The sequence below is a fragment of the Harpia harpyja genome, chromosome 16, assembly GCF_026419915.1.
Source record: "Harpia harpyja isolate bHarHar1 chromosome 16, bHarHar1 primary haplotype, whole genome shotgun sequence".
In the NCBI taxonomy this organism is placed as follows: domain Eukaryota; kingdom Metazoa; phylum Chordata; class Aves; order Accipitriformes; family Accipitridae; genus Harpia; species Harpia harpyja.
This window is the reverse complement of record NC_068955.1, coordinates 14,607,198-14,667,795: the sequence shown is the minus strand read 5'-3', so window position 1 is coordinate 14,667,795 and position 60,598 is coordinate 14,607,198. Positions and strand designations below refer to the sequence as shown.

At 41.8% G+C, this 60,598-nt stretch overlaps 1 protein-coding gene across 1 annotated transcript; it reads right to left on the bottom strand.

The window, feature by feature from the left end:
- Positions 1-24,613: 24,613 nt before the first annotated feature.
- On the bottom strand, positions 24,614-60,208 carry LOC128152409 (mucin-5B-like). The gene is made up of 35 exons (XM_052810629.1): positions 60,151-60,208; positions 59,049-59,117; positions 58,041-58,094; positions 57,369-57,630; positions 56,845-56,959; positions 56,134-56,224; positions 55,184-55,293; positions 54,756-54,972; positions 53,693-53,818; positions 53,102-53,219; positions 52,135-52,273; positions 50,980-51,090; positions 50,332-50,401; positions 49,384-49,521; positions 49,135-49,299; positions 48,563-48,657; positions 47,638-47,764; positions 46,629-46,884; positions 44,437-44,489; positions 43,941-44,041; positions 42,944-43,095; positions 42,608-42,746; positions 42,407-42,520; positions 41,696-41,875; positions 40,180-40,419; positions 39,273-39,429; positions 38,864-38,992; positions 38,363-38,489; positions 37,622-37,665; positions 28,915-36,033; positions 28,292-28,456; positions 27,832-28,082; positions 27,192-27,366; positions 25,981-26,024; positions 24,614-25,117 (listed from the first exon to the last, which is right to left on the bottom strand). The coding sequence occupies exons 1-35, from the start codon at positions 60,206-60,208 to the stop codon at positions 24,941-24,943; spliced, it is 11,688 nt and encodes a 3,895-aa protein (XP_052666589.1). The 3' UTR covers positions 24,614-24,940.
- Positions 60,209-60,598: the final 390 nt, after the last annotated feature.

The window sequence follows — 60,598 nt, the reverse complement described above, 5'->3', positions numbered from 1 at the left end:
ATGTGCTATTTCAGCTACAGTAGGAGCTGGCTTTATCTGCTAATATGTAACTACTGAAATTTAAAGATTTGGTTTACATAGCATCTCTTTTTAGTTCTGTGGTTGACTGCAAAGTTATCTGAGGTCCTCTTTCTCACTTAACAGCATTGCTATGCTCCATGATGATTTATCAACTGCTTGTGTCTCGTATTAGTGTATTAAGCTAACATTTTGGGGTTTACTGTCCAGTTCATAGGGTGTTTTTTTTATCAGGAGTTAATTTTTTTTTTAATAAATGATAGTTGAGAGGAATCTTCACAACTGAATTTCCTTTGATTTATTTCCTTAATGTACTTACTACCTACTGTGAAATGAAATTAACATTCAAATTGTGCTTTCTTCTAGCCCTTCAGTGTCAGTTTCTATCCCAATTTGTGTTCTAAATCTTACAGTTTGCTTTCGCATTTCTCCAGTGTACTGTGGGACAAGGAAAGTGAGAATTAATTTACTTAAATGTTGGTGTTCTTGTGGCTGCTAAAGATCTATTTAGCACTTTAATATTTATTAGCTTTTCATTTCAATGCTAATCAACCAGTGATGATGTGTGAGGGTGCCAAAAGAAATCAGTGTATTTTGAATTATTAAAATGTTTAAGCACATCAATGAAAGCAGGGCCTCTAGGAAGAAATGCAGATATGTGTTTTCTTAGAGTAAGTAGGAAAAATGAAAACCCGTATTAACAATCTTCTCTGCTGCAGTTTTAAATTGTAGCCTGCTGAAGACTTCAACTTTCTCTCCTAGATCTTCAGGAAGCTAGTTTAGACACCTAAGTTGATCTATTTTCATACTGCAGTATATTTTAGAAGGATTTTCTTTTCTATCTTGCCAAAAAGCATAATTAGTTTTGTAAGAATAAATAGACTATACTTATGGCATACCATAACTTTTGAAGTAAAATTTGCATATAGATTGGAAAAGTGAATTTGTGGAAAACAAGTAGATTGAAATTGATCTTAGCTATGTCTGTATTTCCATGTTGGGAGAACTGTGAAAGTACTGCTGTTTCGACTATTCAAAGAATTCACTTAGAACATGTTTTTAAAACATCACGTTTACTAATCTGGAACGTGAAGCAGACTAGATACAAATGGATAACACTTATAATTGTAATGCATTTATCAGTGGAAGAGAATGAAGGATGATTCAATTTATTTTTAAATTATCTCTGATTATAAAATAACTCCAGCGAGTGAAAAAGTACACTGAACTTATCTTCCATGTCTGCACTGTCCATGATTTTTTTATGGATTAGATTCAGGAGCTTGGCACATTGTCACAGGACAATGTTTTTCCACCTTAAATGCATAATTTCTGTACTAGTAATCAGCTTAATGTGGAGCTTTCAGGTTGATTTGAAATGCTTAATGCTATTTTAAAAATTAATCACTAAGTAATTATAAAAGTGCACATAGTGGGGAGAATGGTGACAAGTTCCTGCCCGGCGCAGCAGGCCCGTCTCCCCCGTGGCTACCTCACCGTTCCAGGTGCCCTTGCATAATAGGTACAGCGGTCTGCAAGTGGAACCGAACAATGACAAGAATGATGGTTCATCTAGGCTGGAGGCGTCACCAAGGTTAAGTCAGCCTCTGCACTGTGTCAAAACCACTTCCATAAAGAAAGAAAAAAGATGAGTTATTTTCATAGGAGACTGTCTTCTGAGGGGAACAGAAGGTCCAATTTGCCGACCAGACCCACTTCTTAGGGAAGTCTGCTGCCTCCGTGGTGCCTGGGTTAAAGATGTGACAAGGAAACTTCCTGCCCTGGTATGGCCCTTGGATTATTATCCATTATTGCTTTTTCACGTAGGCAGCAATGAGGTTGCAATAAGAAGTCCAAGGGTGATCAAAAGAGACTTCAGGGCCTTGGGACAACTGGTTAAGGGATCAGGAGCACAAGCAGTGTTCTCTGTCCTTCCAGTTGCAGGGGATGATGAGGGCACAAACAAGAAGACCCAGCAGATCAATAACTGGCTCTGAGCCTGGTGTCACCAGCAGAATTTTGGGTGTTTTGATCACAGGTTGGTCTACACAACACCAGGGCTGCTGGTGACAGACGGGGTACACCTGTGTCAAAGGGGGAAAAGGATCTTTGCTCAGGAGTTGGCAGGGCTCATTGAAAGAGCTTTAAACCAGATTTGAAGGGGAAAAGGGATAAAACCAGGCTTGCCAGAGATAAGCCTGGGGGTGGCATGCCAATGTTTGAGGGGCAGTGTGCTAACAAGGTCCTTCAGTCTGCTCCACGATGTGCTGAGTACACTGGAGCACATTTGAAATGTCCCTGTACTAATGCATGTGGCATGGGGAATAAACAAGGGGAGCTAGAAGCTTTGGCCCGGTCTCAGAGCTACAACATCATTGACTTAAGCAAAACCTGGTGGGATGAGTCCTGTGACTGGTGTGCCATGATGGACAGACAGTTATAGGCTCCTCAGGAGGGATAGGCAGGGCAGGCGAGGTGTGGGGGGGTGGCCCTGTATGTAAGGGAGAGGTTGGATTATATGGTGCTTATGGTTGGTGATGCTATGGTTACCTTACCTCTGGGTAAGGATGAAGGGGAAGGCAAATACAGCGGATGTTGTTGTGGGAGTCTACTATCAACCACCCAGCCAGGATGATGACACCAATGAATTATTCTACAAGGAATTAAGGGATATCTCTAGATCAACTGCCCTTGTCCTTATGGGTGATTTTAACTTCCCAGACATCAACTGGGAATATCATACAGGAGACACAAGTCCATGAAATTCCTGAAGCACGTTGGCGATAACTTGGCACAGGTACTAAAGGAGATGACTAGGAAAGGTGCCCTCCTAGATTTCTTAAATGGAGAGGGACTCATGGGCAAAGTGCTTATTGATGGCTGCCTTGGTCACGGTGACCACGAAGTAGTTGACTTTCAAATAATTGGCAATAGGAGGAAAACTGTCAACAAAACTTTGACCCTGGATGTGGGGAGAGCAGACTTCAGGCTGCTGAAGGAGCTACTTAGTAAGGTCCCCTGGGAATCTGCTTTTGAAGGTATTGGGGTCCATGAATGCTGGTCACTTTTTAAGAGGCATCTCTTAAGAGCGCAGGAGCAGGCAATTTCAAAGTGTCAGAAGTCAAGCAAGTGGGGCAGAAGGCTGGTTTGGCTGAGCAGGGATCTTCTTCTAGAACTTAGGCAGAAAAGTAAAGTGTATGGACATTGCAAGCAAGGACAGGCAACACGGGAGGACTAGAGGGATGCTGTTTGCCACTGTAGGGAGAAAATTCATGCGGCCAAAGCTTGTTTAGAGTTCAAGCTGGCCAGCACTCTGAAGGACAACAAAAAGGGCTTTTTTAAATATCTTAACAGCAGAAGGAGGGGCATCAGAGATGATAACATTGGTCTGTTGCATGATGAGGTTGGTCGCCTTGCAAATAGGGACATAGAGAAAGTGGTGATGTTTAATGCCTTCGTCACCTCTGTCTTTAACACTGGTGATGGGCCCTGGGACCCCTGGAGCCCTGTGCTGGAAGGCTGTGACTAGGGGGGATGATAAACTCCCAGCCAGCTCTGAACTTGTTCAAAACTTGCTGCTCCCGCTGGAGGCACATAAGTGTATGGGACCCAGTGGGATTCATCCCGGTGTACTAAAAGAGCTGGCCGATGTTATTGTGGGACCTCTCTCCATTATTTTTCAATGGTCTTGGGAATCTGGAGAGGTCCAAGTTGACTTGAAGCTGGCAAATGTTGTCCAAATTTTCAAGAAGGAAGAGGAGGACCCTGGTAATTACAGGCCTGTCAGTCTCACTTCAGTGCATGCTAAAATTATGGAGAAGGTTATTCTGTGAGTTATCGAAAAACACTTGAGAGACAATGCAGTCATTGGTCTCAGCCAACATGGGTTTGTGAGGGGAAAGTCCTGCTTAATTAACTTAATTTCCTGTTGTGACAAGGTCACCCATCTAGTTGACCAAGGGAAGCCAGTAGATGTGGTGGTTTTGGATTTTAGCGAAGTTTTTGTTACTGTGTCTCAGATCATCCTTCTGGACAAAATGTCCAGCATACAGCTAGACAAGTCCATAATACATTGGGTGAGCAACTGGCTGATGGGTCAGGGTCAAAGAGTTATAGTAAATGAGGTTACATCAGGCTGGCAGTCTGTCACCAGTGGGGCTCCCCAGGGCTCAATTTTAGGGCCAGTGCTCTTCTATGTTTTCATAAATGGACTGGATGCAGGAGTCAAATGTACATTATGTAAGTTTGCTGGTAATACTAAATTAGGAGTAGCTGTGGACTCCCTTGAGGGTAGAGAATCTGGATAGACTAGAGAGCTGGACAATCACCAACAGTATGAAATTTAACAAAAGCAAGTTCAGGATTCTCCACCTGGGATGGGATAATCCTGATTATATGTACAAAGTGGAGGATGAGATGCTGGAGAGCAGCCCTGCAGAAAGAGATCTGGGGATTTGGGTTGATGGCACTGGTGCAGCTCCACCTTGAGTACTGTGTGCAGTTTTGGGCACCTCACTATAAGGACATCAGACTATTAGTGTGTCCAGAGGAGGACGACCAAGATTGTGAAAGGTCTCAAGGGCAAGACTTGTGAGGAGCACCTGAGGTCACCTGATTTGCTCAGTTTAGGGAAAAGAAGGCTGAGGGGTGACCTCATCGCAGTCTACAACTTCCTCAAGAGGAGCAGCAGAGGAGGAGGTGCTGATCTCCTCTCTCTGGTGACCGCTGATAGGACATGAGGAAGTGGTACGAAGCTGTGTCAGGGTGTCGTGGTTTAACCCCAGCCAGCAACTAACCACCACGCAGCCGCTCACTCGCTCCCCCCCACCCAGTGGGATGGGGGAGAAAATCAGGAAAAGAAGAAAAACCCGTGGGTTGAGATAAGAACGGTTTAATAGAACAGAAAAAGAAGAAACTAATAATGATAACACTAATAAAATGACAACAGAAATAATGAAAGGATTGGAATGTACAAATGATGCGCAGTGCAATTGCTCACCACCCGCCGACCGACACCCCGCCAGTCCTCGAGCGGCGAATCCCTGCCCCCACTTCCCCGTTCCTATACTAGATGGGACGTCACATGGTATGGAATACACCGTTGGCCAGTTTGGGTCGGGTGCCCTGGCTGTGTCCTGTGCCAACTTCTTGTGCCCCTCCAGCTTTCTCGCTGGCTGGGCATGAGAAGCTGAAAAATCCTTGACATTAGTCTAAACACTACTGAGCAACAACTGAAAACATCAGTGTTATCAACATTCTTCACATACTGAACTCAAAACACAGCACTGTACCAGCTACTAGGAAGACAGTTAACTCTATCCCAGCTGAAACCAGGACAGTGTCCACCCCTTATTCTATACCATTGACATCATGCACAGTTCCCATACCTTTAGTTACATCCTGATCAATCATCACCTTTCCATCCCTTTAAGACATATGAGCAATGATATATATATATATGTATACACACACAGAGATATCATTCCTTTAGTTCATGGGTCATGTTCATAAAATGTTCATTTAGTTTCTGACTCTGGGCTCCATCTGTCATACCAGTCTTTCTGGGCAGGAGGGATGGTGCAAAGTCCTCTCAGTCGGTAGAGCAGAATTGGGCTTCAGTGCAGTGTGACAAGCAGGTGACATTTGGCGCAGCAGGAGGATGGTGTGCACCGTTGGATTGTTGCATGCTGGAGTCAGTTCTGGTTCCATCACTACTGCGCTTTGCTCAGTTTTATCACAGTTCTTTTCTTGCTTGATCTAAGTGATTCTTACTATAGTACTATGGATATAGCACATAATTATAGTAAGGATAACATACAGTAGCAGGGTTATATAGCAACTAATATACAGTTTAATTCTGGCTGTTCTCACCTAAAATTAAATCCCCTTGAGGCACACATCGGACTTCCGCATCTTTTCGCATCACCCACCAAGTGCACCCAGGCCCTTGAGCAAAAGCAATCCCACGAATGGGTTTACCTTTGCCTGAGGCAGGAGTAACCCAGACTGTCTTCCCTAACATATTTTTTATGTGCCCTACAGGGACTTTATCCCCTTCTACAGTATGTAAAAATTCTGACTGGGCAGGGCCACCCCGATTGGCAGATCCTCTGGTGTTGACTAACCAGGTGGCTTTTGCTAAATGTGTATCCCAATGTTTGAAAGTTCCACCCCCCATTGCTCTCAATGTAGTCTTTAACAGTCCATTGTATCGCTCAATTTTCCCAGAGGCTGGTGCATGATAGGGGATATGATACACCCACTCAATGCCATGCTCTTTGGCCCAGGTGTCTATGAGGTTGTTTCGGAAATGAGTCCCGTTGTCTGACTCAATTCGTTCTGGGGTGCCATGTCGCCACAAGACTTGCTTTTCTAGGCCCAGGATAGTGTTCCGGGCGGTGGCATGGGGCACAGAATATGTTTCCAGCCATCCAGTGGTTGCTTCCACCATCGTGAGCACATAGCGCTTGCCTTGGCGAGTTTGTGGGAGTGTGATATAGTCAATCTGCCAGGCTTCTCCATATTTATATTTCAGCCATCGCCCTCCATACCACAGGGGCTTTAACCGCTTGGCTTGCTTAATTGCAGCACATGTTTCACATTCATGGATAACCTGTGCAATAGTGTCCATGGTCAAGTCCACCCCTCGGTCACGAGCCCATCTATATGTTGCATCTCTTCCCTGATGGCCTGAAGCATCATGGGCCCACCGAGCCACAAATAGCTCACCCTTATGTTGCCAGTCCAGGTCCACCTGAGCCACTTCAATCTTGGCAGCCTGATCCACCTGTTGGTTGTTTTGATGTTCTTCAGTGGCCCGACTCTTGGGTATGTGAGCATCTACATGACGTACTTTTACAACCAGATTCTCTAGCCGGGATGCAATATCTTGCCACAGTGCGGCAGCCCAGATGGGTTTACCTCTGCGCTGCCAGTTGCTCTGCTTCCATTGCTGTAGCCACCCCCACAGGGCATTTGCCACCATCCATGAGTCAGTATAGAGATAGAGCACTGGCCACTTCTCTCTTTCAGCAATATCTAATGCTAGCTGGGTGGCTTTCACCTCTGCAAACTGACTCGATTCACCTTCTCCTTCAGCAGTTTCTGCAACTTGTCGTGTAGGACTCCATACGGCAGCTTTCCACCTCCGATGCTTTCCCACGATGCGACAGGATCCGTCAGTGAACAGGGCATATTGCCTCTCATTTTCTGGCAGTTTATTATACAGCGGGGCCTCTTCAGCACGTGCCACCTCCTCCTCTGGCGACATTCCAAAATCTTTGCCTTCTGGCCAGTCCGTGATCACTTCCAAAATTCCTGGGCGACTGGGGTTTCCTATGCGAGCCCGTTGTGTGATCAGTGCAATCCACTTACTCCACGTGGCATCAGTCGCGTGATGTGTAGAGGAGACCCTCCCTTTGAACATCCAGCCCAGCACTGGCAGTCGGGGTGCTAAGAGGAGCTGTGTTTCAGTACCAACCACTTCTGAGGCAGCTTGAACTCCTTCATATGCTGCCAATATCTCTTTTTCAGTTGGAGTATAGCGAGCTTCGGATCCCCGATATCCTCGACTCCAAAACCCCAGGGGTCGGCCTCGGGTCTCCCCAGGTGCTTTCTGCCAGAGGCTCCAGGTAGGGCCATTCTCCCCAGCTGCAGTATAGAGCACATTTTTAACATCTTGTCCTGTCCGGACTGGTCCAAGGGCTACTGCGTGAACAATCTCCCGTTTAATTTGTTCAAAGGCTTGTTGTTGCTCAGGGCCCCATTGAAAATCATTCTTCTTTCGGGTAACTTGATAGAGAGGGCTTACAATCAGACTGTAATTTGGAATATGCATTCTCCAAAACCCCACGACACCTAAGAAGGCCTGTGTTTCCTTTTTATTAGTTGGTGGAGACATAGCTGCTATTTTGTTAATCACATCCATTGGGATCTGACGACGCCCATCTTGCCATTTTATTCCTAAAAACTGGATCTCCCGTGCAGGTCCCTTGACCTTACTTTCTTTTATGGCAAAACCGGCTTTCAGAAGGATTTGGATTATTTTCTTCCCTTTCTCAAAGACTTCTTCTGCCGTGTTGCCCCATACGATGATGTCATCAATGTATTGCAGGTGTTCCGGAGCTTCACCTTTTTCCAGTGCAGTCTGGATTAGTCCATGGCAAATGGTGGGGCTGTGTTTCCACCCCTGGGGCAATCGATTCCAAGTGTACTGGACGCCCCTCCAAGTAAAGGCAAATTGTGGACGACACTCTGCTGCCAGAGGGATTGAGAAAAACGCATTAGCAATGTCAATTGTAGCATACCACTTGGCTGCCTTTGACTCTAGTTCGTATTGAAGTTCTAGCATATCTGGAACGGCAGCACTCAGCGGTGGCGTAACTTCATTCAGGCCACGATAGTCAACTGTTAGTCTCCACTCCCCATTAGACTTTCGCACGGGCCATATGGGACTATTAAAAGGTGAGCGAGTTTTGCTGATCACTCCTTGGCTCTCCAGTTGGCGAATCAACTTGTGGATGGGAATCAGAGAGTCTCGGTTGGTGCGATATTGGCGCCGGTGCACCGTCGTGGTAGCAATTGGTACTTGTTGTTCTTCAACCCTCAGCAACCCCACAATCGAAGGGTCTTGAGAGAGACCAGGCAGGGTAGACAGCTGTTCCATGCCCTCCGTCTCCAAGGCAGCTATACCAAAAGCCCATCGATACCCCTTTGGGTCCTTAAAATACCCTCTCCTGAGATAGTCTATGCCAAGGATGCACGGAGCCTCTGGACCAGTCACAATGGGGTGTTTCTGCCATTCATTCCCAGTTAGGCTTACTTCAGCTTCCAATACAGTTAAGTCTTGGGATCCCCCTGTCACACCAGAAATAGAAATGGGTTCTGCCCCTTCATAACTTGATGGCATTAAAGTACACTGTGCGCCGGTGTCTACTAGAGCCTTATACTCCTGTGGGTCTAACGTGCCAGGCCATCGAATCCACACAGTCCAATAGACCCGGTTATCCCTTTCCTCCACCTGGCTGGAGGCAGGGCCCCTCTAATTCTGGTCAGAGTATCCAGTATTCACTTCTCGTAAAATTGGCTCAGAAGTCCCTTCAAGAGGATCAGAAATAAGATCAGCCCTTCTACTCTGTTTGGAAACCGGAGCGGCATTTTTCCTGGTAGAATCCCCTTTTGTGGTGTTTTTTCCTCGCAGCTCACGAACCCGTGCATTTAGGACCGAGGTAGGTTTTCCATCCCATTTCCTCATGTCCTCTCCATGATCACATAAGTAAAACCACAGGGCACCTCGCGGTGTGTACCTTCTATATTCTCTCTCTTGGGCAGAGGAGCGCTCACTCCTAATAGCTGAGACATTGGTCCTTACAGGTGGGCAACAGGACATCTCCTCTTTGAATTGCTGGAAATCCTCGGACAGCTTCTCCACAGCCGAAATGCAGGCTTGTAGGGAGAAGGAGAGATTTTCTTCGTATTGACGGAGTTGGCGAGCCACTTCATCCACTGTCGGTGCCTCTTCGTCTTTCCAGGTCATTATTGCCAGTGAGTTGGCATAGGACGATGGTGCGCTCCGTACAAACTTCCGCCACATGGGTCGTGTGCATTGGACTTCGTCTGGATCTTTGGGTAATTGTGGGTTGTCCGGATCATGATGAATTGTCTCTAGCACAGCTAATTCCCTCAGATATTGGATACCTTTTTCCATGGTTGTCCACTTGCTTGATTGACATATAACATCTTCCTTAAAGGGGTACCTTTCCTTCACACTTGACAGGAGTCGCCTCCAGAGGCTGATGGCTTGTGTCCCTCTCCCAATTGCCTTGTCAATGCCACCTTCCCTGGCAAGCGATCCCAGCTGCTTGGCTTCCCTACCTTCTAATTCCAAGCTATTAGCCCCATTGTCCCAGCATCGGAGGAGCCAGGTGATAATATGCTCACCTATACGGCGGCCAAAATCTTTTCGCATATCCCGCAGCTCACTCAAGGATAGGGACCGGGTTATTACCTCTGATTCTGCCTCTTCCTCCTGTTCCCGTGATGACCCTGGTTCGCCTTCATCCTTCGCTAAGCGAACTGATTTTTTTGTATATTTATGTACGGGGGCAACTGATACTGGTGCAGGTTGGTCCGCTGGTTCAGTTGCAGTACCGCTCGCCGGGTCTTGGATAACCGCAGTGTCTGTTGCCGAGGTTTGGGTAGCTGCCGTGCTCGTCACCGGGGCTGGAGGGGCCGCAGTGCCTGTTGCCGAGGTTTGAGTGACCGCAGTGCTCATCGTTTTGTTGTTAGGTCCAGAGACCTTCTCTTCCCCTTGAGGGTACTGTGTGGTGTCGAACAGGGCTCGATAGGCATGGGCCAGGCCCCAGCACATTGCAGTAATTTGTATCTCTCTGGAGCTGCCGGGGTGACAGCATACCTTTTCCAAATATTTTACTAGTTCTTCTGGATTCTGCACTTGTTCAGGGGTGAATTTCCAAAACACTGGAGGTGCCCACTTTTCTAGGTACTTGCCCATACTACCCCACACACCCTGCCACTCATAATTATCCAGCCTTGGGGCAGATCTCTGGGTGATTTTCTTAAATAGTTGTTTAACCTTAAACGAGAGCTGAACCACATTCAGAAGCATGCTAATTCCTAGCAGTAGGGCTAGGACCGTGCTGGTCCCAACATCCCAAGAGTATTCAAATTTTTCAAAATTCTCAAACACCATTGTAACTGGACTGAAGGAGAAAGGAGAGGGGAAGAAAGGTATCCCACCCATAGGCTGGTTTTCCAAGGAGGAAAGGTAAATGGTATAATTATTAACAGTTTCCCACAGATGGCTTCCACAGTATAAAGGTTGCAATGCTGAGTGCAAGTACCGGATTAATCCCACAGCCGACGACTTTATCATACCATAAACCAGTGTTGTACAATACATCAAAGCGAAAACCTTAATCCACCTCCCACGGATGATAAGCAGCAGAAGAGGGACTACATACAGCAAGCGAGGTGATACATAACAGAACTTTAAAAACCAGAGCAACAACTCTAAGAACACATAAATCAACATAATGACCAGCGACTATTAGACCGATATAATGAATGCTTATAACGAATTTGTTTTAACAAGCTCTGGTCAGGTTTGTCGTTATCTCAACCCTTCGTGCCCCACGTTGGGCGCCAAAAAGGACTGTCGTGGTTTAACCCCAGCCAGCAACTAACCACCACGCAGCTGCTCACTCACTCCCCCCCACCCAGTGGGATGGGGGAGAAAATCAGGAAAAGAAGAAAAACCCGTGGGTTGAGATAAGAACGGTTTAATAGAACAGAAAAAGAAGAAACTAATAATGATAATGATAACACTAATAAAATGACAACAGAAATAATGAAAGGATTGGAATGTACAAATGATGCGCAGTGCAATTGCTCACCACCCGCCGACTGACACCCCGCCAGTCCTCGAGCGGCGAATCCCTGCCCCCACTTCCCCGTTCCTATACTAGATGGGACGTCACATGGTATGGAATACACCGTTGGCCAGTTTGGGTCAGGTGCCCTGGCTGTGTCCTGTGCCAACTTCTTGTGCCCCTCCAGCTTTCTCGCTGGCTGGGCATGAGAAGCTGAAAAATCCTTGACATTAGTCTAAACACTACTGAGCAACAACTGAAAACATCAGTGTTATCAACATTCTTCACATACTGAACTCAAAACACAGCACTGTACCAGCTACTAGGAAGACAGTTAACTCTATCCCAGCTGAAACCAGGACACAGGGGAATGTCAGATTGGACATTAGGAAAAGGTTCTTCACTGAGCGGGTGGTCGGTCACTGGAACAGGCTCCCCAGGGAAGTGATCACAGCACCAAGCCTGTCAGAGTTCAAGGAGCACCTGGCTGACACTCTTAGTCAAATGGTCTAGTTTTAGGTAGTCCTGCGAGGAGCGGGGAGTTGGACTCGATGATCCTTATGGGTCCCTTGAACCTGATGTATTGTATGATAGTAGCTTTTGTTTAGAGCCAGCTCACTGAACATAATTTCCTTTATAAAATGGAATTTATTCTGTTCTCAAATGGCACAGTATGAATTAACAAGCTCACTTGTTATCATAAGATCATTATTTTTTGTTTTAATGTGACATGTAAATAAACTGGCAACAATTTCAGTTTAATTTCATGGCTGGGTGGTAACTCCGAGTCCAGAAGATGCTTCATACAGTTTCAAACAATACAGCTGTGCTTGGGATAAATCTTTGGGAAGCTAGAGTTCCAGATAGCTGAGAATGGTATCAGTTCAGCTCCCCAACTTTAAGGTGTCTAGGTTTTGAGCTTTATAAAGGGAGGTTGATTTATACATTTGTCATACTTGTAATGAATTTGCAATGCTGACTTTTGTAGTAACTTCTTACCTGAGCTTGATCATTTTGTTTTCTGTCATTCTGAAGAATGAAAATATCACTCTGCTTGTTCTAGTAGGTGTTTCCCAGCTTAAAACCTTTTGTGGTCAGTCTGTTTTTAATCAGCCTGTCTTATGTTTTTGGATTGTCACACATAACGATTTGTTTGTTCGCAGGTAGTAAGGCATTGAAGAACATCAAACACTGGAAATCAGATGTATTGTTTCAGTACAGCCATAGCACTAAAGAAAATACAAAACATAAAAGGCTGTAATAGCATGGTTTTAATGGTATAGAATTTTGTAGTTAAGATCGAAACTCCCATTACCTTACAAATGGTGTTAGAAAATATGGAGAACCTCTTAAACAATTGGGTGGGGGGTGCTATTTTTTCATTTTATCACTTCAAGTGTTTTCTACAGTGGTGAAGTGTTAAAATGTTTGGGTTTCTTTCAGTAATAATTTTCTTCATCCCAAGTATCCTAAATATTATGAAGAAAATTACTACTTGAGTTATTTTTTATGAAGTGTAAATTTGAGTCTTATTGAATACCATTAAAATTTCTAATTGATTAGAAAGAGCAGGTTCATGTACAGCTTAGAGGTTCTTACATCGTGTCCCTCATTCTGAGTTGTTTCACTATCTATGCACGCAGTCGGCAAGGGATTTCTCGTGTCCTCCTGTTTCATGTTACCTTGCTCTTAGGTGTGATACCAAGAGTGGGCTATCTCACAGCACTAATGTTCTCCATAAATACACTTGCATCTTGAAGTTTGGGGCAAGTAGTATATTCTCCTGGAAAAACACACTTAGCCTAGTTGGAGAGGGGAGGGAAACAGTCAGGTTTCCATGTTCTGTAATGTGCTCTTGAACCTTCTCTTGTGAAGAGAGGTATCTGCAGGCAAGATATGAATTACCATTGGTGATGCTTCCGACAAGTGAGAAGTGTTTAAAAAGAAACTTATTCTCATGGTAGGTGACTAGCAAACCTAATAATTACAGTCATAAGAATAAGGCTGCAGTTTTGTGAGGTATTTAACATAATTAAAACAACACTGTCTGCCTTTTTCCATAAATGTGAGGTTTGATTCAAAGCCTCCTGATACCAGCAGGAATGTTTTCACTGAATTCAATGGTTTAGATCAGGCTCTGTTTCGTTACAGGTCACATGGTAAGCACTGGAATGCGAGAGGCTTTGGGTTATTGTTATATTTTGAGATGTCTTTTATTCCTCAACTCTGCACTTCCTTGATTGTTAATTGCCCATGTATATAAAGCTATAATATACATTCATTTGGATGTTTCAATTTGATTCAAGTCCTACTAACAGGAATAGGCTATCAATTAGTCTAACCTGTGAAGGGAGATTTTTTTTTTTTAGCTCAAATTAAAAATCAGCATATGGCCTGTAGCAGGAGGACTGAGAACTCTTTCCCTCTTCATCCTAAGTAATATATTTTGCAGTGCTATTTTTGTCCATTTGAAAAAGGTCATTTGAAACTACTAAAATGGGGGTGTCTGAATAAGAAAACCTTAGCAGGGTGATGCCAAAAGAAATGATGAGTTTATTTTTCTTTCTTGGCACAGAGTGTTATGGGAATACTTTAAAATGATAAATTTAAATACTTCCATTGAAAGAGCTGGTAAGACAAATCTGATAACCTCTCTGGAGCACATTTCTTTTTAAAAGAATCGGAAGGATGATTTGTGTATCTCTTAAGGTTTCAGCATGTTCACACAGCATGGAAGCAAGAAGCGGCTAAATACTTTGATATAATTCAGGACTTAAATTCATGTGATATGGAACCTCATTACCTGAGGACCAGGACTCAGCCTTCATGTCGAGTGAATGTTTCAAAAGAATTTAACATGATCTGTGTCTTCACTATTGAAATATAGGAGCACTGCTAAAATGTACCTCAGAAACGGCTCAGCCCGTTGAGCTAATCTGAATATTTTTATATTGAAGGTGATCCATCACTGCTGTCTTCAGTGGGGGGAACAAAACAAACAGTCAAGGCATCTGGGAAAATCAGGGGAGCTTAATTACTTTAGTGTTGAGGTGTAGTCAGCTGTCAGCAAACAGCATGACCATAAGGACTATGTTGTGACTATCTGTGTAAACAACCACAAAGTTGCTGTGATACTAGATGGTAGAACACAGAATTTTTGTTTCTTTGATTATTGCTTTTATGTTTTCAAGAAAAATGCTTGTTTGTGCTATTATGTGAGTTGAGTTGGATGGGGCGAAGGAAGTTTGTGCAAAAGAAATTCTCAATCCTTTTCTACTGGAGGCAAAATCCAATTAAGAATCTTTTACTTCTCTAGAGAGGGAAAGGCAGAGGCTTTAGAAAGAGGAATAATTAAAAATGGATTAAAGGTCTGCAATATCTTAATTTTTAGATTCCAAGCTAGTTTGTTTATGATTTTTGTAACAAAAATAAATGGAGTATTAGTCATTTAAAGGAGGTTAGCAGCATACCATGTTTTAATGGTCCCTTCTGATGCTGTGTACAAAGGAAGTATTCTTTGGTTTGTAGTCAACTCCTTATAAAGTTCTAGATCCCCAAAATCATGAAAATGTCAGGGTTCTGTATGATACTCATACATCAGACAAGCCCTTTTGCACATCCCTCCTATTTTCAGGATTACAGTAAGTGAACTTTATACTTCTATTAGCTACTAGTGCAGTATTTGGGAGCCTAATAAGCCAAATCAGTGATTTATCCTCCTGTTGGCAACATAATCTTGAGGCTCAGGAAATGAAAGTGTGAAAACAGGAGATAAAATAGTAAAGGTATCCATAAGAATGTTCTGGTATAACATGTTGCCTCTTAGAATCTCTGCTCTCTCAACAGATGGAATTGTGTTATGTGTAGTGGCAAAATTAACAATGCAGAAACTCCATGTGTGTGTTTGTCGTGGTTTAACCCTAGTCAGCAACTAAGCACCACGCAGCTGCTCGCTCACTTCTCCCCCCCACCCAGGTGGATGGGGGAGAAAATTGGGAAAAGAAGTAAAACTCGTGGGTTGAGATAAGAATGGTTTAATAGAACAGAAAAGAAGAAACTAGTAATGATAATGATAACACTAATAAAATGACAAGAGTAATGATAAAAGGATTGCAATATACAAGTGATGCACAGTGCAATTGCTCACCATCCACCGACCGATGCCCTGTTAGTCCCTGAGCGGTGATCCCCCCACCTCCACACACACCCCAGTTTATATACTAGGTGTGATGTCACATGGTGTGGAATACCCCTTTGGCCAGTTTGGGTCAGCTGTCCTGGCTGTGTCCCCTCCCAACTTCTTGTGCCCCTCCAGCCTTCTTGCTAGCTGGGCATGAGAAGCTGAAAAATCCTTGACTTTAGACTAAACATTACTTGGCAACAACTGAAAACATCAGTGTGTTATCAATGTTCTTCTGATACCTAGCTCAAAACCATAGCACTGTACCAGCTACTAGGAAGACAGTTAACTCTATCCCAGCTGAAACCAGGACAGGAGACAACTAGGTGGCATCAGTGAAGACATCAAACTCCTTAGACATAAAGTTACTGTATTAAAAACATGGGAAGTGCTATCAAACATCAATAGAGGAAGGGAGGTGAATGAAAGTCAGAAGCCAAAATCAACAAAATGGCTCCTTAATTCACTGCCTGGACGTACTGTTTCAAAAGAAGAAGAAATGGGAAAAGTTATGCTGAAAAGTGAGGAGGAAAGAGAAATGTTGGTGTAACAGGAAAAGTATTTATCTTGTAGTTTAGTATTTCTATATTGCACAAAATTTTCAAAATACACTTAAGACTGCATAGGGAAAGATTGATAAATAGGGACCCATTGTTCTTTATTAATCAAAATAATTTGGAGCTATTGTTTCCCAGTTTACAGAGTAATTGGTTTCATCTAATCTTTCAAATTATTCTTAGTCTATTTGACTATTTTCCAGTCTTCCAACTGATCAAATGTTGTTGGTATTTGCTGTTTTGGAAAGCCTAGAGCACATGTAGGTCATTAATTTGGATTGGGAGGTGAAGGGCCCTGCATATGAATGTTGTCCAGATATCTTACCAGATTCAGTTTGTTCAGTGATATTAAATTCTGTCCTTCAACTGGAGAACTCTGGGTATATATTATAGATATTAATTTAAAACTTAACAAATGTCTTTCATGTGGTTAAGTATTACAGTCCACAAATGCACTGACTTTTACAAAACAACAGCATAACCTTCATATTTGCCCAGTTTAGATCATCAGACAAAACCTGTAAATGGTTTTATTTACAATGGGACATTTTATTCAATGAGCTGTTTAAGATTCTCAGTATGGTTGACAGATTTGTTTAAAAGGCATTATGTCAACACATCAATAAAATGCACTAACTGGGTAGTTTTACCATATATATTCATATTACTACATAACATTCCCTAATGCAATAGTCCCTGTAATTGACTGTTAGTGGAATAGACAAATGGGTGTTCTATTTCCTGATGTAGGTAAATGCTTTTTCTATGGTAATTTTTAATGAAGCATCAGTATATTTGTTTAAGGTAAATATCAGAGGATGAAAAGCCAGCACTTTCTGATTAATTTGGTGCCCCATGGAAATGACAGGAAAGAGCTCAGGATTAATTTTGGATTATATACTGTTTCTCATTTTAAATATTATTTATTAATCTGTAGTTCTAGAACTCAAACTTTTGCTGCTATGATTGAACATAGTTGGAAATTTTGCTATAAAATTAAGGTGTACAATCATTTTATCATTTGAAGTTCTAAGCAGCTTGGTATAGTACATGATAGCTAGATATATTGTAACATAAATGGTAACTTCTTGCATATCAAACAAATGTATGTCTTCATGTTTTCCTATTTAGCTGATTTCTCTGTTTTTATGTAATTACTAGAGGTTCCTTGGACTTCTAGTATAGCATTTGCTTCAAAGAGAAATATACATGTTTGTTTCCTCCTGAAACCTGTTTACTTAAACTGCAAATCCCCTGGGTTTTCTTCTATGTAGGCTTGAGAGAAAAAAGGTATGAAAATAGATTTCCCTTTAAAAAAAAAAAAAAGGAAGTTGTATTTTAAGGAGAACAGAGAAAATTCAGTGCTTTCTAGCATTTTGCAGTGGGCTGGTTTTCGTAGGAGAAAAAAAAACCCAAACCAAAACAACAACAAACAACCCAAACCCACAAATCAAGATTATCTAAAGGTGAATTATGGTGCTGATTTTCCCCCCATCCCCCCACACTCCGCCATGAATGCAGCACCTGATCACTGAGGATTGCAATGACATTTTCAAATTAAACTCATAGGTAACTGATCAGCTACCTGGAAATAATGTGGTGTTGCCCTCTGAGAAATAGCCTTTACATCTTTCATAACTTAGGAATTTCAAATAAAACAATTTTACATGCTAATATGATTGATCTCTGATAGATGAATACGGTCTGCAAGGCTTAATGTTTCCAGCAGAATTGAGGGAATAGTTCCTGGTTTAGTTTTCTTTACAGAAGGGAATAATGACCGTTAGAGGGCAGCTTAAGACTCAAATTGGAAAGTGCTGCTAACGTTAATACAGTGCTTAAAATAGTTGAGGAAAACCTGCAGACTGGCAAATGTTAGGGAAGCTTTGTAACTGGTGATACATGGTACCAAATACTCAGGATACAGGGACTAGGGAGGAAGGGGGAAAAACACACAGATTTCATTGGCTTCAGTCCTGAACTCAAAGCCAAGTTCAGAAGTGGTTACAGATGTTTGTTACATGCTACGTAAGTGTCACTGGGTTTTTGCACCCTGACCGATCAGCTCTTCAGGCATTAATTTGTCTAGCTTGGATTAATATTGCTAGCTTTGCATTATAAAGCCAGGCCTAATGTGGCTGGCATATGTGAATGCCTCTCACTTAGGAAGACCTCCTACAGCCAGCCGTGCTGGTTTTTCACTGTGGTGCAGTTCTAGATCCTGTTTTTTTCCACTGCGGTACAGTTCTATATCGTATCAGGCACTCTCTGTTCTCATGATGCTATGCCCAAAGTGCTAAACCCTGTGGAAGCCAGAAACCCAGGAAGCTATGCTGAAGCAGTCAAACTGCTTGACCCACTAGTCAGCCTGTTCAGGACTGTTTGGATGTCTCCTCAGAGCGATACCTGGTGTTCAGGGCCTGAGGAGGCAGTGGTGAAACTGTAAAACTGGTGGTGCGCAGCTGGACTGGCTTCAGCCCAGGTTCCCAAAGAAAAATGGCTTATTGCTGGGTCAGAGAAGGTGCAGGGAGTGGTACAGCTGTCTGCTCCACTGTCATAGCTAGTAACCCTGCCTGGAACCTGCATACCTGCTGTGGGACAGGCCAACTGTGGGTAGGCAAGAGATGAATGGAGTTCAGCAGTAAAATGCAAAGCTTACAAACCTGCCAACTTCTCCCCACTGGTTAATCCTAATATGATATCAGGTCATGCCTGTGAAGGCTCTACTGATTTCATTCAGGAATTGAATGTCACTTCTAAATGAGCCTGTATAAAATGTGCAATTATTTGATCAAACAGTTCCTCCTTTATTTTTCAGCCAACGCTTCAGGGCAGATTTCAGGCTTTGTATTATAACAGCTACTGATAAGGTAAGTGCTCCAAACAGTTCAGGTAAACATGATGAACTACTGTGGGAGAAGGCAGCCAATTTCCTCACTAGTGTAAATCCATTCAAAAGCTTTAGATAGCACAGGAAACAAATGCACAGTTTAAAAAGATATCCTGAACTTATTTGCAAATATTGTTAAAATTATGGGCAGGAGCATTTTCTGATTTTACCAAGTTCATTGACATCACCTTAAGTATTCTTCAACTAATTAGAGCTTTCATTCATATAGAGATTTGTTTCTTCAACTGAAGAAGCAGGGGCTGATTTCTGCAGCCAGATACTTTTTGATCTAGAACGTGAAATGGTAGTGATGAATAAAGTTTTCCCTTCCTCCTTTTTTATACTTGTCTCCTGGACCTCTCCACTAATTACAGGGAAAACAAACTACAGCCTACGTGTTATCCCACCATCTTCGCAAGTAGAATACAGTGAGCAAATGAGGTTTATTTTATCTCTGTACCTTTTATGCCAGTGAGCAGAGCTATTTAGACCTGGGTGAGGGAATTTAACCTTATCCAGGAAAGGGATTTTGAGAGTGTCTTCGTTCCCAAAGGCTGCTAGAGAATATACCCATCTGCATTAGAAAACTCCCTGATGCCATTGGACTCACTGTCATTTAGATAATGATGATGGGTATCGAACAGCCACCAGTCACCGAAATTGAAAAATGCTGAAAGTTTTATTGATCAAATAAGAGGCAAAATGAACAAGAAACCAGTCTTCTCCCTGTCACTGTGATGTGTGTTTAGGACCATTACCTCCATAAAAATGATATGCAATAAAGCTTTCTCTAGGCACAAGAGTTAAGTGCAATGTAGCTACAATATTTTCTGGTTTTGGTTTTTAGAGACCCCTTAAACCTTTTTTCCAAAAATGTCAGGTTTGTGATCAAATGGAAACATATTTGCATATTTCTATAACTTACACAAAGGTATCTTACACAGTCATCTATTTTTGCCCTTGAATATTGTATCACTTAAAAAACCAAACAAACAAAAAAGCAAAAACAAAGAAACCCCAAACCACCAAGATTTAATTATTTGACTTTGTTTTCTTTTTTTTTTTTTTTTTTACAAGACAGACATGAGAAAAGGTGATAACAGAAACTGATGGAAGATTGGTTAAAGAAGGAGCAGAAGTTATTATGTGGCAAATATGATTCCAGTTTCCCTAGGGTCTCTGCTTTCATTTTCCAATGATCATCTCTTTTCTGCTGATTTTCCTTTGGGAACCATATGCAGCGGATTTTTTCAGTTGGGAGCCATATGCTGCAGAGGTTTCCAAAGTGCATGCATTCATACACTGGCATTCTTCCACGTAGACGTAGTAATAATTTATGCTTGTTCCATTTTTGCAAGTCAGGGTCACCTCTCTTGTTTGGCTGCTGGACTCCTGGCAGCAACTACACTCGTGTTGCATCTGGTTTGTTTCAAGAGAATACCTGTGTTCCACCAGGAAAAGAAAACACATCTTATTAAAAACTAACACACGGAAACCCCCTGCTGACTTTTGTTTTGAGGGTGGGTTTTTTTACATCTTCTCTTCCTCTGTCCCACAGACACTTATGAATGTGATTTTAATTACCTGTCTCTTCAGTAGCAAAACTGTTCTTGCTTCCATTGAGTCTGGTTCCACTCAATGGAATCTTATAAACACATTAACTTTGTTGCTCTTCTGTGATCATAGAATCATGCAGATTGGAAAAGAGCCTTAAGATCATCGAGTCCAACCATAAACCTAACGCTGCCAAGTCCACCGATAAACCATGTCCCTAAAGTGCCACATGTACACGTCTTTTAAATACCTCCAGGGATGGTGACTCAACCACTTCCCTGGGCAGCCTGTCCCAATGCTTGATAACCCTTTTGGTGAAGAAATTTTTCCTAATATCCAATCTAAACCTCCCCTGGTGCAACTTGAGGCCATTTCCTCTTGTCCTATCGCTTGTTACTTGGGAAAAGAGACCGACCCCCACCTCGCTACAACCTCCTTTCAGGCAGTTGTAGAGAGTGATAAGGTCTCCCCTCAGCCTCCTTTTCTCCAGGCTAAACAACCCCAGTTCCCTCAGCCGCTCCTCATAAGACTTGTGCTCCAGGCCCCTCACCAGCTTCGTTGCCCTTCTCTGGACACGCTCCAGCACCTCAATGCCTTTCTTGTAGTGAGGGGTCCAAAACTGAACACAGTATTTGAGGTGCGGCCTCACCAGTGCCGAGTACAGGGGGATGATCCCTTCCCTAGTCCTGCTGGCCACACCATTTCTGATACAGGCCAGGATGCCGTTGGCCGCCTTGTCCACCTGGGCACACTGCTGGCTCATATTCAGCCGGCTGTCAACCAGCACCCCCAGGTCCTTTCCTGCCAGGCAGTTTTCCAGCCACTCTTCCCCAAGCCTGTAGCGCTGCATGGGGTTCTTGTGACCCAAGTGCAGGACCCGGCACTTGGCCTTGTTGAACCGCAGACAATTGGCCTCGGCCCATCGATCCAGCCTGTCCAGATCCCTCTGTCAAGCCTTCCTACCCTCCAGCAGATCAACCCTCCCACCCAACTTGGTGTCATCCGCAAACTTTCTGAGGGTACGCTCGATCCCTTTGCCCAGATCATTGATAAAGATATTAATCAGAACTGGCCCCAATACTGAGCCCTGGGGAACACCACTTGTGACCGGCCACCAACTGGATTTAACTCCATTCACCACAACTCTTAGGGCCTGCCCATCCAGCCAGTTTTTTACCCAGTGAAGAGTATGCCCGTCCAAGCCTTGAGCAGCCAGTTTCTCCAGGAGAAATGGTGCCAAAAGTCCAGGGAAACAACATCCACAGCCTTTCCCTCATCCACTAAGCAGGTCACCTTGCCACAGAAGGAGATGAGGTTAGTCAAGCAGGACCTGCCTTTCACAAAACCATGCTGACTGGGCCTGATCACCTGGTTGTCCTGTACGTGTCGTGTGATGGCACTCAAGCTGATCTGCTCCATAACCTTCCCTGGCACCGAGGTCAGACTGACAGGCCTGTAGTTCCCTGGATCCTCCTTCCAGCCCTTCTTGTAGATGGGCGTCACATTTGCTAACCTCCAGTCAACTGGGACCTCCCTGGTTAGCCAGGACTGCTGACAAATAATTGAAAGTGGCTTGGTGAGCACTTCTGCCAGCTCCCTCAGTACCCTTGGGTGATTGATTAACTTGACAGACCAGTATAAATGAAGCCATAGCGATGCTAAATTAAGTTTTTGGAACTTACACTGAGGAGCCTGGACAAGTTCCTTCACAGTATGCCAGCTCAACAGGTTCAGCAGATTCACAGTTACCGTGGCGAATCACAGTTTTTTTGCTGTAAGGTTTGCAGTTTCTAACTTCATAAAAAGAGGGGGGGGGAAACATATACTTCAGATCTCTTGTTCTGAATGAAATGAATGCTAAAACAATTTCAAAGTGCATGATATCTGATTATTGAGAATCTGTAGTGTGTGATGGGGGGATACTGTGTAATGTATCTGGAGTTTTCAGGTTATTCTTTGATCTCAGCTGTACAGTGTCTTTGGAAGATAATGCAGAGGTTTGAGCATTGGTGGTTGGAGTTGTGGTATTCTATATCAGGAAAACAAATTTTATTTTTCTTTTGAATAAATAATGAACCACAAGGTCTTGATAAATAGAATAAGTGAAAATTGGGGGGGGGGTGAACAATCCTTCCATCCACTCAAAGATAGAAGTTGAATACAGCGCTCTTCAAGCGGAAAACATGAACACAGCATTACTTACGTTTACATATTTTGCAGCAGCCATCAGGAGTAGTGTCTGCTTCATCCTTTGCAAAAATAAAGGAGGATTTGTATTAATGCACAGATGGCAATCTGAGTAAGAATATGAGTTAGCATTACTGATACTGGACAGAAGGCTCCTCTGTGAGTGTGTGAACACTGAATGAAACAATGGATGACTTACTGTCCCCACCACAGAGGTCTTGAATCCTTGTAGCCTCATGTAAAAATACTAAGCTTTTCTTATTACTAACGTTACAGCAAGATTAACTTCATTCTTAAGACATTCCTGCAACTTTAGTGAAAGTGATTTGTTGTATTCTTCCTTGCTCCCCCTTGTTCTTTTAAACTGCATTCAATCAGTGAAGAATTGATTAAAACTTACAGGATCGCACTCTCCTGGGTTGTACTCGGGGCATACTTTTTTAGTTTGGACTGTAACAAGTTGATCTTCAATTTTTTCACATTTGTAATGGCTGCAATGATCAAGTGGCAGGATGTCACCAACCTAAAATTTTATAAGAAAAGCAAACAATTATTTTTTTCATTGTGATAAAGTATAGTATGATTACTTCAAAAATGTCTGAGCTAATTATGTTCTCACACTTCAAAGATTCTCAGATGCTTCTGAACTTCTTTCAAGTGGCAAAAGCGAAATTTTGCAAACTGTGGCTAGCTTGAAAGTTTAAATCCTGGTTCTGAACACTTAGACAACAAATTAGAAACAATTATCTAGTTAAACACACATATCAAGAATTTGTTATTCCAAGTAAGTGTTCAATTGTGGTGGGTTGACCCTGGCTGGACACCAGGTGTCCACCAAAGCCACGCTATCATTCCCCTCCTCAGCTGGACAAGGGAGAGAAAATATAATGAAAGGCTTGTGGGTCAAGACAGGGAGAGATCACTCACCAATTACCATCACGGGCAAAACAGACTCAACTTGGGGAAATTAGTTTATTTTATTACCAATCAAAACAGAGTAGGATAATGAGAAATAAACCCAAATCTTAAAAACACCTTCCCCCCACCCATCCCTTCTTCCTGGGCTTAACTTTACTCTTGAGTTCTCTATCTCCTCCCCCCAGCAGCGCAGGGGGACAGGGAATGGGGGTTGTGGTCAGTTCCTCACATGTTGTCTCTGCCGCTCCTTCCTCGTCAGGGGCAGGACTTCTCACTCTTCCCCTGCTCCAGTGTGGGGGGTCCCTCCCATGGGAGACAGTCCTCCACAAGCTTCTCCAACCCGAGTCCTTCCCACGGGCTGCAGTCCTTCATGAACTGCTCCAGCGTGGGTCCCTTCCACAGGCTGCAGTCCTTCAGGCACAGACTGCTCCAGCGTGGGTCCCCCACGGGGTCACAAGTCCTGCCAAAAAACCTGCCCCAGCACAGGCTTCCCACAGGGTCACAGCCTTCTTCGGGCATCCACCTGCTCTAGCGTGGGGTCCTCCCCGGGCTGCAGGTGGATATCTGCTCCACTGTGGACCTCCATGGGCTGCAGGGGGACAGCCTGCCTCACCATGGTCTTCCCCAGGGGCTGCAGGGGAATCTCTGCTCCGGTGCCTGGAGCACCTCCTCCCCCTCCTTCTTCACTGACCTGGGGGTCTGCAGGGTTGTTCCTCTCACATTCTCACTCCTCTCTCCAGCTGCAGTTGCACAGTTCCCCCCTCCCCCCTTCTTAAATACATTCTCCCAGAGGCACTACCACTGTTGCTAATGGTCTCAGCCTTGGCCAGCAGCAGGTCCATCTTGGAGCCGGCTGGTATTGGCTCCATTGGACATAGGGGAAGCTTCCAGCAGCTTCTCACAGAAGCCACCTCTGTAGCCCCCCTGCTACCAAAACCTTGCCACGCAAACCCAATACATCAATTCAGAAAACTAGTTTGTTGTTTTCAGAGTAATTTCAGTATCAATTAGATTTTTACTAGTAAGGGACATGAGTTGAATCTTAGCTGTTCTAACCAGTATTGGCTAATAGGGAGATGTGAAAATGAAAGGAATACTTACACCGAGCTTGCGAACAGTGTTGTTACTTAGTTTGATGGTGCAAAATACTTCACTACAGTTCCCACAGCACTTTCCATCCTCAGTCATGTACTGATGACCCTACTCACAAGGAGATGAAAGTATGTTGCGTTGGTGATGGAGAATTCTAGTCTTCCTGTAATTGAGGGCTGACTGGGCAGCCTAGAGAATCTGAACTCACCGGTGGGCAAGATGTTTCACATTGAACTCTTTCACAATGCCAAATATTTTGCCAAGATGCTTTATCTATCTCAGAAGTGCAGGTACAGTTCATACATGAATCGGTTACTGTTGATGCTCCAACCTGGAAGACAGAAAAAACCCCAATTGGCAACAGTTTCTATATAACGTATAGGCAGAGTTGAAAGCATTGCTAAGAACCATTAAGGTTGCTGAAATGCAAGTGTGACTGAGTTGTTCAACTCTCTTCAAACATATAGTTGTTTGGCTTTATGCCTTGCAACAAAGTATACATTAGGAGAAAACTAAATAAAGCTATATAAAAGAGAAAAGTAAATTAATAAAATGCAGGTAAGACCGGTTTGTAGTGCCTCATTATTTTACCAGCTTTTCAGTGTTCCATTTAAGATTTTTTTTCCCCTGTAAGTCATGCTCAGTGGTTATAAAACAATTATAATTTACAAATGGAGATTAAAATAATTGGATACATATGCAGATACATAAGCAGAGATACAAATTTACACACGGATTTCAGTCTTTCTGAAATGTATCCCCAAAAGGCTCCAGTGCTAATGTTTAAATTTTGACTAAATGACCTAAGTACCAATTTTAGCAAAAGATTTAGGTATCAATTAAAGCAAAAATCCTAGCTATCGTTTTTGAAGGTTCTCTGGGCTTATTTCAAAGAGTGGTTGAGTTTGGGCTATTCATCAGCTCGTTTGGAAAATTCACTAATTCCAGAAGTGGGAGAGCACTTAAAAAGAAAGTACATCACTAAAAATGGTACACTGTTATTTTATGCTACATGTTGAGGAACTCTTCTGTGACAATTTTGGTTTTGACTTTAGAAAAAAAAACAACTTCCAGTTAAGGGCTAGAGATAAAAAAAATGTACTGGGAAAAAGAACTTCCTCAAAGGCTTATTGTGGTAGAAAGTGTGTACATTTCAATTCCAGCAATATACCACTATAAGTGTAACATTCTCACCTTGTACGTTGTACCATTAATCACACAGTAGTCAGGCCTTGGTCCTGAAAAAAACAAACAAACAAAAAATTCCAGAGTAAACTCAAATTGTGAGACTTCATGAGAAGTCAAGAAGTTACCAAGTTTTGTTAGTAACACAGAGATTATGGAAAACTTGAATTCAATCCCCCCTACATGCTTAGACCTCATATTTAGTATAGCTGGATGTTTAAATAAAGTTTCTTTTTTGAAATTAGCTAGAAGAGTTGAGTAGGAATGGCTTCAAACTCAAGCTATGCATGAAAAAAATCCCCTTTTTGCCCTTTCGATATCAGATTCACTTCAAATTAAACTCTGAAGCCTAGATGTCCAGTAACTTTCAAAGATGCCTTTGTTATCGATTCTTTATGACCTCTCAGAACATGGTGTGCATGGAAGATTGAGTGAAAAAAAGGTATTCTTACTGTGGTAATATAAATAATTTGACAACATGGCAAAGCCCATTCATGTCTTTCACAGAACTACTTCAAATTGGCTGTTCCTTTGTTTTGACCTTCCTGTTTCAGGCTTAATTTACTATGGCTACCTTTTTCTTTTTATTCTTTTGTATAAATGTATGTGTATAAAAATATATGTATATAAAAATTTATGTATGTATGTAAACATATATAACTGTTGGACTTTTAAATTTTCATGAGCATTCAACAACAGTGTAAGTATAATTATTATTTTTCATACATTGGCAATTCAGTTACTGATTACAATTAACTGTATTATTGCTTCACGATACTTGCTTTTGTAGTTAACTGTTAAGCTTTCTGCTGGCTTATTCTTAATGTTTATGCACCTTAGTTTAGCTACAGTTAGGCTAAAGTTAATGTGCTCCAATGTTACATTAATAACATTAAATAAAATGTATTAATAACCTTGATGATTATAGATACAGAGATAGTTGAGCTACACAGACCACTTGAAGGTTCGAAGTATTATCCTGCTCTCCCACCCATTCCAAATCTCTCAGCAAACTTCACTGAAAATAACATTTTGTTTTTAAATAAACTTCTAATGCATATTTAGCCAAAAATTGATACATGTTCACTCAGCCAGAATAATTTAAGGAAGGTTTTGCTGTTATTGTGATACATGAAGAACTTGCTTAGATATTAACAGAAGTGCAAATATAATTTACCAGTGCGTAACCTGGTCTTTATATATGTATTTTTAATACTTACGGCATTCATATTTAGGACAACATGTGTCTTTTAGTGGTAGTGCAGTCACAGCAGCAAATTCTGGGTCACAAATTGGTGTCTGAGCTGTTTGGCATGGGAGCGGCTGGCATTGTACCGTAGCATTGAGGGGGTCACAGACACACTTACGGCATTCACTTATCCAGTTCTCTCCAGGCTGAAAATATGTAAATTATTTATTCTTAAGTGCTCTCTCACCCTAGTAGTTTTGTTTCAACTTGAGATAGACTCTCAAAATTGGTAAGGAGTTCAGATTAGAGTTTTCTTAGCATATGATTTCAGGCCTTAAGAGCAGGCAAGCTGAGAACAATCACAGAATTTTCTTCTGTGTAGGAAGAATGAGATTTTAACACTGTCGTAGCTGGTCTACTTATTTCTATGACATTTAAATGTCTTTTATTAAAAAAAAGTTTCTGCCATGGTATTAGTGAGCTTTTCCATCGCCAGATTACTTAAAAGCCTGGTATGCCAGGTTGAAGAATTGTGCACCATCAGGTCATTTGTAACATGACCAACTTTGTAACTGAAATACATACAAGTTGATTTGAACTGGCTATTAGAGGACAGAAATCAGGTTGGTTTTGCAATGGTGGTATATTAGAAAATAACGAGGGGAAACCACCTTTCGTGGAGGATTGACATCAGTACAGTTTCTTTCTACTGAAGTTGTGAGGGATGTTGCTGTGGTTGGTGAGACAGAAGAAAATACATGTTCTGTGGATGAGGTGGCTTGTGCTGTAGTTTCTGAGGTGCCTGAAGTGAAAGGAGTTGTCGAATAGCATGGCCCCTGGAATGGGTGAATTTCACATTCCTTGCTGCAAAGTGCATAAAAATTACAGCCAGCCCTATCTGTTCTGTTGTATACCACTTCCCCTGCAGAGGAAAATCAGAAGAGAAATTAAAAGACCAATGAATATACTTAGGGGAAAAAAGCCAAGAAAATATTGTGAAAATATAAAGTGTTTTCATGTATCAAAAGTTCTATGTTTAGATGATTTTCAGTGGTTATATTTAATTGAATAGAGTATTAAGGGTTTATATTACTTATGAAAATTTTTATAACCATAAAATAAGACACTTACCAGGAGAAAAAAGGTTACCGAACACGTGACAAAAACATGGAGTTGTTCTGCTTGATGTAACATATGTACTTGCTTCTGTTATGACAGGTGTGCTGTGGGAAGAACTGAAGGCTGCAGAAGTACTTGCTGTAACATGACTTGATTGTGGCGTACCAGTTGTAGCTACTGTTAAGCACGAGACATACTTTAGTTTGCAGCACAGAATTTTGATCTCATAATTTTAACATATTGGAGAGGACTGTTCAACATTCCAGCAAATCAAGCCAACATTTTTGTTAAATTCAATTATTTGACCTGTTGCTAAGTAGGGATTGTGGAAATCTTTGAGCTCTACACTGAATATCATCTGGAATTTGGCAAATCTTATGACATTTAGCTCTAATGTTTTTTAAAGTTTCAAAGTCAATACTATCTCCCTCGATAAGAAATATCAAGCTATGGGGTCCACTCATACACTTGTCTAACACAGATACCAGTAGCAGAGGGACAGACAGATGAGAAAGTGGTTTATGTGTTGGAAGAAATAGGGATGATAGTGGAAGAATTCACAGAAGACAGTGATACCAGTGATATTCTGCTGAAATAGCTGTTTGAAACCTTTCCAGAGGTAGACAGTGACATACCTGGGCTGCTTGTGGTAGTCAAACTTGTGGGAAAAACAATGGTGGCAGTACTTTGTCCAGTTAAGGAAACAGATGTTAGAAGAATATCTGTACTGACAATGGTGCTTCTAATTCCTAAGTGAGCTGGAGTTGAGGCAGTAGTAGGAGATATTGGAGCGTGGGTTGCCACAGTGGAGCTTTCTGCAGGTGCAGATGTGGCTTTGAACGTGGTGGTGGTTGTTGTGGTGGTCCTGGAGGTGCTGGTAGTGCTACTGGCTGAGGTGGGTGCTGTTGGAGTGGGTGTGAGGATGGTGGTTGTGCTTTCTGTCAGCGGGGGAGGGGTCTTGGCGGTGCTGGCCCTGCTGGTGGTTGTGATGACGGTCGTGCCTTGTATTGGCGGGGCAGTGTTACTGGGGACAACCGTGGATGCAGTAGCGGTTGTCATTGCTGTCTGTGGGAGGGTGGAGGCAGTAGTTGGTGGTGCAGGAGTTTTGGTGTTTGTGGTGGAGGTTTCTGCAAGAGCAGATGTGGTGGAGAAGCCTGCAGTGGTGCCTGTTGTTTCTGATGTTGTCTCGCAGTGGTTACGGTCACAGCACAGCACCTTGATTTCGTAGTCAAAGCACATGGGGTACTTTTTGATCTGATCCTTATTTCTGCACACAAGCCCAGTGTCAAGGCTGCACTCAATTTTCTGTCCCAGTTTGTCCAGACTCCTATTACGGTAATCTTTAGCACGGCACATGATGTCTTGCGGCTCGTCGCACAGTGCATACCCAGCAGCTCGGATTTTTGCAAGCGTCTCTATGTCTCCGTTTTGGCTACCGGGGCTAGGGGAATCCAAGTCAAACCACTGCGTCCAGGCACAGTGCTGCAGGCAGCTGGTTGTGGTCTTGGAGGTGCTAGCAGTGAAGGTGGTTGGTGAGGTGGATGCTGTTGGTGTGGATGTGATGACGGTGGTTGTGCCTCCTGTTAGAGATGGAGAGGTCTTGGTAGTGCTGGCCCTGCTGGTGGTTGTGATGACGGTCGTGCCTTGTATTGGCGGGGCAGTGTTACTGGGGACAACCGTGGTGGCAGTAGTGGTTGTCCTTGCTGGCTGGGAGAGGCTGGTGGCAGTAGTGGGTGATGTTGGAGTCTGCGTTTTCACAGAGGAGGTTTTTGTGGGCACAGATGTGGCTTTGGACGTTGTGGTGGTTGGTGTGGTGGTCCTGGAGGTGCTGGTAGTGCTACTGGCTGAGGTGGGGGCTGTTGGAGTGGGTGTGATGATGGTGGTTGTGCTTTCTGTCAGCGGGGGAGAGGTCTTGGCGGTGCTGGCCCTGCTGGTGGTTGTGATGACGGTCGTGCCTTGTATTGGCGGGGCAGTGTTACTGGGGACAACCGTGGTGGCAGTAGTGGTTGTCCTTGCTGGCTGGGAGAGGCTGGTGGCAGTAGTGGGTGATGTTGGAGTCTGCGTTTTCACAGAGGAGGTTTTTGTGGGCACAGATGTGGCTTTGGACGTTGTGGTGGTTGGTGTGGTGGTCCTGGAGGTGCTGGTAGTGCTACTGGCTGAGGTGGGGGCTGTTGGAGTGGGTGTGATGATGGTGGTTGTGCTTTCTGTCAGCGGGGGAGAGGTCTTGGCGGTGCTGGCCCTGCTGGTGGTTGTGATGACGGTCGTGCCTTGTATTGGCGGGGCAGTGTTACTGGGGACAACCGTGGATGCAGTAGCGGTTGTCATTGCTGTCTGTGGGAGGGTGGAGGCAGTAGTTGGTGGTGCAGGAGTTTTGGTGTTTGTGGTGGAGGTTTCTGCAAGAGCAGATGTGGTGGAGAAGCCTGCAGTGGTGCCTGTTGTTTCTGATGTTGTCTCGCAGTGGTTACGGTCACAGCACAGCACCTTGATTTCGTAGTCAAAGCACATGGGGTACTTTTTGATCTGATCCTTATTTCTGCACACAAGCCCAGTGTCAAGGCTGCACTCAATTTTCTGTCCCAGTTTGTCCAGACTCCTATTACGGTAATCTTTAGCACGGCACATGATGTCTTGCGGCTCGTCGCACAGTGCATACCCAGCAGCTCGGATTTTTGCAAGCGTCTCTATGTCTCCGTTTTGGCTACCGGGGCTAGGGGAATCCAAGTCAAACCACTGCGTCCAGGCACAGTGCTGCAGGCAGCTGGTTGTGGTCTTGGAGGTGCTAGCAGTGAAGGTGGTTGGTGAGGTGGATGCTGTTGGTGTGGATGTGATGACGGTGGTTGTGCCTCCTGTTAGAGATGGAGAGGTCTTGGTAGTGCTGGCCCTGCTGGTGGTTGTGATGACGGTTGTGCCTTGTATTGGCTGGGCAGTGTTACTGGGGACAACCGTGGTGGCAGTAGTGGTTGTCCTTGCTGGCTGGGAGAGGCTGGTGGCAGTAGTGGGTGATGTTGGAGTCTGCGTTTTCACAGAGGAGGTTTTTGTGGGCACAGATGTGGCTTTGGATGTTGTAGTGGTTGGTGTGGTGGTCGGTGTGGTGGTCCTGGAGGTGCTGGTAGTGCTACTGGCTGAGGTGGGTGCTGTTGGAGTGGGTGTGATGATGGTGGTTGTGCTTTCTGTCAGCGGGGGAGAGGTCTTGGCGGTGCTGGCCCTGCTGGTGGTTGTGATGACGGTCGTGCCTTGTATTGGCGGGGCAGTGTTACTGGGGACAACCGTGGTGGCAGTAGTGGTTGTCCTTGCTGGCTGGGAGAGGCTGGTGGCAGTAGTGGGTGATGTTGGAGTCTGCGTTTTCACAGAGGAGGTTTTTGTGGGCACAGATGTGGCTTTGGACGTTGTGGTGGTTGGTGTGGTGGTCCTGGAGGTGCTGGTAGTGCTACTGGCTGAGGTGGGGGCTGTTGGAGTGGGTGTGATGATGGTGGTTGTGCTTTCTGTCAGCGGGGGAGAGGTCTTGGCGGTGCTGGCCCTGCTGGTGGTTGTGATGACGGTCGTGCCTTGTATTGGCGGGGCAGTGTTACTGGGGACAACCGTGGATGCAGTAGCGGTTGTCATTGCTGTCTGTGGGAGGGTGGAGGCAGTAGTTGGTGGTGCAGGAGTTTTGGTGTTTGTGGTGGAGGTTTCTGCAAGAGCAGATGTGGTGGAGAAGCCTGCAGTGGTGCCTGTTGTTTCTGATGTTGTCTCGCAGTGGTTACGGTCACAGCACAGCACCTTGATTTCGTAGTCAAAGCACATGGGGTACTTTTTGATCTGATCCTTATTTCTGCACACAAGCCCAGTGTCAAGGCTGCACTCAATTTTCTGTCCCAGTTTGTCCAGACTCCTATTACGGTAATCTTTAGCACGGCACATGATGTCTTGCGGCTCGTCGCACAGTGCATACCCAGCAGCTCGGATTTTTGCAAGCGTCTCTATGTCTCCGTTTTGGCTACCGGGGCTAGGGGAATCCAAGTCAAACCACTGCGTCCAGGCACAGTGCTGCAGGCAGCTGGTTGTGGTCTTGGAGGTGCTAGCAGTGAAGGTGGTTGGTGAGGTGGATGCTGTTGGTGTGGATGTGATGACGGTGGTTGTGCCTCCTGTTAGAGATGGAGAGGTCTTGGTAGTGCTGGCCCTGCTGGTGGTTGTGATGACGGTCGTGCCTTGTATTGGCTGGGCAGTGTTACTGGGGACAACCGTGGTGGCAGTAGTGGTTGTCCTTGCTGGCTGGGAGAGGCTGGTGGCAGTAGTGGGTGATGTTGGAGTCTGCGTTTTCACAGAGGAGGTTTTTGTGGGCACAGATGTGGCTTTGGACGTTGTGGTGGTTGGTGTGGTGGTCCTGGAGGTGCTGGTAGTGCTACTGGCTGAGGTGGGGGCTGTTGGAGTGGGTGTGATGATGGTGGTTGTGCTTTCTGTCAGCGGGGGAGAGGTCTTGGCGGTGCTGGCCCTGCTGGTGGTTGTGATGACGGTCGTGCCTTGTATTGGCGGGGCAGTGTTACTGGGGACAACCGTGGTGGCAGTAGTGGTTGTCCTTGCTGGCTGGGAGAGGCTGGTGGCAGTAGTGGGTGATGTTGGAGTCTGCGTTTTCACAGAGGAGGTTTTTGTGGGCACAGATGTGGCTTTGGACGTTGTGGTGGTTGGTGTGGTGGTCCTGGAGGTGCTGGTAGTGCTACTGGCTGAGGTGGGGGCTGTTGGAGTGGGTGTGATGATGGTGGTTGTGCTTTCTGTCAGCGGGGGAGAGGTCTTGGCGGTGCTGGCCCTGCTGGTGGTTGTGATGACGGTCGTGCCTTGTATTGGCGGGGCAGTGTTACTGGGGACAACCGTGGATGCAGTAGCGGTTGTCATTGCTGTCTGTGGGAGGGTGGAGGCAGTAGTTGGTGGTGCAGGAGTTTTGGTGTTTGTGGTGGAGGTTTCTGCAAGAGCAGATGTGGTGGAGAAGCCTGCAGTGGTGCCTGTTGTTTCTGATGTTGTCTCGCAGTGGTTACGGTCACAGCACAGCACCTTGATTTCGTAGTCAAAGCACATGGGGTACTTTTTGATCTGATCCTTATTTCTGCACACAAGCCCAGTGTCAAGGCTGCACTCAATTTTCTGTCCCAGTTTGTCCAGACTCCTATTACGGTAATCTTTAGCACGGCACATGATGTCTTGCGGCTCGTCGCACAGTGCATACCCAGCAGCTCGGATTTTTGCAAGCGTCTCTATGTCTCCGTTTTGGCTACCGGGGCTAGGGGAATCCAAGTCAAACCACTGCGTCCAGGCACAGTGCTGCAGGCAGCTGGTTGTGGTCTTGGAGGTGCTAGCAGTGAAGGTGGTTGGTGAGGTGGATGCTGTTGGTGTGGATGTGATGACGGTGGTTGTGCCTCCTGTTAGAGATGGAGAGGTCTTGGTAGTGCTGGCCCTGCTGGTGGTTGTGATGACGGTTGTGCCTTGTATTGGCTGGGCAGTGTTACTGGGGACAACCGTGGTGGCAGTAGTGGTTGTCCTTGCTGGCTGGGAGAGGCTGGTGGCAGTAGTGGGTGATGTTGGAGTCTGCGTTTTCACAGAGGAGGTTTTTGTGGGCACAGATGTGGCTTTGGATGTTGTAGTGGTTGGTGTGGTGGTCGGTGTGGTGGTCCTGGAGGTGCTGGTAGTGCTACTGGCTGAGGTGGGTGCTGTTGGAGTGGGTGTGATGATGGTGGTTGTGCTTTCTGTCAGCGGGGGAGAGGTCTTGGCGGTGCTGGCCCTGCTGGTGGTTGTGATGACGGTCGTGCCTTGTATTGGCGGGGCAGTGTTACTGGGGACAACCGTGGTGGCAGTAGTGGTTGTCCTTGCTGGCTGGGAGAGGCTGGTGGCAGTAGTGGGTGATGTTGGAGTCTGCGTTTTCACAGAGGAGGTTTTTGTGGGCACAGATGTGGCTTTGGACGTTGTGGTGGTTGGTGTGGTGGTCCTGGAGGTGCTGGTAGTGCTACTGGCTGAGGTGGGGGCTGTTGGAGTGGGTGTGATGATGGTGGTTGTGCTTTCTGTCAGCGGGGGAGAGGTCTTGGCGGTGCTGGCCCTGCTGGTGGTTGTGATGACGGTCGTGCCTTGTATTGGCGGGGCAGTGTTACTGGGGACAACCGTGGATGCAGTAGCGGTTGTCATTGCTGTCTGTGGGAGGGTGGAGGCAGTAGTTGGTGGTGCAGGAGTTTTGGTGTTTGTGGTGGAGGTTTCTGCAAGAGCAGATGTGGTGGAGAAGCCTGCAGTGGTGCCTGTTGTTTCTGATGTTGTCTCGCAGTGGTTACGGTCACAGCACAGCACCTTGATTTCGTAGTCAAAGCACATGGGGTACTTTTTGATCTGATCCTTATTTCTGCACACAAGCCCAGTGTCAAGGCTGCACTCAATTTTCTGTCCCAGTTTGTCCAGACTCCTATTACGGTAATCTTTAGCACGGCACATGATGTCTTGCGGCTCGTCGCACAGTGCATACCCAGCAGCTCGGATTTTTGCAAGCGTCTCTATGTCTCCGTTTTGGCTACCGGGGCTAGGGGAATCCAAGTCAAACCACTGCGTCCAGGCACAGTGCTGCAGGCAGCTGGTTGTGGTCTTGGAGGTGCTAGCAGTGAAGGTGGTTGGTGAGGTGGATGCTGTTGGTGTGGATGTGATGACGGTGGTTGTGCCTCCTGTTAGAGATGGAGAGGTCTTGGTAGTGCTGGCCCTGCTGGTGGTTGTGATGACGGTCGTGCCTTGTATTGGCTGGGCAGTGTTACTGGGGACAACCGTGGTGGCAGTAGTGGTTGTCCTTGCTGGCTGGGAGAGGCTGGTGGCAGTAGTGGGTGATGTTGGAGTCTGCGTTTTCACAGAGGAGGTTTTTGTGGGCACAGATGTGGCTTTGGACGTTGTGGTGGTTGGTGTGGTGGTCCTGGAGGTGCTGGTAGTGCTACTGGCTGAGGTGGGGGCTGTTGGAGTGGGTGTGATGATGGTGGTTGTGCTTTCTGTCAGCGGGGGAGAGGTCTTGGCGGTGCTGGCCCTGCTGGTGGTTGTGATGACGGTCGTGCCTTGTATTGGCGGGGCAGTGTTACTGGGGACAACCGTGGTGGCAGTAGTGGTTGTCCTTGCTGGCTGGGAGAGGCTGGTGGCAGTAGTGGGTGATGCTTGTTTCTGGGTTCCCACAGTGGTGATTTCTGATGGAGTTGCCGTGGTCTGGTAACCTGTTGTTGAGACTTGTGATGTATTTTCTGTAACTGAAGTTTCAGTCAGATGAGTTGTGCTTTCTCTGTGTTCTATTGATGTTTTAGGTACTTCGGTTTTTTGTGCTTCAGTTCTTTGTGTTTGTGTTTGTTTTATCTTCGTATTTATTGTAAGTGGTGTTGATTTTACAGCAGTAGTTGTTGTGAATTCTTTTGTGTTTCTTAGCGTTGTAGTTTGTATTTCTGAACATGGTTTGTAGCTGCAGCATGATATTCTGATTTCATAATTATAGCACTGCTTATTTTGTTGGTCTTTGTTATTGCATATTAATCCTCTGCTTTGATTACATTGTACTGTTTGGTTAAGATTGTATATTTCTGTATCTGGGTGGTTTTTGGCTCTGCATTGAACTCCGTTTGGGTTTTCACACACAGTGTAGCCTTTAGCTCTGAGATTTTCAAATGTTTCATCATCTCCACTGTCCTCTTTGTCTTCAGGATGTGTGCTGTCATACCATTCTGACCATGCACATACACTCTTCACACATACAGTTGTCACTGGTGTTGCAGTTGTCGTTTCTGTAATTAATAGGGGGAAACATAGGTCTTGTGTGTTCTTATTAAAGAAAGTGCCAGGAAAAAATTATTTATCTTCCATACATTTTAATGTTGTACGTAATATTATATATGTTAATGTAGTGTTTTTATTTTAATGAACTTGCTTTGACAGTCTTGAATTTCATTTCCAAGGTAGGTTTTGATCTCATGTCTGTATTATTTTTCTAGTGGTACTTTATGTGACATTTATTAAAAATTTGTAGTTAAATATAGCTGATAGGATATCCTTTGTGTGGAATGTCAATACATAGGATAAAGTGATCTCATGATTTCTATGGTATAAGTAAGTGGAAGTTTTATTCTCCTTGGTATTATCTCTGTACTTAATTACACTTAACTGCATAACCACATAGGCTTTAAAATATTTTTAAGGGATAACGACTTTTCTACTTATTTTAATATTATAACATTTAATATATTTATATGTATAAAATATAAAATATATATTTAACATATGTATTTTATATATAATCATTATAATATAGAATACACATATACACTATATATGAAATATATAATTTAATAAGTATTTTCTACTTCTTTTAATAAGATTTCTTTTCATATTCTTAGCATTATGAAGATAACCACGTGGAATATATACCACTTTCTTCATATGAATGTTACTTAAAAAAAGACTTAAAGTTGAATATTTATTTCTTGCTGTAGTATTGTATAATTTTGTGGAAATATTTCTCACAATTTCTCAGAATTACATGGTCACTATAATGAGTTAACCACAGGAATAATGTAGAAGTGTACTGCAGGAGTAGAAGGAAACTGTTGATTTGGTTATTAAATACAATTAGGAAACGTTCCAAAGAATGGGTTTAAATAATTGGAGCATTCCCTCAAACTACATTTCTTACCTTCAGTTTGCACTAATGTGGTCAGTAATTTAAAAAATGGCAGTAATTGTCTTTTGTGTTTTCAAAAGTTGGTCTAGAACTGCTGGTTATTGTTTGCAATGAAATGAGGAGATTCTCCAGAGTACAATGATTAATAAGCTCTGTTATTTTTTCCCCTGGAAAAATCATGGTTAAACAGTAGAGACTGAGTTTGTAAAAAATGCTGTACTCATTTCTACATCCTTGATTATGGTGTCTTTAGCAACCAAAGCTGCCAGATGAATTGGTGGCTCCAGCAGAAGGCAACAGTTTCAGGTAAAATTATATGCCATTAACTGGTGAAAAGGCCCTCCCTTTCAGGCAATTTTCAGTCACCTCCAGAGATTTTTCAGTTATTTTAAAGAGTATTAATGTGTACCTGAAGCAGTAGTTGTAGGCTGACTTGTAGAAAACGTAAACGGGATTGTTGTAGAGATGCCACATTTAAAGATATTTCTGTTTATTGTTCCATTGACATCACATGTTGCATTGAAACACCATCCAGTTCCATCTGTGGTGGTGTAGATGAGTTCACCATATTTATAGCTGTTCCCTTCATATATACAGTGGCATGCTGTAATTCAGAAGAAGTTTACTGTCAGGCAGGTATGCAAAGATAATATCCAGTATTTCATGTTCTTAATAATTCTTCTTAGCTCTCTTACCTTTATCATCAAACTTGCACTGTAAACCTTCTGATGTGCATTCACTGAAATAAAAAACATAAAAAACCACATATTTTTTGATTATGAGGTAATTTTATTAGTCATCTTTCTGCCAGATACTAACATCAAAAGACAGGACACTTTATTTGTGTTTATTCCTTGAGTGTCCAGTTCATGTTGGCTTTTTTTCGCCATGGTTTTCCAAAATCTTTTTTTCTATTAAACCCAAACTTATAAATAGAAGTGAAGCTAAATATTATGCAAAGCTACAGGTAGAAGTCTTAAGGAAGGCTTGCCGCCTTTCCTCCTTATCAGTCTCCTTGCACTTGCAATGTTTTTGTACTAAAAAGCAGGGAAAGAGTCTGAATACTAACAGCAGTATAAGAATGTAATAAAATCCTTGGAAGTAGACCCCTATTAGATATGTGTACTCCTGGAACAATATTTTTCCTGCCATAGGAATGGGAAGTAGAGAAAGGCTGGTCATAAAGGACTTACTGTTCTTGTTGTATCTTTATGCTGAGGATTTACAACATAATCAGGAGCAAATTCAACAGAACATAAAATCACATAAGAACTTCTTACTACTAATGTAATAAGAAACTGGCATTAGATAGTAAGGCATTATTTTTACACAGGCAGCATAAACTAGTCCTGTCATGTAGCAGGAACATGCAATTTCTCACTGCTGTTTTGATTGCTTTTCCTTGTACAAGACGAGGCTGGTATGTTAAGCCTTACCACACATGACATTCATCCCGTCTATATATCTTTCCGTCTTCATTATCATAACAGTCACAGAGACTAACGCACTTCATCTGATCCTCATGAAAATATGGCTTGTTTGGCGGGCAGTTAGGGTAGCAGCCTGAAGGAAGGGAAAGGGCATATAGAAGGGCATAGAAAAGGTGAGAATGGGATACGGTCAGCAAAGGTTTTATTTGTGCAGAATGTGTTTGCAGGTCTTGTTTTTAATAGTTATAATTTTTACTACTGAATTCTTTCCAATAATTCTACAAGAAATGCAGAGTACTAGCATCAGCAGAGCCCACCCACAAGGACTTTGTCCTAGAGATATTTTTAACTCTGATTTCCGTACTCTGCCTCCATTCATGTGGATGCAATGATGTTGAAGAGATTGAATGGTGCAAATGCAGCTGATGGGGGAAATACACTACATTAAAGACCATTAAAAATATAATAAAATGTACCCACTTAAAGGTACTTGCAGCTCTCTTTTACCTTCTAAACCTGGCAAGTTATGGATGCATTTTCCACTTGGGTTCCTACAGGTCTTCATACAGGAGGCTCCACAAGGCTTATAGTGCCATTCACATTCCCCTTGTTGATTGTAGTAATCACAGAACAGTGCTAAGGAGAAACAGAAATTTGGACATATTCAGGAAAAAAAGAGAGCTTTTTTTTGACTCATGTCTGTTCTTCATGTCCCTGCAATGCTGCTTGAACAGTCTCAAAAACCGTGAATAAATAGGTGAAATTGTGTGACCATCAAAACAGCTTAGTGTGAAAAGTCTACACAGTGAGATTATAATGCTCATACATAAGATACCCAGACTGTGTGTTCAAGGACATCAGCAAGGCACTGTACATTTAACTACACTCTCAGAAGTGTTTATGACATAAAACTTACGACAGATTGATGGGGTTCTCCAGGCTATGCAGACACCAACTTCACTACATGCTCGAGCATACGCAGCTACCGCTGTACAAAAGCAATCGCAGTCTCCGCCAGTGTCACATGCACAAGCATCTGTCACACATGCTTGGTAATATTTTGCTGGTTCAACCTGTTATTAAAAAGAAATGTAATACTATACATCCTGCCTTCTAAATTCTTTCTTAGCTTTGCGAGGGTGATTTTCTTAAAATTGTAGTATCTCAGAAAAAAGGCCTACATCAGTAATTTCTTTTCCTTTTGTTTATATACACTGTTAAACACCAGAGGTGATGCCAGATGATACATCCAAATCACGTATTGATGGATTTTTAGACATGCAGACTTGGGTCCTAGTGGAAGATTAGATTCATGTTCCCAAGCAATATTAGGCAACTGCACTTGAAAATGAAGGCCTCTGCCAGTGGAAAGAACTAAGGTGACAGGAAGAGCACAGAGTTACCCTGCATTGTTTGGTATGTACTTAGTGTCAGATAAAGGCTATGCTGATACTTCATTACTATGTTATTATTTCTTTGAGATTGTGTTCTGTATGTGGTATATGAGAATTTTTATTCTATTATTATATTACTTATTATACAAGAATATTTATTTATTATACAAGAAAATACATAGTAATTATGAAATTACTGTTCTTTCATAATAGGTCGATATTTCCTATGAACTAGATGTCCTTTTATTTCTTACATGTAGGGACTATAAATCTGTCCCATTGAGTGGAGTTCGGATTGAAGTTTTCCTGACACAATTCAAAGTGAAACATGCTAATGAATTAGGCATGCATGTTAAAATGTATGAGGATAACAGCTTCAATAATACACAGACCTAATCTTCACACAGTAAACTTCTGCCCTGGTAATACCTGAGAGTGACAGGCAGCAAAGATGTTGCTGTTGATGATGCTACACTGTTTCTCTGACCAGGACTTTCGATAAAGGTTGGTAGAACATGGGTCCTTTATGCTGTAAGCATCAGGACATGTAGAGGATACTTTCCAGCTGTTTCCAAACTCTAGGACATTCTCTACCACAGACTGACTCCTTGTGGTAAAGTCATTGATGCCATTGCCATCATAATTTCCACAGAGGCCGCAGATCTGGCCCTGCAAAAGGAAGTAAATAAAATAATAATGGATGTGAGGAAACTTGAAACAACATCTGAGACTGAAAGAATACTTGAAATTCAGCTCTTAGAATGGTGCCATTCTATTCCAGCATTCCTGAACATCTTCATCTTTTGTTTCCTCAGCAACAGAACATGACCACTAAGGGTAGAAGGATACTGCTGTTGACTTTTCTTCTTTTAAATCTGAACAATAAAACCATGTTTGTCATTGTAACCTTCTGTCTTTGAGATATGTCTTTAACAAGGAAATGAGGACTCAGCTGACTAAGTTTTCCATTTAAGCCTTGTTTTGTACAATAGATGTACATATAAAAAACAGCCTTACAAAGCTGTCATAAATACTACCAGTCCAGCCACATAGTCTACTCATTGAGTCTTTACTGTTACAACTGCTCACAGGTATAAAAATAAATTACATTTTCCTCGCACATCCAGAAATATCCCTTATTCTAAATTTATGAATCTGTAAAACCGTGATAGGCTACAATAGATGCTATTCATTCTGTATGAATATAAGGTGCATACTTTCCATATTACTACTATTTTCATAAAGTACCAGTGGGTGAGGCAGCAAAAGAACCTATGATACTGGAATAAATTTGTATATCTAGTTCTAAATTACACTTAATTTACATATCTAATTGAAATGTCACTATGGTATACAATAAGATAGCAAATTCCTCATTTACTACAGTTTTTAGTACTTATATATCATAAGCTAGGAGAAGGAGTATGACAACAGGAATATGTTTTCCTTATCACCTGTGTAGATATATGCTTGAAAAACACATGGTAGCATTTTACAAGAGGCTTTCACTCATAAAATTTCACTCCTTTTTCTTGAAGTATGATAATTTGATTTGTGTGTCAATGAGAACTGGAAACAATGGATTACTTTCAAGATCAAGACTACTCAATTGATTTCTACACATGTAGCTATGTAATTTTAATAAGGTCTAATAACCTTTACCAAGGTTCAGTGGGTAATTTTAACAAAGTCAAGTCCGAAAAAGTGGTTTGCCAACTCAAGTTCTGTCAGGCCAAATAGGCACTGAAACCTGCCTTCAGGGCTCAGAATAGCAGCAGGATGATGACATGGCTTCATGAGGCACCAGAGGAATGAAAACCAACATGGGATGTCCTTCAGGAATGCTAGACACATCACCTGTTTGGAATCTTGGCAGAGTCTCAACAAAATTCACACCCAGTCCAAATCTGGACTGTAAATTGCCATTTTACTCCTAGTTCCACACCTTAAAATCAGGGCTGAGCTTGATGAAGATGCTGGTTTTCTTGTCCCACATAAGGATCAGTCCGCTTGTGGTCTCAATTACCAAGTACATACCCATATAGCGGACTGTGTATGGCACCTCATCATTTTGTCCTCTCTTTATGACACTGACATGCTCCTCACCAAGTATCAGTTCATAGCTCTGAAAAAGGAGGAGAAGGTGATTCGAAATGAAGTCAATAGCTGCAGTTGTGCTCTCAAACATGTTTCCTGCTTTTAAGAGTACTATGTATAGTTTATATAATGAAAACAAATAATCCAAATGTGATAAATCAAAACTATATAGTTAAAATCTCAGGTTCCTGGTACTGTGGTAAAAAGGTATTTTAAATGGCGTAGGTCAAAAAAGGGTGTTTTGGCAGTCATGGAGGAACTACATTGCACAGAATAAAATAATCTTCTGACATGACAGGCTAAATTTCTGCTAAAGACAATTTTTCTGTAGACCTGTAGTTTGCCCAAGAGTGGTATAAGATAGGGTGGGAAATGGAAAAGATAGAGAGCTGGGAAGCTCTACCAAACGTTTCACTTGAATCTGATTAAAACTTAATTTACAAGTTGATTTGCTTTTTAAAATATTTTTCCAACTTCCTTGAAGGAATGGATATCTAGGCTTCTCCTAAGCCCTAAACAGACACAGAACAAAAGTGGTCTATATGCAAAAACTTCTTACCTCTAAGAAAACTTTGATAGATTTTGAGCAAGTGGTCCCAGTGTTGCCACAGGGAATATTTTCAGTGATAACCCTGAAGGTCCCATTGGCTGTGCCACTCTTCCCACAGTGGTCCTGGGTAGAGAATATAATTTAAAAATGTATTATTTTTGTAGACATGATCAAGGTTATGCCTCATTTACTATTGCTAATTATCAGTACCTGGACTAGTGTGTATTCACAGTTTCCGTTGAAGCTGAACCTTTTGTCATCAAAGGTATTATAATGACCATCTCCATAAACAACACAAGTGCCCAGACATTGATCTTTGGTGCATTCCCACTTCCTATTCTTGCATACACTAGGAATGAGAATAAAACATTTTAATAATAAAACAACTCACTTTTTTGTGTAGACATACCCCAACAACTCAGTATGTGTTTGGCAACTCAATAGATGAAATGTGCAATCCAAATCTTTCCTCACTGCTATATTATTTAAGATCTTTGGAAAGGCAAATGATGGAACCAGGAATGCTACTTCCGAGGAAATATTTACCAGGTGTTACAGTCAACGTTGATCTTTTCCTCAGGCTGATACATGGCTTCATTGTGAATACATGGACATTCCTCTTCAGGAATACAACCACCATTCCCATCTAACACGAGCCCAGCTGGGCACATGCAGCCAGATACACATTGTGTGCTATACTGGAAAAGTCAAGAGAGAGATATAATTTCAGAATGAAATAATCACAATAAAAAAAGGAAGATTAAATTCTCATAAAATGTCTTTATATGGTCTTATTGCTGCCCAGCTTAAATGGGAGAGGACTAAGAATTACTTATAGGACAATGGAACAAAAAGGAAGTTATTAGCTATTGATTTAACAGAATATAAATCTGTTAAAGATAAATGTTTTATGTATGCCAATCCTGTTTGCTCTGCTGGAGCCTGTGAAATTTGAAATACATTGAATCTTAGGTCTTGTTCTGTGTTAGCTGAAGAAGCCTTCCACTTTGTAGTGGGTGATTTGTTATTGAATGGATCTTTAAAAAGAAAATAAGTAATATTTTTTCCAGTTTGGTTGAGTTACATTGAAATCTGCTTATCTCATATGGTACTTATTCACAAAATGGCATGTGGCTACTATGCACCTAGGTGGAGTGATATAATTAGATGTGCAAGAAGTTCACAATTGCATCATGGTGTGAGAAAGAATGATTTCTCCTAGCCAGTTTATAGCCAGTAATTTTCTCCTAAAGAAGTGAAATGTGTGGCAGAGCCCTAGGTATTTTCACTACTCATTACTGTTACCTGAAGTAGCTGAATAAAGGTAGACACTAATCTTATTAATTAAATTAGATGTTGCTTTATTATATTTTGGTCTAAGGGTCCCATTTTTAATGCTTCATAACATAGTTTTAGACTTTTGCTACAAGAACAAAGTATCTGTGTTTTAGATTTGGAGTAGTTCAGATAGATCAATTACTTTAGCACCAAGAGCACAGACAAAACCTGGAAATACCATTTCATCCAACCATGACATACTTACACACTGCATATCAAGAGTCTGGCAACTTTTTTGACATTCTGCTCCCGTTGCTCCTGCAGTGATGTTTCTACAGTCAAAGTAGACCATGGGAGATTCACAGACTAGAGGAAGGAAAGAAGCGAGAGCAGTAAGAAATGGCACAAGGTTTATCCCACAGCTGTAGCCATTAAAACCATCTAGAATTTCTTTGCAAATTATGTATTTAATTTAGTAGGGATTGCTGTCCCTATTCAATCTGCTAAATAGATTCACTTCAGAGCATTGAATTCCCAGAAAAAAACCTCACAGTATTTCAGAAAAAAATCTTTGTGAAAAAGAGGTCTTATCATTAATCTAGGTTCACTCCTGCCTTTTATGATAACTGTTGCACTATAACTAAATGAGAAATACTTCCATTATTTAAAAATCCATTAAGAAAAGTCAATTCTATCAACTATTTTTGTCCAAAACCTGGCATGGAGAAAAAGATAAGTGGAAGATTTTTTTTTTTTTTTACCTGGAGTTGGATTGGGTGCTCCAATGCAATTCAGTCTTCCCTGGATGCAAGTGCTGTAAGAGAGGGAAAAACATTTTTTTCTCCTCCTCTCAACCCATGTACTAAGACTGAGAGCTACTTCTCTCTCATCAAGTTTCAGAATTTTCAAAGGAATTCCAGAATGCTGTTTTGCAGTCACAGGAAAGAATTTCCCTCAATACCACTACCAGTGCTGCTTTCATATGAGATCCATTATTGCATAAAAGGAAAAATCATAGGTTGAAATGAGTATATGTCTCTGCTTGTTACTTACTTTCTCATAAGATCTCTCCTTGCTGGTGTTGTCATAATTTTATGCTTGAAAAATCATAGAATTAAATAGAAAAGGCAGCTAAATACAATTGTTCTATAAATCTGTAAATATCATAGAATCATAGAATCTGTAAATATCATAGAATCATAGAATCAATGCAGATTGGAAAAGACCCTTAAGATCATCGAGTCCAACCATAAACCTAACGCTGCCAAGTCCACCTATAAACCATGTCCCTAAAGTGCCACATGTACACGTCTTTTAAATACCTCCAGGGATGGTGACTCAACCACTTCCCTGGGCAGCCTGTCCCAATGCTTGATAACCCTTTTGGTGAAGAAATTTTTCCTAATATCCAATCTAAACCTCCCCTGGTGCAACTTGAGGCCATTTCCTCTTGTCCTATCGCTTGTTACTTGGGAAAAGAGACCGACCCCCACCTCGCTACAACCTCCTTTCAGGCAGTTGTAGAGAGTGATAAGGTCTCCCCTCAGCCTCCTCTTCTCCAGACTAAACAACCCCAGTTCCCTCAGCCGCTCCTCATAAGACTTGTGCTCCAGGCCCCTCACCAGCTTCGTTGCCCTTCTCTGGACACGCTCCAGCACCTCAATGCCTTTCTTGTAGTGAGGGGTCCAAAACTGAACACAGTATTTGAGGTGCGGCCTCACCAGTGCCGAGTACAGGGGGATGATCCCTTCCCTAGTCCTGCTGGCCACACCATTTCTGATACAGGCCAGGATGCCGTTGGCCGCCTTGTCCACCTGGGCACACTGCTGGCTCATATTCAGCCGGCTGTCAACCAGCACCCCCAGGTCCTTTCCTGCCAGGCAGTTTTCCAGCCACTCTTCCCCAAGCCTGTAGCGCTGCATGGGGTTCTTGTGACCCAAGTGCAGGACCCGGCACTTGGCCTTGTTGAACCGCAGACAATTGGCCTCGGCCCATCGATCCAGCCTGTCCAGATCCCTCTGTCAAGCCTTCCTACCCTCCAGCAGATCAACCCTCCCACCCAACTTGGTGTCATCCGCAAACTTTCTGAGGGTACGCTCGATCCCTTTGCCCAGATCATTGATAAAGATATTAATCAGAACTGGCCCCAATACTGAGCCCTGGGGAACACCACTTGTGACCGGCCACCAACTGGATTTAACTCCATTCACCACAACTCTTAGGGCCTGCCCATCCAGCCAGTTTTTTACCCAGTGAAGAGTATGCCCGTCCAAGCCTTGAGCAGCCAGTTTCTCCAGGAGAAATGGTGCCAAAAGTCCAGGGAAACAACATCCACAGCCTTTCCCTCATCCACTAAGCAGGTCACCTTGCCACAGAAGGAGATGAGGTTAGTCAAGCAGGACCTGCCTTTCACAAAACCATGCTGACTGGGCCTGATCACCTGGTTGTCCTGTACGTGTCGTGTGATGGCACTCAAGCTGATCTGCTCCATAACCTTCCCTGGCACCGAGGTCAGACTGACAGGCCTGTAGTTCCCTGGATCCTCCTTCCAGCCCTTCTTGTAGATGGGCGTCACATTTGCTAACCTCCAGTCAACTGGGGCCTCCCTGGTTAGCCAGGACTGCTGACAAATAATTGAAAGTGGCTTGGTGAGCACTTCTGCCAGCTCCCTCAGTACCATTGGGTGGATCCCATCCAGCCCCATAGACTTGTGTATGTCTAAGTGGTGTAGCAGGTTGCTAACCATTTCCCCTTGGATTATGGGTGCTTTGTTCTGCTTCGTGTTCCTGTCTTCCAGCTCAGGGGAATATGTACCATTCTTAAATTTGAAAAATATGAGAGAGCATTGTATTGAAATTCAGGCAAGGCAGGGTGACACCAGTTTAAATGCAGCAGATTTTAATAAGAAAACACATATACTATTGCTTGAGTGTTTTGCAAAATATTTACTTACCATACCAACCCATTTTCATGGACAACTTCTCCAAGTGGTATGGGAGATCTTCTGTAGTAGCAGGGGCATTCATTAGCAGGCACACATTTGCCATTCTCATCCATGTAGGTTCCATCTACACAGGTGCAGCCATCAACTGGGACAAACTTAATGTTGCATGTGACATCGGGGTCACTCAGAGACCGACAAGTGGGTTGACAGGAAGCAATGGTATAGCTGTAGTTTAGGGATTTGGGGCATGAGGTGCTGTATTTTGCTTGAGAGACGAAAATAGAATAGGTTTGTTATTTCCAGGTGGTAATTTCTGGTGGGAAAAAAGAAATCATAAGCAGCAGAAATAACATGTAAACAATACTGTACTACCTCTGTCTATGTTGCATCTCTCCTGTAAATCTATTTCTGAATAATTCCAGAGTTAGACCTGAAAAGCTAATGTACATGTGGAGTAAATGATGTATGCAAAGAAGAAAATATTTTTTCAAATGAAATTTCAGAAAGAAACCTCCATTTGGTGCTGCCATTCATTGCCAAGACTTCTAAAACTTTTAAAGTATGAGAGAATATGTCTCCCTGAACGTCTCCCGGTATGCTGAAAACAGACCTACTGCATCAGTGGAATGTAGCATGCAGCTTCAGAGACCTTTCCTTTGCAAGTGTTCTGGTTAGTATTACTAGAACTGTTATTCTAATACATCACATTTGATCTACAATAACTTGTGATATATAAAGCTGCAGTGAAATTCAAAGTTGCACAGAAACAGGTGGAGGCACTTCCATAACAGTAGTCTCTTTCCTAAGCAACCTATATCTCCCATCTCTTTGTATTCACTCTTGCTAGCAATGAATTGATTCTAAGGGAACAGCAGAGAATTACTTCCAGGAGTGCACTTAGCAAAATCCCTTCCTCAACACTTACTAGATTTGGCTGGAAATCAGTACAAAATAATCTCTGATCAGCAGTTTTTGTTGGTGTGTGTTCTTAGGAATAGGGATAGTTAAGAGTTCTTACAGCAGACATCAGTCCTCCATCCACGCAGCTGGAGTCCTTTTGCAGCACAAGCTCTCACATAGGAAGACAGGGCTGCACACAGACAATCCTCACTATTTTCACAGTTACATGTGTCAAACATGCAGTTCTAAGAATGCAGAGAAAAATAAAATCTCAGCACTGGTAACATGGTCAATCTTAAAAAAAAGAATGTTATTTTTCTGGTCTTATGCTCTAATCCTTCTTCAGACATGCTGACTCATAGAAAACACTGACACAGCTTTATCACTTTCCAGTCTTTGCCTAAGTTTCCTGACAGGGGAGAATGAAGGTAATGGAAATTCAGTCGATGTCTGCAATTATTATTGGGAAATAGTGGTCTTAAAGTCTGTTATATATTTAACAGCTTCATGTTCCTCTGAACCATATTTACGAATATGCTACACAATAGCATACAAAGCTCTATTCACAATATGCAGTCTAGACATGTCATTTCACCAGTGTCCATACCTGGATAATTCATAGTGAGAAGAAAGATTGGCAACACATTGATAGCAGAATGATGATAATTAGCTAATGGGATTTCTGTGCCAAGTAGTTATTAATGAGATACAAGGCTGATGAGACAAAAATTCACTGATATTCAAACAAGCATTTGACATGCCTACATACATTCCTACTATATGGGTATATCCATCCAGGAATAAATAGCTGCCTTTTCATTTGCAAGCAAGTCAGGATCTTGAAGCCAAGACTGACAATTGAAATAAGGTAAGATTACAACACAAACAGAAACACATGTTGAAAGAAGGAAGTGTTGCAGCACAGAAATGAAAGAGCAGACATTGCCTAAGACGAGACATGTCTGGAACAGTCCTTTTCTGGTAGCTAGTTGTAGTGATACTGTTCTGTATTTTCTAAAGGGAAAAACAGTCTAACAAAGTACCGTGTGGTAAACAGAGGGATTCACTGCATAGTGACAATCAGCAAAAGGTCCTTTGCTGTCAGTTAGTAGTCCACACCAATGCTGAGCATATTTTTCTGTGAAGAGAACAAACAATACAAATGCACATTACTCTCTGTTTTTCATTAGTCACAAAACCACACTGCCCTGGTCCATGAAGCCAGTTCTGAAATTACATCAAATCTCTCCTCCTGTCTTTTTTTCACTCAGCTTTTGGGCTAAGGTTCCTAAAACCAAAGAAGAGGACTTGCTGAAGGGGATGAATGAAAGATTTTCAAAGATACTCCTGCAATCCACTACTCCGATACCAAGTTGTCAGCTTAGACATCTTCTCTGTTTTCAATGACCATACAGTTTCCTTCAGTTATGTTTCTATGACTCTTCCTTACTTTGTTATTTATCGCTAGTGCTTTCATTTTGACTATTTTTTTCTGATTTCAAATGTATGTTTTTACCAAGTATGTAAGTCTTTATTCTCTTAATTTTGCTTTCCAAGGGATGTGTTTTCCTTAGGATAGGCAAAAAAACCCCTAGAAAAAAATCTAAGTACACACCATTATCAATGCTGAGTGCACAAGGGTTCTCAAAACTGTGCTGGATATTAGGACATGAAGCCTGGGTTTTCCACGTATTAGCAAATGCTGTTGCTGTTCCTTCAATTATTCCACTCATTACCCTGAAGTCATCAGTTTGGATATTATTGAAATTTCCACAGAGACCTGTTGAAAAGCAGTGAAAAGTTTATACTGCTCATACTAGACAGAAGACATTAAGCAAGATGGTCTTATATTTCATTCACTTACCACAGGTCTGGTCTTTGAAAATAGGATTCAGTCGCACAAACACTTGCATGATGGGTATGATTTGGATTTCAAGGTGGACGCCAAAGTTTGTCTGCATGATGATGAAGAATGATGAAGGTCTGAACACAGTGGCATTAGCTACAGATGAAAAACAGAACGATCACTTTCTGAATGAGGTCAAATGCTGAAAACAGTGCATCATTATACTATTATTCTTGAATTCCTATCACAATTGTTGCAAATTCTGAGGTCAAATAAAGCCAATCTTTATGAAAATGAATGAGAAATCTAAATCTAAATTTACAGTTCAGAATTTGCTTGTAGCTACCAAGTTGTTAACTTTATTTGCTGTCTCAACATTAAGCAGTTTGAGATTACTCCTTCCAAGAGAATAAGAAAACTGTATGGCACTGAGCATTAAAAAGAATACTTCTGGTTTTGTTTCTCAGCTTGTTCAGCATACATTGGAGGCCTCACTTCACTGGAAAGGGAGAATAAGCAGATCTGGAGGTCAGAGATATTGCATAGAATCATTAGTTATTGAGACAGCAAAAATCAAATTTCTGTCTGAGGAAGTGTGAGCACAGGAGTGGTAAGTTAAAAAAAAAGAAGAGGTAGAAGAGGTAAACAGATGTCTTCTGTGTTCAATTTTGTACAGTGAGAAGGAAGTAATCCTTACAGTGATCAAATCGGGAGAGTCTAAATGCTCTTTGCTTCTGTTTGAACTCTTGCCTATGCTTGTACTGTCTCCTATTTCTTTATGACACTAAACTTCCCAATTCTACTTCAGAAGCACTTTTGTGACTCAGGAAATACCATGAAGAGAACTGAGGTGTGAACATGCAGGTTCTGAACAACTCCTTTTATCTTCCATAGTTTAAGAAAATAAGCAGGTGTGGAGTTGAAGTTCTGAGATAATTGCTCACGGACTGTTGGAGAAAAAAATACCTGCTGAAATGGGCAGCTGGGTGTAGATCGAGTTCATAAACACACCACCATCAGGTTTGACCTCAATGAGCTGATAAGGAAGAGGAACAAGAGGCAACTGTGTGAAGGATAACTATAGTCCAAAGAGTAATAATGGTGATGACTCCAGTGATATTAGTTTCACAGATATTAAATGAAAAGGGTAGGTTTTTGTGATTTCACCTCCTCCCTCTTTCCACTTTGTACACTTTACTAATTTTCCGTGCCATAAAAGTATTATTTTTGAAGAGACTTTCTCAGCTTCTTAGGGAATTACATCATCTTGGTTTCTTTGAACACATCTTTGTGATGAATTACATCCCTTACTGTTGTACTTGTAGTTTCTAACTTAAAAGCTCATTTTTTTCCTTCTAGTTGGCAGAGGAAATAGCTTTTTTCTGCTTTGTGAGTAAAATGTTTTTCTTAACGAACTTCCACAAAGCCAAATTTATGGCTGATCTGATTTTCTTAACAAAATCAATTTCTTTTCGCTCGAATAAAAATAACATGTACTTATCACATATGCTGACCATTTGAGAGAGAAATGCAGTTCCCTGACTGATTAAGGCCTAGCTTCTTTGCTCCCCATATTTTCAATAGTCGTTTCCCATGCTTATTTTGCATTCTTACAGTTTGTCCTTTATTCATGTTGAGGGTCACTGTCCTTAAGCATGTCTCAGTGTCTGTTAGGCCACATTTGCGTAGTTCTACCAGGATGGTGAATGTTTCATCTTTGCAGTGCTGAAAAAAAATGCCAACAGTTATTTCATGAAAGGCTAATTACATAAGCTTTCCCTGTAAATTTTCCTCTCAACTCTGAAAAAATATTTCTGTTTCTGAAGAAGATCCAGACTCTCCCAAATCCCAGCCCTTCTTTGGCCTAAGATTCAGTTTTGCCTTTTGTAATGATTAGGAACAACGAGAGAATTATAATCTGGTTTTGCATTTTATTGATGATATCCATATTTGGAGTTTTTATTCATGCCCACTTCTAATGTTTGATTCAATTCTACTGTATCTCTCATCTTTCTGTAGCTGGTATCAATGCTAGACAAACATTTCAGATAAAACATTTTTCGGGAGAACAGTAACATACAGCTTTGGGGTTTTTTTACTGAATTGTGCAGATGGGGAAAAAGGAAAGCAAAGAACAAACATGAAAAGCCCCTAAAAGATCAAAACATTTCACCTGCACATTGCTGTAATTAAATATTTTTATTATATTTAACTTTTAATTTTTCTACTTCTTTTGACCTATTTTTAAATCTGTTTAAAATGTTCACAACCTAAATGAAATGTATCAGTTGACTTGAACTGATTTTCTGTATTTGAACTTCCCAGAAATGAAATAAAAATATTAGTCTTATAATTTTTTTTTTTCCCCCAGAACTGTTAGTGTAATTTTTCAGACTTGTACCATTTGGCCCAATACCATATAATACAGTAACACGGCAAAAATTATGCAACTCTGTAAGAAAGCTGGATTAATCACACTGAAGATTGTAGACTAAACAAGTTCTTAAAAAAGGCAATGCTCTTCAGCAATTACGACGTCATAGAACTGGAAATTCCCCAGTAAACACCACATACTGTTACATGACATCCTAATAGTTAACCGATGCTTGTCATTTGAATCACAGCATATGCTCTAGTAAAAATCTGGCTAGGTGAGAGACAATTTAACATCTGTATGTCAAAAGAAGTAAGTTTCAAAAGTGTTGATTGAGATCACCCTTTCTTTCTATAACAGAAACGCTTTATGACCTAGTAATATCTGATTCCCACCTTAGAAAGGACGTAAGTGCAGTCTCCATGGTGACTGTAATGTTTTTTATCATATGTGGAAATGTGTGAACCTCCCTCTAGTGAACATGTTCCTGGGCATGACATGTCTTGGCAACTCCATTGGCCTCCATTACAGGTACTGGAAGAGAGAGAATAAAGTTAGCTGAAATCACTAGCAGTGGTCCAGAGTAAAAGGAATTACAGTGACGTCAGGTTCAGCTATTTTGCTACTGTTTTGCCCTTCAAGCTGTAGTTTGACACACAGTAAATCTAGGTTTAAGACTTTCCAAAAGGTTGTGAATGTGTGATGCAACGCATTAAAAAGAATGACTGTGGTATACATTCACTTTGCTTATTTAATTGTTTTCCTTCTTTGAACAGGTGAACTCTCCAGCAACAGGTATTGGATGAGTAACTTCTTGGGTTTTGCAGCTAACATAGAGCACAATGACAAATTAAATTCTCTTCTGTTTTGTTATGCAAATGTATCAGAAACTAACAGAAATGTAACCCCACATCTACTCCTGATGCAGACATATCTGTTTTCTAAAGTGAAGTGGTAGTGCACAGGTACAGGATTAATAATTGCGAAATCGAGGTTGTACTGTGTCATCCTTTGCTTTCTCCAGAGAAAAGAAATGTTTGCAAATACATAAATGACTGCAACTTCATTCCTCTTGGAGTAGTCCAAATGTTTGAACAAAATAAGCAAAGAGGAAGTATTTTAATTGACTGGTGAGAAATCTAAACATTGTAAATCCTTGCTTTGATCTCCTTGAGTCAGAGTGCAAAACTAGTTAAGGCTGTTGCTAAATAAAACAATGAATGTTCTTTAGAGCTATTTTGGAACTGTAGCGGTCAGTTAAATGCACATATCAATTACCAGTGATGCAATTGCATATAATAAACCATTAAACTCATTAAATACGGAGAGGAAATAGTAAGTTAGAAAAGTAACAAAGATTACCAGGAATGGCACTGCTCTGAAAAAGAAGTTCCTGTAGCGTAGGTCTTGCCATTGTAAACACAGGAGCACTGCTGAGGGGGAATGCAGCCAGAATTGTTGATGTCATCAAATACAGTCCCTAGATTAAAAAAAAGACAAAACCGTGATCAGTTAAAGAGGCATTTCCTATACACTACTTTTGTTTGTTACAAATCCTAAGTATCGCCTTAGAGACAGATCTGCAGCTGTCATGAATGGACGTACCTATGCTGAGGACAGTAGGACTATGCCAATTTGCATAGTGAAGGATTCAACCTTTGTATTATTAAATTCCACCTGCTTTGAAAGAGGGACTTGTTGTAGCACAGGTGGCTTGTTGAGAGACTGGTCTTGATCTGTTTGCTGTTCTGCTTTCCTGCTTTCTGAATATTGCACATGTATTGGCAATTAATTCAGATATCTTTTCTCAGCTGAGACATGACAAATGCTTGTCACTTGCAGCTGTGAAAAATGCAAATATAAAAGGCTTCAACCCCATGGAACCTGCCCAAATCCTGCAGGTAAGCTGCTGTTGTTCTTTGAGATCAGACACATGAGTACATAAGAACTTGCCTGGGGGGCAGAAACAACCATCCATGCAGTGTTCTTCACAAAACTCAGATCGTTCAGGGTTGGTGCATGTGTCAGCACAGGGGGAGCTGCACTCCTGGTACTGCATGTTGGAAGGACACTTCTTGGCTGAAATTTTAAAGGAGGATAGATTTTTTTTCAGTATTTCTAGCCACTGTATATGAAAATATTTACATTCATTTAGTTTTTTCAGCCAGATGTAAAACCACACTAAACTGCTGATCAACCACCAGCTGTCAAAATTTGCAAATTTAGTCACCTAGATCCATATTTTACAGTTGAGATGTACTTTCCATGGCTGTCTGGTGCTGAACTGGCTCAATGACTGGATTTCTCGGGACAGCAAGGTAATGACCCCACAGAATCAACAAGGCCTGTGTTTCTACTGAAGGCACCCTTCACCTGTATTGCTAGTGAAATGTAAGTCATAAGTTCCTAAAGCTTTGGTATATTTGCATTTTTCAGATACCATTGGAAGGGCAAATAGTATCTTGTGGGTTTGGGTTTTGGAGCAAATGCTGGTGACAGTATCAACAGCTACACCCCATAATCTAGTACGTGTTTAGTTCAGTGCAAATCTCTGTGAAGATTGCAGTGGTGCAGACTCCTCACTACCAAGCAAGAGGAGATAAATAAGTGCTTAACCAGCCAAACACCTATGAAGACCCAATCAGTTAATAATTGAGAATAAAAAATGCTGTAGCCACCATGAGAAAAGGAAAGAAACAGGAACACAAGCAAGCAAGTATGCCTCATTCTTTCTCCTTCTTTCTCCTTTGCTTCCTTTACTGTCCCAGTTAATTAAATAACACTTTGACTTTCCATTAGAGTATCCATGTAAGTATTTGAGAGTGTTTAATCCAGTTTGCATTAAAACCCTTAGCTCTTTTGCTGAAGTCTTCATGCTGGAACTTGTACATCAGAACCCTCCGGAGAAGACAATCTTGAATGGCCTGTAACTTCTTACGCATCCTCAGCATCATCTGAGAGCTTGTTGTTTGTTAGTTACTGAGCATAAAGTAAGGGTATCTCCAGTGATACTTACAGCACAGTTTTGAGGTTCTCCAGTTCAGAGGATGCCCACCAGCATGAGCACACTGCCGAGAGTATTCAGCAAAGGTGTCACAGATACATGAGGCATTTTTAGACTCTTCAGAGCGGCACAAGTCATCTTGGCAAGCCATAATGTACTCTCTAACATCAACTAGGTCATTGCACTCTGCAAATGCAGAGCTGGTCAATGTTTTCTGGCATATGTCATCCTTGGGAGAAAAAAAAATTAAACAACCTCCAGAAAATAGAAAGGAACAATGTTTTGGTGTTGTTACTTTGTATAATTATTCTTTAATAGAAACTTATATCCCTCTCTGAGTTGCTGTCACCCGAAGGCTTTTCCTGTTGACCCATCTGAAGCTGTAGAAGGTTACAGATAAATTTGAAAGAAAAATAAAAGAATAGTCAAAAGATCCTTACAGAATTATCAGTGCAATTATCTGGCAGGGTAGAAGTAGATTCTTCACAGTGTTCTGTTGGCCCATCCATTTTCTGCATATTCCCAAACTGCAAGGGTGTCATCTTAATATCTGTACAAAAGTTCAATAATAAGGGTTGGATTTTTTTGTTCAATGCAACTGCCTGTTATCTTTTTCTCCTCTCGAATTGTGCTCAAGACTGGCCAAGGCAGCTAGTTCCCTTAAGTCTTTAAAATTGACCATCAGCCCTTCCAAAGGAAGCACTACATCACTGTCTCAACTTACCTTGCACAGCACCCTGGAAAAAGCAAACATTAGAAAACAATTCTCAGCCTATTACATCTAGACGCAAACTAAGATTTTGACCAGAAAAATAACAAACTGTTTTCAGATTATATTGACCCCATGCAGGGAAGAGAGAAAAGAATCTAAACAGGGATTTGGACATTGGAGACCGCTGTGAGACAAGGTTTAGGAGAAAGCTCAAGCTGGGAATAGAAAGAATGATGAAGATAAGATCTTTTAAAGATTACGCAATTCAGCAGGCATATGTAGTTATACCAATTTTAAGACAGAACTGAAACAATAAATGTACTGACTAGACAATACAATTACTTCTTGTTTTATTGAATATATTTCTATATTTATTTATGTTATTAATAAAAATCTGGCTCATTTTAATGGGGTTAGCTGATTAGGTAAATAAAACCATGGCATACAAGAAATATGCAATCAGTTGTTAGCAGCAGTACTATATTTATACTTAAAGTATTGCATCATATTATCTGATCTCTGTACTACATATTTTTCAACAGAGATTGAATCATATCTTCTGGGTAAATCATTTAACAGGATAGGAGAGAGGAATGTTGATGATGTTAGAGTTAAAAGAATACCAAAAAAGCATATTGGAGACTCCAGAAGCCAATTTTTATTATTTAAAAAACTTACTGTTTGAATAGAACTCATTGTAAATTGGAAAGCCATTGAAGTCCCCACAGAGTCCACAGGTCTGATTGGCATATTTCTCATTCAATTCTAGCTAAAATGATGGACAGTAAGTTGATAGAAGTTAGTATAAACATTCTAAAATATATTCAAGAGCACCTGCACCTGCTGCCTCTAAGTATTTTTCCTCAGATCTGTGTAATTTTATTTAGCAATCTAATTCAAACCTGGGTGATAGAATGAAGAGTTGGCTTGGATTTGATTTACAATGCAAAGTCCAAGCTATTGATGTTATTGATGCAGAATTAAGTTTTCACTGTAATATCTATATTGCTCTCAGCCTCTTTCTCTCTATTCATTCTTCAGAAAGAAAATCAAATCCGCAGCAAAAATGAAGTCCTAAGAGAGTGAAATTCTGCTAGAAAATTATATTTGAAGGGGTAAGTAGGCCCTGTAACAATGTCAATATGTTAATGATATAATGAAAGTGATTTTTTTACCCTATTTTAAGCAGACACCTGCTATCCACTAGATGTAAATCCATGTAATTTTCTTTAGGACTACCTGGATGCAAACCTATCTTTACTAAGAAAGAATTGCTCAACAGTATGAGATCAGAAGGCAATAGTAACCCCCTAAACAGATAGGGACTGGCCTAATCAAAGATTAGCTCTGGTCTCTGAAGGTGTAGACAGGTCCCGAAGCAGTTCTTACCAGGATACTGTCATCTTCATTCCACATTAACACAATACCCATTTTGCTGGCAACTTTCACATAAATGCTGCTTTTCTCTATCATAATTCCAGATTGGCTGTATGGCAGTTGAACTCTGGGAAAAGGCAGAAAGAATGCTAGGTATTTTCTAATTCAGATGTTTGATAAAGAGAAAAAAAATGGCTTGTGGTATCCAGCATCTGTAGGGATTCTAAAATAATGCAGTTGTGTGGAAAGAAAAGCAATTAAAAAATAAGATGGTCCAACTTCATCAAATACGGATCTGAATTTGGATCCAACCTCTCAGGATTTTTCATCCAAATTTTATTTTTGAGGTAATCTTTAAGGGAATGATAAATCTACTGCAAAAGGAATTAATAGCAACCTATTCATTATTTATGCTGGTAAAGTTGTCAGATTTATTGAAGAACACATAATTTTTTTCCACCAAATACACCAAAGTACTTGGCAAGTTTGAAAAAAAAAGTCTGTGGTTACCAAACAAGTGCTACGAATAAACTTACCTGTTGCTGTTGATCATGACAACATCCTTTGTTAGTTCAGCAGCAACACCTTCAAGTTTCATGGTGATACGGTTGATTGTTGGAGCATTTTCCACCACTGTGCGCCTAATCTGGATGTTGAAATCCTCATAGGGAGCATTGCAATGGGATGCAAAAACATAGTTACAGAGCCCAGGGAAGGAGAATATGTCTCCGTCAAAGGTCTTGAAGTGGAAGTTGCCCCATGTGCTGCACACGCGGCCATTGTGAGCAGGATTGGAAGCTGTGAATTAAAAGTAGCTTTAAAAAAATTCCCAGCCTTAACATGGTGAAAATCAACTTGTCCAAAGCTTCATTTTGTCATTGAATAGTTTTTGCCTGCCCACCTCCATTCGTTATTTTCTGTCCATCTATCCATTATAAAACTGTGCATTCATTCTTCACTCATCTTATATCTGTTACTCATCTTATATACCCCTATAAATGGTTATAGTTATGTTCAGCTAGAGCTTTATTAGTTGTCCACATTTCAGCTAAAATAACAGTTTGATGTTATTTCTTAATCACCCTCTTTCTCGTCTTAGTAATCCATGACTTCCTTTACCAATGCCTTTCCCTATTTGTATTAGATTCCTCTGTCTACATCCCCTAAAATTGAAAACTTATTGATCATATTTCATTTCCTTTACTTACATGTTATTACTGGATTTGTCAGCATTGGCTGGATGATGTTCACCTTAGATGAAACTGTAGCAGAAGATAGAAAAAAAGTAAGAAAGAAAACAAAAACTAGTATAATACCAAAAATTGCACGTAAAATTGACCTAGAAAGGACTAGAAAGTTAATATGCCTGATCCAATGAATAATGTTAAGCCCTTTTTGTTTTATACAGACCATGGATCAGGTTAAAAGTGCGTACTCAAATTCAAAAGAGGATAGTTAAATCATAAGAAATTGCTTTCAACTGTGATGATCTGCATTTCCTACCTTTTAATTTTGACCCTTTTATGAAACTCTGTATTGTGTTAGAATATGCAGAAATTCACAGGTCTGCACATTGGAGTGCTTCAGACACACTGAACAATAGAAAGCATTAAGCTGTACTAAATTAGCCTGTTACTGGTACAAAAGCGTAGTTGCCTTCTCATTACACCTCCTCTTTCTAAGGAGGGAATAAAAACTTTAATTATCCCCTTTGCTCTCTGTTTAATATTTTTCTGTTAAGGGGCTGAAAACCCTTTAGAAATGACCACAAGTCCATTGTACAGGATGATCACAAATCATTATGTAGTAAAAATCAATGAAGTTGGGTTGACATCTTGATTTCCCAGCATCAGCCCCTGACTTTATAGCTTGCCAAAGTGGTCTTATTTCCTTGTTTATAAGGAACCAAACATCCTGCACATATATTCTACTTTGATTTTATATATATATATTCATGCACATATGGATATAGCCTCTACAAACACATATATGCTTTCTTAGTCACCTATTATTATACAAATATAACCATACTTTGTGTGTTTAGTAATTGGTATTTAATAAATATATTACTATTCTTATATAGATAGAGGCTTGTTAATACACATTTATCTTTATCTGGCACTACCAGCAGTATGCTAGGGAGGTTTTTTAGGCATTTTTATTATTTAGTAGAGATGTAGCAAATAAATACAAATACACAGTATAAATGAACGTACTGTTTTGTTTCTGCTGAACAACCTCAGTGTATTTGCTTCCTGGTTCCTGTTGGATTTCAGTCTGGGCTCCTGTGAAGAAATTGTAAAAAGTGTATTAAGCAAGTACAATGTCCTGCATCCGAACTTTTAAAGCAAAGCATTTAGATAGGATCAAAGGACCCAGATACATCTCTGTAAGACAAAGCGGAGAGTCCTTTATCACATCAGAAAAAATGAAACAGGCCCCCCCCAGATGTAAAATGTAATTATAGAAAGAGACTTTCTATTACAAATACACAGAGTTTGAAATCCAAATAACATTTCAGGCATATCTGCTTTCTTTGTTTCTCTTAAAGCTCACTACAGGGGGTTCTAATGACTGGATCACAGCCCTTATTTCACTGCTGCACTAAATCTCACTAATAGGTGAAAAAATCACAGGAAGAATTCACAAAGTGTAAGGGAGTCATTTATTAAAATTGCTGTGTAGTAGCTAGGTAATAATAAGGAAAGGACCAGAACTGGTTAAAAGAAACAAGGGACTTAGGGTGTGATCCAATACTGGTTGCAGATATTTGTATGCCATTTTCTTTAGTACCTAAGCATAGGGCCTTTTCTTCCGGAGCAAATCTAAAGCCTCAATCAGGGATCTAGATTTGTTTTACAGCTGGATGCAAGAAGGTACCTCTGCATGATAATACAAGGGCCCATAGCCTGAGCAGTAACCCAGGAGAAGAAACCAAGAGAAACCAGGTTTCCTGTTCTACCCCTCTTCTCACTCTGAGATGGTTCAAACTCACATCTTCTCTGCAGAAAACCTTAAACATCATACTCAAAGTCTATTTGACCAAGGGTTCTTGCTACCCCACCTGAAGCTGAGACATGGTGCCAAAACCAGTGGGACAGTGACAAAGGAGGAAAAAATAGGCCATGATCATGTGACCACATGATTAGGGCACTCAGCTACATCAAAACTGTCCTATTCTTGTGCCTTGCTTCAAGGCTTATTTTTGTACCTCCAGTTAAATGGATCAACTACATGAACTGTTTTCCAGATGAGTTCTTCTATCATGACTCTGTAAGTTTTAAATTCCTTTCCATGCATGGTGCAGTAATACCATACCAGAGGATGTATTGGCAAAGACTTGAGAAATGACAAATATTGACCTGAACATTTTCATGCCTAGAAAAAGACTGACCCTGAGCTCCTAGGTTGGTGCTCTAAGCTCTTGTCTTTTATGAATAAATATGGCAGGCATTTCCTGTGAAAGAAAAGTGGCTACAACTTTATTTTGTGAAAGACTGAATCCTGTCAGCGTGTGATAACCACACTTAGAACATGTTGACTAACATGTAGTTATAACCTGCCAAGTCTAAATCCTCAAACGATTTAGGTGATGGAATGACTAATATCTTAATCCTGATGAGGAGTATGTGAATGAGCACTCTAGGTGTCTAGAGAATTTCTCAGTCAAAGAGGAACTGCCTATGTAATTTAGACCTAAGTTAAGCCCCCTTTTTCCTTATGCAATAGGTGGGAAGAGTTCACTGACTCAGAACAGGATGCATAA

What these genes read in the sequence shown, in the direction of transcription:
- LOC128152409 (XM_052810629.1), bottom strand. Translation starts at nt 60,208, where the DNA reads ATGAAAATGTTCAGGTCAATATTTGTCATTTCTCAAGTCTTTGCCAAT. An exon ending in AGCACCCAATCCAACTCCAG is followed by an intron (nt 44,042 to 44,436) that starts GTAAAAAAAAAA and finishes TCCTTCCTCTAG; the next exon opens with TCTGTGAATCTCCCATGGTC. An exon ending in ATGTCAATCCTCCACGAAAG is followed by an intron (nt 27,367 to 27,831) that starts GTGGTTTCCCCT and finishes ACATATTTTCAG; the next exon opens with CCTGGAGAGAACTGGATAAG.